General features: G+C 43.1%; 1 protein-coding gene and 1 long non-coding RNA gene across 4 annotated transcripts; one reads left to right on the forward strand and one right to left on the reverse strand.

The window, feature by feature from the left end:
• The first annotated feature begins 8,149 nt into the window (after window positions 1-8,149).
• On the forward strand, window positions 8,150-46,767 carry LOC124008805 (relaxin receptor 1-like). Its single transcript, XM_046320375.1, has 17 exons — window positions 8,150-8,485; window positions 9,769-9,840; window positions 10,147-10,252; window positions 17,608-17,679; window positions 36,407-36,478; window positions 40,296-40,367; window positions 41,044-41,115; window positions 41,220-41,294; window positions 42,094-42,165; window positions 43,092-43,163; window positions 43,291-43,362; window positions 43,633-43,704; window positions 43,790-43,861; window positions 44,490-44,719; window positions 44,895-45,305; window positions 45,504-45,716; window positions 45,823-46,767. Exons 2-17 carry the CDS (start codon window positions 9,807-9,809, stop codon window positions 46,017-46,019), a joined length of 1,914 nt encoding a protein of 637 aa, XP_046176331.1. The 5' UTR covers window positions 8,150-8,485; window positions 9,769-9,806; the 3' UTR covers window positions 46,020-46,767.
• Window positions 46,460-56,507, reverse strand: LOC124008816. 3 transcript variants are annotated; one of them, XR_006834171.1, is made up of 9 exons: window positions 56,290-56,507; window positions 53,854-54,022; window positions 53,539-53,625; window positions 52,533-52,742; window positions 51,932-52,029; window positions 51,339-51,560; window positions 49,737-49,955; window positions 49,299-49,484; window positions 46,460-48,996 (listed from the first exon to the last, which is right to left on the reverse strand). It is a non-coding gene; the product is annotated as an uncharacterized LOC124008816 (long non-coding RNA). The 3 variants fall into 3 exon arrangements; XR_006834172.1 differs by having other exon boundaries at window positions 51,915-52,029; XR_006834173.1 differs by lacking the exon at window positions 53,539-53,625.
• Window positions 56,508-72,089: the final 15,582 nt, after the last annotated feature.

Raw genomic sequence — 72,089 nt, forward strand, 5'->3', positions numbered from 1 at the left:
CCTCCGAGAGAGAGAAAGAAAGAGAGAATTAGAGAGAGCATATGTGGGGTGGCCAGTCCACTTCTGGCTGTGCCGGGTGGAGATTATAACAGAACGTGGCCAAGATGTTCAAATGTTCATAAATGACCAGCATGGTTGAATAATAGTAAGGCAGAACAGTCGAAACTGGAGCAGCAGCATGGCCAGGTGGACTGGGGACAGCAAGGAGTCATCATGTCAGGTAGTCCTGGGACATGGTCCTAGGGCCCAGGCCAGTTGAAACTGGAGCAGCAGCATGGCCAGGTGTACTGGGGACAGCAAGGAGTCATCATGTCAGGTAGTCCTGGGGCATGGTCCTATGGCTCAGGTCCTCCGAGAGAGAAAGAAAGAGAGAAGGAGAGAATTAGAGAACGCACACTTAGATTCACACAGGACACCGAATAGGACAGGAGAAGTACTGCAGATATAACAAACTGACCCTAGCCCCCCCGACACATAAACTACTGCAGCATAAATACTGGAGGCTGAGACAGGAGGGGTCAGGAGACACTGTGGCCCCATCCGAGGACACCCATTTTACATTTACATTACATTTAAGTCATTTAGCAGACGCTCTTATCCAGAGCGACTTACAAATTGGTGCATTCACCTTATGACATCCAGTGGGACAGTCACTTAACAATAGTGCATCTAAAACTTAGGGGGGGTGGGGTGAGAGGGATTACTTAACCTATCCTAGGTATTCCTTAAAGAGGTGGGGTTTCAGGTGTCTCCGGAAGGTGGTGATTGACTCCGCTGTCCTGGCGTCGTGAGGGAGTTTGTTCCACCATTGGGGGGCCAGGGCAGCGAACAGTTTTGACTGGGCTGAGCGGGAGCTGTACTTCCTCAGTGGTAGGGAGGCGAGCAGGCCAGAGGTGGATGAACACAGTGCCCTTGTTTGGGTGTAGGGCCTGATCAGAGCCTGGAGGTACTGAGGTGCCGTTCCCCTCACAGCTCCGTAGGCAAGCACCATGGTCTTGTAGCGGATGCGAGCTTCAACTGGAAGCCAGTGGAGAGAACGGAGGAGCGGGGTGACGTGAGAGAACTTGGGAAGGTTGAACACCAGACGGGCTGCGGCGTTCTGGATGAGTTGAAGGGGTTTAATGGCACAGGCAGGGAGCCCAGCCAACAGCGAGTTGCAGTAATCCAGACGGGAGATGACAAGTGCCTGGATTAGGACCTGCGCCGCTTCCTGTGTGAGGCAGGGTCGTACTCTGCGGATGTTGTAGAGCATGAACCTACAGGAACGGGCCACCGCCTTGATGTTAGTTGAGAACGACAGGGTGTTGTCCAGGATCACGCCAAGGTTCTTGGCGCTCTGGGAGGAGGACACAGTGGAGTTGTCAACCGTGATGGCGAGATCATGGAACGGGCAGTCCTTCCCGGGAGGAAGAGCAGCTCCGTCTTGCCGAGGTTCAGCTTGAGGTGGTGATCTGTCATCCACACTGATATGTCTGCCAGACATGCAGAGATGCGATTCGCCACCTGGTCATCAGAAGGGGGAAAGGAGAAGATTAATTGTGTGTCGTCTGCATAGCAATGATAAGAGAGACCATGTGAGGTTATGACAGAGCCAAGTGACTTGGTGTATAGCGAGAATAGGAGAGGGCCAAGAACAGAGCCCTGGGGGACACCAGTGGTGAGAGCGCGTGGTGAGGAGACAGATTCTCGCCACGCCACCTGGTAGGAGCGACCTGTCAGGTAGGACGCAATCCAAGCGTGGGCCGCGCCGGAGATGCCCAACTCGGAGAGGGTGGAGAGGAGGATCTGATGGTTCACAGTATCGAAGGCAGCCGATAGATCTAGAAGGATGAGAGCAGAGGAGAGAGAGTTAGCTTTAGCAGTGCGGAGCGCCTCCGTGATACAGAGGAGAGCAGTCTCAGTTGAATGACTAGTCTTGAAACCTGACTGATTTGGATCAAGAAGGTCATTCAGAGAGAGATAGCGGGAGAGCTGGCCAAGGACGGCACGTTCAAGAGTTTTGGAGAGAAAAGAAAGAAGGGATACTGGTCTGTAATTGTTGACATCGGAGGGATCGAGTGTAGGTTTTTCAGAAGGGGTGCAACTCTCGCTCTCTTGAAGACGGAAGGGACGTAGCCAACGGTCAGGGATGAGTTGATGAGCGAGGTGAGGTAAGGGAGAAGGTCTCCGGAAATGGTCTGGAGAAGAGAGGAGGGGATAGGGTCAAGCGGGCAGGTTGTTGGGCGGCCTGCCGTCACAAGACGCGAGATTTCATCTGGAGAGAGAGGGGAGAAAGAGGTCAGAGCATAGGGTAGGGCAGTGTGAGCAGAACCAGCGGTGTCGTTTGACTTAGCAAACGAGGATCGGATGTCGTCGACCTTCTTTTCAAAATGGTTGACGAAGTCATCTGCAGAGAGGGAGGAGGGGGGGGGCGGAGGATTCAGGAGGGAGGAGAAGGTGGCAAAGAGCTTCCTAGGGTTAGAGGCAGAAGCTTGGAATTTAGCGTGGTAGAAAGTGGCTTTAGCAGCAGAGACAGAGGAGGAAAATGTAGAGAGGAGGGAGTGAAAGGATGCCAGGTCCGCAGGGAGGCGGAGTTTTCCTCCATTTCCGCTCGGCTGCCCGGAGCCCTGTTCTGTGAGCTCGCAATGAGTCATCGAGCCACGGAGCGGGAGGGGGAGGACCGAGCCGGCCTGGAGGATAGGGGACATAGAGAGTCAAGGGATGCAGAGAGGGAGGAGAGGAGGGTTGAGGAGGCAGAATCAGGAGATAGGTGGGAGAAGGTTTGAGCGGAGGGAAGAGATGATAGGATGGAAGAGGAGAGAGTAGCGGGGGAGAGAGAGCGAAGGTTGGGACGGCGCGATACCATCCGAGTAGGGGCAGTGTGGGAGGTGTTGGATGAGAGCGAGAGGGAAAAGGATACAAGGCAGTGGTCGGAGACTTGGAGGGGAGTTGCAATGAGGTTAGTGGAAGAACAGCATCTAGTAAAGATGAGGTCGAGCGTATTGCCTGCCTTGTGAGTAGGGGGGAAGGTGAGAGGGTGAGGTCAAAAGAGGAGAGGAGTGGAAAGAAGGAGGCAGAGAGGAAAGAGTCAAAGGTAGACGTGGGGAGGTTAAAGTCGCCCAGAACTGTGAGAGGTGAGCCGTCCTCAGGAAAGGAGCTTATCAAGGCATCAAGCTCATTGATGAACTCTCCGAGGGAACCTGGAGGGCGATAAATGATAAGGATGTTAAGCTTGAAAGGGCTAGTAACTGTGACAGCATGGAATTCAAAGGAGGCGATAGACAGATGGGTAAGGGGAAAAGAGAGAATGACCACTTGGGAGAGATGAGGATCCCGGTGCCACCACCCCGCTGACCAGACGCTCTCGGGGTGTGCGAGAACACGTGGGCGGACGAAGAGAGAGCAGTAGGAGTAGCAGTGTTGTCTGTGGTGATCCATGTTTCCGTCAGGGCCAAGAAGTCGAGGGACTGGAGGGAGGCATGGGCTGAGATGAACTCTGCCTTGTTGACCGCAGATTGGCAGTTCCAGAGGCTACCGGAGACCTGGAACTCCACGTGGGTCGTGCGCGCTGGGACCACCAGAGTAGGGTGGCCGCGGCCACGCGGTGAGGAGCGTTTGTATGGTCTGTGCAGAGAGGAGAGAACAGGGATAAACCGACACATAGTTGACAGGCTACAGAAGAGGCTAGGCTAATGCAAAGGAGATTGGAATGACAAGTGGACTACACGTCTCGAATGTTCAGAAAGTTAAGCTACGTAGCAAGAATCTTATTGACTAAAATGATTAAAATGATACAGTACTGCTGAAGTAGGCCAGCTGGCAGTGGGTGCGTTGTTGACACTACACTAATCAAGTCGTTCCGTTGAGTGTAATAGTTTCTGCAGTGTTGCTATTCGGGGGCTAGCAGGCTAGCTAGCAGTGTTGTTTACGTTACGTTGCGTTAAAAGAACGACAATAGATGGCTAGCGAACCTAGAAAATCGCTCTAGACTACACAATTATCTTTGATACAAAGACGGCTATGTAGCTAGCTAAGTAGCTAGCTACGATCAAACAAATCAAACCGTTGTACTGTAATGAAAATGAAGTGAAAATGTGATACAACCTGTGAATGCGACCGGGTAGTTGAGTTCTATACAGAAGACGTTGGCTAGCGTTGGCTAGCTGTTGGCTAGCTAGCAGAGTCACCTACGTTAAGGACGACAAATAGCTGGCTAGCTAACCTCGGTAAATTAAGATAATCACTCTAAGACTACACACTCTAAACCTAAACAACACAATTATCTTGGATACGATGATACGATGATACGAAGACAGCAAAGACAGCTATGTAGCTAGCTAACACTAAACTAATCAAGTCGTTCAGTTGAGTGTAACAGTTTCTCCAGTGCAGCTAATCAGTGGACGTTAGCTAGCTGGCTAGTGAAGACTACGTTAGGACGGCGAAATACGATAATTACGCAATTATCTTTGATACAAAGACGGCTATGTAGCTAGCTGAGAAGAAATTGCTAAGATAAGATAAGACAAATCAAACCATTGTGATATAATGAAATATAATATAAATATAATATAATGAAAAAGTTATACTACCCGTTGGAGCGACGTGCAGATGCGACCACTCGCTCCAACCGGAACCGGACAGGGCCAAACAGGAAGGATATAACCCCACCCACTTTGCCAAAGCACAGCCCCCACACCACTAGAGGGATATCTTCAACCACCAACTTACCATCCTGAGACAAGGCTGAGTATAGCCCACAAAGATCTCCGCCACGGCACAACCCAAGGGGGGGGCGCCAACCCAGACAGGCTGACCACAACAGTGAATCAACCCACCCAGGTGACGCACACCCCCCCCAGGGACGGCATGAGAGAGCCCCAGCAAGCCAATGACCCAGCCCCCGTAACAGGGTTAGAGGCAGAGAATCCCATTGGAAAGAGGGGAACCGGCCAGGCAGAGACAGCAAGGGCGGTTCGTTGCTCCAGAGCCTTTCCGTTCACCTTCCCACTCCGGGGCCAGACTACACTCAATCATATGACCCACTGAAGAGATGAGTCTTCAGTAAAGACTTAAAGGTTGAGACCGAGTTTCCGTCTCTGACATGGGTAGGCAGACCGTTCCATAAAAATGGAGCTCTATAGGAGAAAGCTGTCATGTTTTGTCTTATATTGTCTTGTCATTATGCTTTCCCTTCTGTTCGTTTCCCCCTGCTGGTCTTATTAGGTTCGTTCCCTTTTTCTATCCCTCTCTCTCTCCCTCCCTCTCTCTCCTCTCTCTATCGTTCCGTTCCTGCTCCCAGCTGTTCCTCATTCTCCTACTCACTCATTTAGTCTTTCCACACCTGTTCCCTATCTTGTCCTCTGATTAGAGTCCCTATTTCTCCCCTTGTTTTCCGTTTCTGTCCTGTCGGATCCTTGTATATTGTTCGCCGTGCTGTGTCTTTGTCTCGCCCTGTCGTGTCTTGTTTCCCTCAGATGCTGCGTGTGAGCAGGTGTCTGAGTCTGCTACGGTCGGTGCCTTCCCGAGGCAACCTACAGTTTATGGTCGAGTCTCCAGTCTGTCCTCATCACTACGAGTGGAATTAGTTTTTTATGTTTACTTTTCTGCTCCGATTTGTCTAGGAGTATTGCCTATTTCCTTTACTGGAATAAAGACTCTGTTTTCGCCAAGTCGCTTTTGGGTCCTCATTCACCTGCATAACAAAAGCCCTGCCTCCAGCTGTTTGCTTAGAAATTCTAGGAACAATTAGGAGGCCTGCGTCTTGTGACCGTAGCGTACGTGTAGGTATGTACGGCAGGACCAAATCAGAGAGGTAGGTAGGAGCAAGCCCATGTAATGCTTTGTAGGTTAGCAGTAAAACCTTGAAATCAGCCCTTGCTTTGACAGGAAGCCAGTGTAGAGAGGCTAGCACTGGAGTAATATGATCAATTTTTTTGGTTCTAGTCAGGATTCTAGCAGCCGTATTTAGCACTAACTGAAGTTTATTTAGTGCTTTATCCGGGTAGCCGGAAAATAGAGCATTGCAGTAGTCTAACCTAGAAGTGACAAAAGCATGGATTCATTTTTCTGCATCATTTTTGGACAGAAAGTTTCTGATTTTTGCAATGTTACGTAGATGGAAAAAAGCTGTCCTCGAAATGGTCTTGATATGTTCTTCAAAAGAGAGATCGGGGTCCAGAGTAACGCCGAGGTCCTTCACAGTTTTATTTGAGATGACTGTACAACCATTAAGATTAATTGTCAGATTCAACAGAAGATCTCTTTGTTTCTTGGGACCTAGAACAAGCATCTCTGTTTTGTCCGAGTTTAATAGTAGAAAGTTTGCAGCCATCCACTTCCTTATGTCTGAAACACATGCTTCTAGTGAGGGCAATTTTGGGGCTTCACCATGTTTCATTGAAATGTACAGCTGTGTGTCATCCGCATAGCAGTGAAAGTTTACATTATGTTCTCGAATAACATCCCCAAGAGGTAAAATATATAGTGAAAACAATAGTGGTCCTAAAACAGAACCTTGAGGAACACCGAAATTTACAGTTGATTTGTCAGAGGACAAACCATTCACAGAGACAAACTGATATCTTTCCGACAGATAAGATCTAAACCAGGCCAGAACATGTCCGTGTAGACCAATTTGGGTTTCCAATCTCTCCAAAAGAATGTGGTGATCGATGGTATCAAAAGCAGCACTAAGGTCTAGGAGCACGAGGACAGATGCAGAGCCTCGGTCCGATGCCATTAAAATGTCATTTACCACCTTCACAAGTGCCGTCTCAGTGCTATGATGGGGTCTAAAACCAGACTGAAGCATTTCGTATACATTGTTTGTCTTCAGGAAAGCAGTGAGTTGCTGCGCAACAGCCTTCTCTAAAATTTTTGAGAGGAATGGAAGATTCGATATAGGCCGATAGTTTTTTATATTTTCTGGGTCAAGGTTTGGCTTTTTCAAGAGAGGCTTTATTACTGCCACTTTTAGTGAGTTTGGTACACATCCAGTGGATAGAGAGCCATTTATTATGTTCAACATAGGAGGGCCAAGCACAGGAAGCAACTCTTTCAGTAGTTTAGTTGGAATAGGGTCCAGTATGCAGCTTGAAGGTTTAGAGGCCATGATTATTTTCATGGGGAATGCTGCTTTTTAGTTAGGTTTGCCACAGTATCAAAAAGGAATTTCGGATTGTTCTTATTTTCCTCAATTAAGTTAGAAAAATAGGATGATCGAGCAGCAGTAAGGGCTCTTCGGTACTGCACGGTACCGTCCTTCCAAGCTAGTCGGAAGACTTCCAGTTTGGTGTGGCGCCATTTCCGTTCCAATTTTCTGGAAGCTTGCTTCAGAGCTCGGGTATTTTCTGTGTACCAGGGAGCTAGTTTCTTATGAGACATTTGTTTAGTTTTTAGGGGTGCAACTGCATCTAGGGTATTGCGCAAGGTTAAATTGAGATCCTCAGTTAGGTGGTTAACGGATTTTTGTCCTCTGGCGTCCTTGGGTAGGCAGAGGGAGTCTGGAAAGGCATCAAGGAATCTTTGTGTTGTCTGTGAATTTATAGCACAACTTTTGATGTTCCTTTTTTTTGATGATGTACCACTAATGGCTTCATTCCCTTGGGTAACTCAGTTCAAATGTACAAATACAAACCAATGAACTGTAAAGTGGACTTTAATCATGTCTTGTTTTTTAGATACAGATGAAATGTGGAAAAATATTGTGATAATTAAGAGAAAAAACGTCATCCAACCCCAGAGCTGTTCCACTGCCACCATGGGGAATGTGGGGGGAACACATGGGAACCTGCGTGACGTCTTGATGATGTGAGGTCACACGAGTGGTGGCAGATCAGTCAGAGTTCTAAGCACAGCTTCCATCAGTCATGTGACCTGACAGCATCACGAACTCAGACATCTTGGAAAGGAGGCAAAACTATCATCATAGAAGTCATGTATAATCTATTAATTCAAAGTCTTTAACATAGGACTGTGTATTTGTTATATTTCAAAAATCCTATTCATTTGTTTTTATTTAATCACTCTATTTAACCATAGGTACTCAGCTAATAAATACCTTGCATAATTTAGAATAAACCTATGGTCTCTACATGAAATATGACAGTGACAAATAAGTGCACTTAGCTGTACTTGTTTACCTCCAAGCAGGCCATTTACAAAGCCATTGTGCTCATACAATGTTTCAATGTATCATACATTTTACATTTCATATGTCTTCCTTTCTCTATTTTCTATTTGACCTCATTATCTTGTTTTTGATTACTTCTATCCATTGATACTAGAATTACGTATATGCTACTCGAAAAGGCGTTTAACGTATTTTTTGATTGAATCAGAGATGTTTTAGTGTCTCCTTTAGAATCCTCCACAGACAGCAGCCTCTACCCTGTCTGTCCACTGGGCCTGTTCCCCTGTGGAAACCTGTCTGTGTGCCTGCCCCAGCTTTACCACTGCAATGGGGTCCAGGACTGTACTAACGGAGCTGATGAGGAAAACTGCGGTGAGCCTTGAACAACAGCAGCTACAGGAGTGTAAACAGATGGTTATTGTGCAGTATGTTTTGTCACACCAGATAGGTGCAGTGAAATGTGTTGTTTTACAGGGTCAGCCATAATAGTACAGCGTACCTGGAGCAAATGAGGAAGTTCCTTGTTCAAGAGCACATCAACAAATGTCTCACCTTGTCGGCTCGGGTATTCGAACCAGCAACCTTAGTTACTGGCTCTAACCACTAGGGTACCTGCCTCCCTAGTTGAAGTGGGAGGGAGGGAGGGCAGGGGTGGTGGAAATAAGATAGCATTTAGAAGACAATTATTTCTGCTGCAATGCATCTGATAGTCATCAAGCATCTAGTCCAGGGGTATTCAACTCTTACACTATGAGGTCCAGAGCCTGCAGGTTTTCTGTTCTACCTGATAATTAATTGCACCCATCTGGTGTCCCAGGTCTAAATTAGTCCTTGATTAGAGGAGAACAATGAAAAAAGCAGGAGAACTGACTTCGAGGTCCAGAGTTGAGTTTGAGGGATCTAGTCACACCAAATATGAACAAACATATATGTAACTGACCAAATAAAGGAAACACTTAGGTAAATAAGGATCCAAAGTATATTGAAAGCAGGTGCTTCCACACAGGTGTGGCTCCTGAGTTAATTAAGTAATTAATTAATCAACAAAACACTCAATTATGGTATTTAGCATTTTATTAGGATCCCCAATTAGCTACTTCTAATGCAGCAGATACTCTTCTTGAGGTCCACATAAAACATGATATAATACATATCATTAATAGACAAGTACATGACAAGGTCAGAGCTACATAAATAAAAAATAAGAATACACGCTTTCATATATTTAGGACTTCATAATAATGTGATTCATAGACACTACTGAATGCAAGTGCAACACACAAAAACTCAAATGGAAACGCAATAACAAGGAGGTGTGTTGCAAATAGGCTGACACTTTTCACTATATTCTGCTGACATGAAAATAGCAATCTTGTTTCGCTAAATTCCCCTGACGTGAATAAAGCTACCTTGTTTCTATAGTTACCACCCATAATGGGTATCCTGGGGTAAAGTATAGACATTTTTCAATTTCTCGTGGAAGGCGCGCATTGAAGCTGTTCTGGCGGCTCATGGTGGCCCAACGTTACATGCTAGTGTTTCTTTTGGCAGTTACCTGTGTGTCTATAACTTCACACATTTAAGTTGCACACAAAAATACACACAGAATGTATGCACAAAAATAAAAACATTCACTACAATGTTTCCCTGTACAGTGGATAACAGCGGGTGGCCACATCTTTTTGATGCCTTTATGAAGAAAAATGTTGAAGATTCCAAGGAATGCAGTGAGTTGATGAGTAAAATTTTCTGATGCAAATGCAACTATTTACATAGCCGAACTAATATTGCACTGCTTTGAATTAATAATGCATTAACTAAACCTGAACTAAAGCAACTAATGTTTCAACCTATTTTAAATATGAAATCATGCTTTGAGGTCATCCATTCACATACTTCTGTTACTGTAAATAACATAAATCATTTAAGCAATTCTAAGAAACGTTTAGGAACTATATCAAACAGTAATTTCAGGAACTGGTATGTGATACAACTCCGTGTCTGTGCATGTCTTCTGTGCTTCTGTCCTACAGTACTGGACGTGTTCCCGGAGGTATGTTTCTGTGAGGGCAGGAGAATAAACTGTAACAAAAAGGGTCTACTCAGCATCCCAGCTGTGTCGTCCAATATAACAGCTCTGTGAGTATATTGGATTCCTGCCCTTGGGAAGTCTAACACTAGAGCACAGCGATTGGTATTGGGACAGCTATAGTTTATTATATACACATATACAGCATCAGTCAAAAGTTTGGACACACCTACTCATTCAAGGGTTTTTCTTTACTTTTACTGTTTTCTACATTGTAGAATAATCTAAATGTCAGGACAAAATGTGTACATCTATAGCTAGGTTTCCATCCAATTGGCAACAGAACATTCAAAAATCTGCATAAAGAAAATATGTGCATTTTCCCACCAGTGGTGTGATTCCACCAAACTGACTAAAAATCTGTTTGTAATGACATAGTGCACATAAAATGTACTTTTTCGCTTAAGTATTCATGTAACGAATAGTTCAATGTGTTTCCATCGCATTTTCAAATCTCCCAATAGTTCTGTCACAAAAGCTGTTGCGTTAAATAGTAAATGTGCCTAATCTGGTTTTGGCACGTGTGCTCTAACCAACAGCTCGCAGATACAGTGCGGGTAGACTGTGTGGGTAGGCTAGTCTACATGATGAGATTATAATGGATAAGAGTGAGAATGTTTTTATTTGTCAAAGGGTAGTCAACCATGGATCATCATGTCACCAGAATAAGACCGTCAATATTTATTGGAAAAGAGCACAAAGCTCATCACGTGCAATTTCACCACATTGTGAAGTTCAATCAATTACAGGCTAACAGTGCATTCGGAAAGTATTCAGACCCCTTGACTTTTTTCACATTTTGATACGTTATAGCCTAATTCTAAAATTGATTGATTCGTGTTTTTCCCCTGATCAATCTACACAATACCCCATAATGAAAAAGCAAAAACGGGATTTTAGAAATGTTTGCAAATGTATTGTAAATACAAAACTGAAATATGACATTTACATAATAAGTATGCACTCTTAACTCAGGACTATGTTGAAGCACCTTTGGCAGCGATTACAGCCTTGAGTCTTCTTAGGTATGACGCTACAAGCTTGGCACAACTGTATTTGGGGAGTTTAACCCATTAGTCTCTGGAGATCCTCTCAAGCTCTGTCAGGTTGGATGGGGAGTGTTTCTGCACAGCTATTTCTAGGTTTATCCAGAGATGTTAGATCGGGTTCAAGTCCAGTCTCTGGCGGGCCACACAAGGACATTCAGAGACTTGTCCCAAAGCCAGTCCTGCATTGTCTTGGCTGTGTGCTGTCGTGACGTTGGATTGATTAATGTGATGACTGCTGTTCATCGAATGATTAACTGTTTATAATTACGTGATTAAATGAATCAGGTAAATATTAACTCAGTAACCTGTGACATCGGAAAGTTTGGCTTTCTTGAGTTTCTATTTCCCAAATGAACTCTAAGAATATCAGAATATCAGTTTTACAACAGTCGCTTATTCATTAATTTCCTCTACAGTCTCATTCTGAACATCGCATAATCTGGGAATCTGCACAAACCCGAGTCCCACTAAATAAGTCAGTACCACACCAATTGAGTTGATTATTTATTTACCAACAAGTTAAAATGCTAATATAAGATACACATACACACAGTTTGGGCTATTGATTAGAATTTAGTACAATGAAACAGGTCCCTAGCGGGCCAACACAATATTACACGTTACACAAAATGGGGATTTCAAAACAGAAAGTGCACGAGAGAAAAGCACACTTGGGTACATTTGTAAACTATGCTTAGTTTAACCCTAACCTTGCCCCAAACTGCCGCTCTTATGGGTCAGAAGATAATGATGTAATTACATGTCGAAGGTCTCCGATGGGGTATCTCTTCATGGACCGAGTTCCGACTTCTCCTCTGATGACGACACTTCTGTTGTTACCGAGTGTAACTCTCTGATTGTCCACACGGTGTCAGAGCCTTTTCTCTTAGTGGTCTGTTTCCTCACTCTTGTTCCAAAAGAGGGGTCCTCTGAGGATGGCTAATATAGGTGGTTCCAGCGTGGGAATTAAAGCAGTGTAGACACATGATTCCTTGGAGATAATAACCGGGTGGTGCTGCTTGAATTCACCCTCTTAGACACAACTACTCATCCGTAGCATAGATTATTAAAAGGTTCCTTTGTCTTCTTCAACTTCGTGTTGCGTTTTGGGGTTGAAACTAATCGGACCTTGGTTGCAGCTCGTGGTCATAATGTTCATTCTTAACTCACATGTTTTATACCCTCGGGTCAGAAATGGGCGTTTCCACCTCGAGGGCAAGTTCTCTGGGCATAACTAGTTTCGAAGCAAAGTCTGGATTTTACTCAGATCCAATTTAGACAACTAACTTCACATTTCATCTTTACAAAAACATTCTCTTTGATCTGGACATTTTCTACACAATATACATCATGCAAACATCAGGTACATATTGTGAAAACTCTTCACGCTACAGTGTTTTCGTTATAACGTCATCATTTAACTTTTAATAACATAATGAAAACAACATTCGTTTTCATATTCCATCTATCGTCATTACTACCATTTTGTCTGGCAAAACATATTGTCCCAAAGTCTATGTATTGCATGTTACTGTTCTGAGGTAGGTTCTCCATAGGCCCATCATACATTTCATTCCTCCATAATGAGAAGACAAAGGGATTTAGTCTGCTGCTTTAAGATTTACAATGGGCAGGAGGTGTCATAAAACCCCCCACCTCCATACCTCTCGATCTCTCCCCCTCTGGCAAATGTGTGACAAATGTCTCTTGTAGGAGTGTGGTCCACGGTAACCTGACCCAAACTGGCCAGTCATGACAGTGCCTAGGGTCGTTGTCCTGTTGGAAGGTGAATCTTCGCCCCAGTCTGAGGTCCTGAATGCTCTGGAGCAGGTTTTCATCAAGGATCTCTGTACTTTTTTCCGTTGATCTTTCCCTCGACGCTGACTAAGTCTCCGTGTCCATGCCGCTGAAAAACATTCCCACAGCATGATGCTGCCACAACCATGCTTCACTGTAGGGATGGTGCCAGGTTTCCTCCGGACATGACGCTTAGCATTCCGGCCAAAGAGTTGAATCTTGGTTTGCCTTTCGGGCAAAAATCCAAGCGGGCTGTCATGTGCCTTTTACTGATGAGTGGCTTTAGCCTGGCCACTCTAACATAAAGGTCTGATTTGCGGAGTGCTGCAGAGATGGTTGTCCTTCTGGAAGGTTATCCCATCTCTACTGTACAGAGAAACTCTGGTGCTCTGTCAGAGTGACCATCTAATCAAATCAAATCCAATGTATTTATATAGCCCTTCGTACATCAGCTGATATCTCAAAGTGCTGTACAGAAACCCAGCCTAAAACCCCAAACAGCAAGCAATGCAGGTGTAGAAGCACGGTGGCTTGGAAAAACTCCCTAGAAAGGCCAAAACCTAGGAAGAAACCTAGAGAGGAACCAGGCTATGTGGGGTGGCCAGTCCTCTTCTGGCTGTGCCGGGTGGAGATTATAACAGAACATGGCCAAGATGTTCAAATGTTCATAAATGACCAGCATGGTCGAATAATAACAAGGCAGAATAGTTCAAACTGGAGCAGCAGCACAATCAGGTGGACCGGGGACAGCAAGGAATCATCATGTCAGGTAGTCCTGGGGCACGGTCCTAGGGCTCAGGTCCTCCGAGAGAGAGAAAGAAAGAGAGAATTAGAGAGAGCATATGTGGGGTGGCCCGTCCTCTTCTGGCTGTGCCGGGTGGAGATTATAACAGAACATGGCCAAGATGTTCAAATGTTCATAAATGACCAGCATGGTCGAATAATAGTAAGGCAGAAGAGTTGAAACTGGAGCAGCAGCATGGCCAGGTGGACTGGGGACAGCAAGGAGTAATCATGTCAGGTAGTCCTGGGGCATGGTCCTAGGGCTCAGGTCAGTTGAAACTGGAACTGGAGCAGCAGCATGGCCAGGTGGACTGGGGACAGCAAGGAGTCATCATGTCAGGTAGTCCTGGGGCATGGTCCTAGGGCTCAGGTCCTCCGAGAGAGAGAAAGAAAGAAGGAGAGAATTAGAGAATGCACACTTAGATTCACACAGGACACCGAATAGGACAGGAGAAGTACACCAGATATAACAAACTGACCCTGGCCCCCGACACAAACTACTGCAGCATAAATACTGGAGGCTGAGACAGGAGGGGTCAGGAGACACTGTGGCCCCATCCGAGGACACCCCCCGGACAGGGCCAAACAGGAAGGATATAACCCCACCCACTTTGCCAAAGCACAGCCCACACACCACTAGAGGGATATCTTCAACCACCAACTTACCATCCTGAGACAAGGCTGAGTATAGCCCACAAAGATCTCCGCCACGGCACAGCCCAAGTGGGGGGGGGGGGGGGGGGGCAACCAGACAGGATGACCACAACAGTGAATCAACCCACTCAGGTGACGCACCCCCTGCGGGGACGGCATGAGAGAGCCCCAGTAAGCCAGTGACTCAGCCCCTGTAATAGGGTTAGAGGCAGAGAATCCCAGTGGAAAGAGGGGAACCGGCCAGGCAGAGGCAGCAAGGGTGGTTCGTTGCTCCAGAGCCTTTCCGTTCACCTTCCCACTCCTGGTCCAGACTACACTCAATCATATGACCCACTGAAGAGATGAGTCTTCAGTAAAGACTTAAAGGTTGAGACCGAGTTTGCTTCTCTGACATGGGTAGGCAGACAGTTCCATAAAAATGGAGCTCTATAGGAGAAAGCCCTGCCTCCAGCTGTTTGCTTAGAAATTCTAGGGACAATTAGGAGGCCTGCGTCTTGTGACCGTAGCGTACGTGTAGGTATGTATGGCAGGACCAAATCAGAGAGATAGGTAGGAGCAAGCCCATGTAATGCTTTGTATGTTAGCAGTAAAACCTTAAAATCAGCCCTTGCTTTGACAGGAAGCCAGTGTAGAGAGGCTAGCCCTGGAGTAATATGATCAAATTTTTTGGTTCTAGTCAGGATTCTAGCAGCCGTATTTAGCACTAACTGAGTTTATTTGGTGCTTTATCCGGGTAGCCGGAAAGTAGAGCATTGCAGTAGTCTAACCTAGAAGTGACAAAAGCATGGATTAATTTTTCTGCATCATTTTTGGACAGAAAGTTTCTGATTTTTGCAATATTACATAGATGGAAAAAAGCTGTCCTCGAAATGGTCTTGATATGTTCTTAAAAGAGAGATCAGGGTCCAGAGTAACGCCGAGGTCCTTCACAGTTTTATTTGAGACGACCATAAGATTACATAATATTAGTACAACCATTAAGATTCATTGTCAGATTCAACAGAAGATCTCTTTGTTTCTTGGGACCTAGAACAAGCATCTCTGTTTTGTCCGAGTTTAATAGTAGAAAGTTTGCAGCCATCCACTTCCTTATGTCTGAAACACATGCTTCTAGCGAGGGCAATTTTGGGGCTTCACCATGTTTCATTGAAATGTACAGCTGTGTGTCATCCGCATTGCAGTGAAAGTTTACATTATGTTTTCGAATAACATCCCCAAGAGGTAAAATGTATAGTGAAAACAATAGTGGTCCTAAAATGGAACCTTGAGGAACACCGAAATTTACAGTTGATTTGTCAGAGGACAAACCATTCACAGAGACAAACTGATATCTTTCCGACAGATAAGATCTAAACCAGGCCAGAACATGTCCGTGTAGACCAATTTGGGTTTCCAATCTCTCCAAAAGAATGTGGTGATCGATGGTATCAAAAGCAGCACTAAGGTCTAGGAGCACGAGGACAGATGCAGAGCCTCGGTCCGATGCCATTAAAATGTCATTTACCACCTTCACAAGTGCTGTCTCAGTGCTATGATGGGGTCTAAAACCAGACTGAAGCATTGCGTATACATTGTTTGTCTTCAGGAAAGCAGTGAGTTGCTGCGCAACAGCCTTCTCTAAAAATTTTGAGAGGAATGGAAGATTCGATATAGGCCGATAGTTTTTTATATTTTCTGGGTCAAGGTTTGGCTTTTTCAAGAGAGGCTTTATTACTGCCACTTTTAGTGAGTTTGGTACACATCCAGTGGATAGAGAGCCATTTATTATGTTCAACATAGGAGGGCCAAGCACAGGAAGCAGCTCTTTCAGTAGTTTAGTTGGAATAGGGTCCAGTAGGCAGCTTGAAGGTTTAGAGGCCATGATTATTTTCATCATTGTGTCAAGAGATATAGTACTAAAACACTTGAGCGTCTCTCTTGATCCTAGGTCCTGGCAGAGTTGTGCAGACTCAGGACAACTGAGGTTTGGAGGAATACGCAGGTTTAAAGAGGAGTCCGTAATTTGCTTTCTAATAATCATAATCTTTTCCTCAAAGAAGTTCATGAATTTATCACTGCTAAAGTGAAAGTCATCCTCTCTTGGGGAATGCTGCTTTTTAGTTAGCTTTGCGACAGTATCAAAAAGGAATTTCGGATTGTTCTTATTTTCCTCAATTAAGTTAGAAAAATAGGATGATCGAGCAGCAGTAAGGGCTCTTCGGTACTGCACGGTACCGTCTTTCCAAGCTAGTCGGAAGACTTCCAGTTCGGTTTCTTGGTCACCTCCCTGACCAAGGCCCTTCTCCCCCGATTGCTCAGTTTGGCTGGGCGGCCAGCTCTTGAAAGAGTCTTGGTGGTTCCAAACTTCTTTCATTTAAGAATGATTGAGGCCACTGTGTTCTTGGTGACCATCAATGCTGCAGACATTTTTTGGTACACTTCCTCAGATCTGTGCTCTTGACACAATCCTGTCTCAGATCTCTGCAGACAATTCAGTCGAACCAATGGCCTGGTTTTTGCTCTGACATGCACTGTCAACTGTGGGACCTTACAGTATATAGACAGGTGTGTGCCTTTCCAAATCATGTCCAATCAATTGAATTTACCACAGGTAGACTCCAATCAAGTTCTAAAAACATCTCAAGGATGATCAATGGAAACAGGATACATCAGAGCTCAATTTCGAGTCTCATAGCAAAGGGTCTGAATACTTACATAAATAAGTTATTTCTGTTTTCTATTTGTAACATTTGCAAAAATGTCTAAAAAACGTTTTTGCTTTGTCATTATGGGGTATTGTGTGTAGATTGATGAGGATGTTTTATTTAATACATTTTAGAATAAGGCTGTAAAGTAACAAAATGTGGAAAAAGTCAAGGGGTCTGAATACTTTCCGAATGCACTATAACCAAATGACAACATGCAATATAGATTTTGATTGTATAGTTTGGGGTAGGCCTAATCTCCGAATGCTACTCAGAGCCAGATGCTAATGACAGGTTGTCCTATGCTGGAATCTTCCTGTTTCCATCACAGCTGTCATGATTCGTTTTTTTTAATATGGTATGACTTTACTCGCTTAAAAATTGTGGATGAAAACGTGGCTTATGCACAGTCAAACTAGCAGCTATCTTTACCTTCAGTGAGCTGAACAGCAACCAGATAACTGCTCTCCAACCAGACCAGTTCATCCGCTACAAACACCTTGAGAGACTGTAAGTATGAACCCCTCTTTTTGACCTTTCCTTCTTTCTCTGCACTTAACTCTAAATTGTAAATTGACAAGTATTTATTTATTTGTTAAGTTTGTGTTCAATCTGTTTAAAGGACCTGAATAGTCAAAACCATGTTTTTCTTCAAATTGGATGATATTTGGAAGAAACCAGATCAAAGTAAAGTAGGATGACCAAAGCACGAAAAATGACTGTTGCTTGTGCTTTAATAAAGTTTGGTTCATCAAAAACTTAAATTCAGGAAGCCAGATTATTGGGGATGTATGCAACATCACATTTAGCCATTCATTTTAATACACAAATGGTAACGCCTTCTTCTACATTTACATTTACATTTAAGTCATTTAGCAGACGCTCTTATCCAGAGCGACTTACAAATTGGTGCATTCACCTTATGACATCCAGTGGAACAGTCACTTTACAATAGTGCATCTAAATCTTAAAGGGGGGGTGAGAGGGATTACTTATCCTATCCTAGGTATTCCTTAAAGAGGTGGGGTTTCAGGTGTCTCCGGAAGGTGGTGATTGACTCCGCTGTCCTGGCGTCGTGAGGGAGTTCTCTTAAATAAGAACCGCCTTGTAATAATCATTGCAGAAGGCCTGTCTGCAGAGGGGCATGGTTAAAGGGGAATGGAAACACTCGGCTTTAGAACACCAGCTAACTGTAACTCTAAATCACCATTTTGGCATTGTTGCATCACCGGCAGGAAAGTTATGTAACTCCTGAATTTACTGAGTCCATGACCTATGCATGCATTAATAGTACATAACATCATTGACAGTTACCTTCAAGTCAAAAAGCTTGGCTGAGAGGCTAGCTAGTTATCATCAGAAGGGTTAGGCTTCAGGCTTAGTCAACATTACTTACCACAATCAACAGCCAGCAGGCTTAGCTACTATTTCTAAGAATCATGACATATCACAGAAACAGATAGCTAGATATTTTCATTAGGTATCTATCTATCTATCTAGCTAATCATTATAGCTACGGGGAACATATCTAGCTATCTAGCTAGCTGCATTTTACTGGTAAAATAGCAATCCTAATAGCAAAGTCAGATAAATAAAAGGAAATTTTTGCTGGAATCTATGGACTGATACAGTTAATGTTGTTGTCCTGATCTCAATGACAGAGCACTGTCAAAGTTGTAAGAAACCTGATGATCCGGTTGAGGTGTGAAAGCCTGATGATCCGGTTGAGGCGTGAATGGCTGATGATCCTGCTGAGACGTAGGAGTCTGACGAACCGGCTGAGGTGTGGGCGATGGACAAGCCGGCTTGGGGCGTAGAAGCCCAACAAACCGGCAGAGGCATGGGAGCCTGATGATCCGGTTGAGGCATGAAAGCCTGATGATCCGGTTGAGGCGTGAAAGCCTGATGATCCGGTTGAGGCGTGAAAGCCTGATGATCCGGTTGAGGTGTGAAAGCCTGATGATCCCGCTGAGACGTAGGAGTCTGACGAAACGGCTGAGGTGTGGGAGCCCGATGGTCCGCCGAAGTATGAGGTGGGGTGGGTGCCTGCCGAGCCCACGGGGGCAAGAAATACCTCAAGAGCCAGCTAGGGCATGGAAGCCCGACAAGCTAGCTGAGGCACCTCCGGTTCCATCGGCGATGACCCCCGGACCCGAAAAAACAAGCCTCCCTGATGCTTCCAATTTTGGTATCTGCATTTTGTAAGGAGCGTGACGCTGGAGACAGTAAACAGGTACAGGGAGAACATTTAATGAATAACGAACATAAAACAGGACAGGAACAGCGTCTGGACAGGGGACAAAGTAACAACATCAATGCAGACACAGGGAACAAACAGAGGAAACAGACAGATAAAGGGGAGGCAATTAATTAATGATAGATGAGGCACAGGTTCTCGTAACGAAGGGGACAGGTGTGCGTAATGATAGGCAGTCTGGTGCCGGCGTGAGCAGGCGTGACACATATCCAAACCAGAAGCTATGGATTACAGCCAACATCCACACTGAACTAACAGCTAGATCTGTTGCTTCCAAGGAGCAGGAACTCTAATCCGGACGCTTATAAGTAATCCCACTATGCCCTCTGACGAACCATCAAACAGGCAAAACGTCAATACAGGACTAAGATCGAAATCCTACTACACTGGCTCTGACCCTCATCAGATGCGTACCAGGACAGGTACTCAGATCATGCGCTAAGTGTCTTCACTGACCCAGTCTGCAATACCTACATGTTTCAAGCAAACCACTATAGTCCCTGTGCCTAAGAAAGCCAAGGTAACCTGTCTAAATGACTACCGCCCTGTAGCACTAACATCTGTAGCCATGAAATTCTCCGAAAGGCTGGTCATGGCTCACATCAACACTATCATACCAGAAACATTGGACCAACTCCAATTCACATATAGCCCGAACAGATCCACAGATGACGCAATTTCTATTGCACTCCACACTGCCCTTTCCCACCTGGTTAAAAGGAACACCTACAGTATGTGAGAATGCTGTTAACTGACTACAGCTCAGCTTTCAACACCATCTCCGGTCCAGTTCTACATTGGTTTTGAACCTATTTAACCGGTCAACAGTTTTTGGTCACCTTTTGAACTCCTGCATGGTTCAGTTTATATATGTTACCCCTTGGCAGTGTTATCAGAAAGCACAGCATTGATTTTCACTGCTACGCAGACGATACACAACTTTACATTTCAGTGTCTCCAAAGGAATTTAGCTCCACAGATAAATTATTAGACTGTATTAGTCATTTAAATACTTGGATGGCTCACAACTTCCTCCAGGTAAATCAAGACAAGACCACTGTACTTGGAGCCAAAGAACAGACAGAGTATCTATCCACACGTTTTAATTCATGGACAATAAAAATAACACACCAGGTAAAAAACCTTCGTTTTATTGTAGATTGTTAACTACATTTCAAATCACACATTAGGAATGTGACCAAGATAGTTTTTTACCACCTGAGGAACATTGCCATGGTGCAGTCATTTCTCTCTCAGGCTGATATAGAGAGACACGTCCATGCTTTCATTACAAGCAGGCTTGACTATTATAATGCTCTCCTGTCTGGTCTACCCAGGAAAACCATTTGTCAACTGCAAAACATACAGAGCACACATTACACCGGTTATAAGGTCTCTGCACTGGCTACCTGTGAGTTTTAGAATTCATTTTAAAATGATTCTATTGGTTTTTAAATCAATCCACGATTGTGCACCCCAATACGTGTCTGACATGCTTTTAAGTTGTGTATCCAGTAGGTCCCTCAGGTTCTCTGGCACTGGCCTTTAAATCATGCCAAAGCCTTGGACCAAGAGGCATGGATAGGCAGCCTTTCGTTATTATGCCTCCAGCCTGCCCGAGAACCTAAGGGGGGCCGAAACTGTGGACATAATCAAAAAATATTTTTAAACATATTTTTAGCTTTGCTTCTCCTTAGGGTGATTTTTAGTCATTCAGTTTGTCATTCTTTTGTTTTTTGTGTAAATATTTCAGCTTACATTGTTTTTTTTCTGTAAATACATTGCTTTGCATTCCATATCTAAAATGTGCTGTATAAATAAAGCTTGATTTGATTAGATTTAATTAGTGCCATCCAAGCTCATCACTAAGGTAAGGACCCTGGGGCTGAACACCTCCCTCTGCAACTGAATCCTGGACTTCATGACGGAACGCCTCCAGGTGATGAGGGTAGGCAACAACAGGGGTGCATGCTCAGTCCCCTACTGTATTCCCTGTTCATCCACGACTGCTTGGCCTCGCACGACTCCAACACCATCATTAAGTTTGAAGAAGACACAATGGTGGTAGGCCGGATCACCGACGACAATGAGACAGCCTATAGAGTGAAGGTCAGAGCCCTGGCAGTGTATCTCTGCAGAAGTCAGAGCATTCATACTTCTGGCGCTTCGTGAAGCAGAGCTGTTGTGAAGGAAGTTGTCAAGGAAGTGAGTTTGTGTTTATACAGGACCACCTGCCTTTACATACCGTCAACCAATCATGTCAATGCGGAGTTACACAGAGCTATACGGAGCCCTCTAGAATTGTTACAAAATGTGGGAGGTGTACAGCGATGCGGTACTGAGCTCGATTTGGCATTCTCAAGCCTTCGGAAGGTTCAGAATTTGCCACTGAAAGGATCTGCATGAAATTTATACTGAAATGATCTGCATGGTCAATCTGTTGTCTCCAGCGGCCATACAGCATTTACTGTGATGCAGCCTCTGCAAAAGTCAGAGCATTCAACCTTCTTGCACTTCGTGGAGCAGAGCAGAGCTGTTGTGAAGGAAGTTGTCAAGGAAGTGAGTTTGTGTTTATACAGGACCCCCCCTCCCCTCCCTCCTCCACCTACCGTCAATCAATTATGTCAATGCGGAGGGCTCCATATAGCTCTGTATAGTTACACAATTTGGGACATGCACAGCAATGCGGTATGTAGCTCGATTTGGCCTTCGCAAGACTCCAGAGGCACCGCAATTGCATCAAACACTCCATAAGGAGCTTCCGAATCACATTTGCAAAGCAAGCATAAATTGGCTTTTAGCCGGACCACATTTCCAGATCAAGCATGAATTGGCTTTTAGGTTGCATTGCCACCAGTGTGAGTGTGCTCTGCGTTGTTTGAAAATTCAGAGTGTTGTTGGATTGTCTGTTCGCCGGCTGTTGCATGTGTGTGCACCACAGGAGGTTGGTGCCACCTTCATTGGGGATGACGGGCTCGCGGTAATTGCTGGAGCAGAATCATTGGAATGGTATCAAATGCACCAAACACATGATTTCCATGTTCTTGATGCCATTCCATTTGTTCGGTTCCAGCCATTATTATGATCCGTCCTCCCCTCAGCAGCCTCCACTGGTGGGCACCAATGATTTGTATACGGTATACATAATTTGTGTGCACCTATCACTTGTGCCCCCCATAACGTAACAAAATGTAGATGAAAGGGTCTGAATACTTTCCAAATGCACTGTATCTCTCTGTCCTCAGTTTTATTGCTAGGGACTGGAACTTCATAATGTCCTCCCACAAAGGTACTTGCCCTATCCAGAGTAGCCTACTCTCTCTGACAGCTGGAACATCTAGCTAATCTTTTCACCTTCTTACATGGCTGTTAGCTAGCTAGCTCCTTAGCTACAAATGCATTTAGAGTTAGAACAATAAATACATCAACATAGGTAGCTAACTAGCTAATATGAAGTTAACTAGATGGTGATATTTAATTCCCTTGGCTAGCTATACAGTATGTAAAGTTTGCTAGCTTCTCCCACTATCTCTGTTTTCTGGGTCCTTAGAAAAACGAAATATGGGCAATTGTCCCGAAGTTTCCAGTGATAGCCAAACGCAGCCAGCCATGTGGACGATTGGAGGACTGACTGATATTCTAACATGGTGTCTGATGCGGTTGTTAGGTGATGCAACTGCAAGCCCTCTACAGAATCACAATACATATCGTATTGGCACCTAAGTATCGTGATAATATCGTATTGTGAGGTCCCTGGCAATTCCCAGCCCTAGTAGGCAAGGTTAAGTAACCTTATTTAGTCCTACCTGCTATGGTGAGTTTTAAGTGTATTTTCTGTTTTTGAGATATAATTACTGTCATGTTATTGATGCCAAATTACAAACCTTATTTGCGCCTTCTCTTTTCCAGAACCCATGGGTCTGCCTGAACCTTTCAACTCGGTAAGCTGTTTCAACCTGGAACAGTATTCTCCTTCTTTGATTTATTTCAGTCATTGCAGGAAGTCCTGAAGAGCAAGAGTGTGTAGGGTTTTGTCTCAGCCGAGCTTTAACACTTGATCAACGTAATCTATTGACCATGATCAACATAACGAATCACGGCGATAGGCTATGATTTGTAGGCTGGAACAAAAGCTTATACACACTCCTGTCATTGAGATCTGAAGCTATCCATTCTTTGAAGATATAATTCTTTACTATGGGTACAATTGTGGGAGGTATTCATTTAGATGATATTTATATATAAAGCATGCTTCACTCTGAAGACATTCGAAAAGCAGTACTGGTTGATGTGCAGGCCCAATTAACCACACATCAGGGGTGTAAAAGTACTTAAGTAAAAAATACTTTAAAGTACTACTTAAGTAATTTTTGTTTACTGTACTTTACTTTACATATTTTTGACAACTTTTCCTTCACTACATTCCTAAAAGCAATAAGGTACTTTTTACTCCATACATTTTTCCTGACACCCAAAAGTACTCATTAAATTTGGAATTCTTAGGACAGGAAAATGGTCCAATTCATGCACTTATCAAGAGAACATCATCACTGGTCATCCCTATTGCCTCTGATCTGGCAGCCTCACTAAACACACATACTTTGTTTGTCAATTATTTCTGAGTGTTAGAGTGTGTCCCTGGCTATCAGTAAATAAATACAAAACAAACAAGAAAATGGTGCCGTTTAGTTTTCTTAATTTAATGAATTGGAAATTGTTACTTTTGATACTTAAATATATTTGAGCAATTAAATGTACTTTTGATACTTTCGTATATTTAAAACCAAATACTTTTAGACTTTCATTCAAGCAGCATTTTACTGCCTGACTTTCACTTTCACTTGAGTCATTTTCTGTCAAGGTATCTGTACTTTTACTCAAGTATAACGATTGGGTACTTTTTCCACCACTGCCACACACACTCAAATGGACCTACAGCCGGGGTAATATTCTTCCATCATTCACACACAGTAGAGAGTGTAAACCAACATGCTGTCAACAAAATGCTGTCCTCAATGCTGAAGTTGTATTGTATATAGCTCTGTGGAAATGCTGTGATCACTCATCGTCTTTAATGTTGTGATTCACAGACACACGGTGACCACGATTCGAATGCTGCAACTGAGGCAGAATGACGTTGAGGGACACACACTGAGACACTGAGTAGGACTGGACATGGGCTGGATATTTGTGACAACGAACTAAAAGGGGTGCAGAAGCACACCAGCACCCCATTTTAGGTTTATTCAATGGCTAACCATCTGAGTACCTACCCCTAATTCCACACTATGCCTTCTTTGCCCCATGGTCCCATATGGAAAAGTTATATGTGTTACATATATATGTATATGACTTATGTGTTTTATGTGTATGGCATAAAGGCATAAACAGTGCATTTGGAAAGTATTTAGACCCCTTCCCTTTTTCCACATTTTGTTACGTTACAGCCTTATTCTAAAATTGCTTACATTTTTTTTAAACTATAAAAAATCATCAATCATGTGCAGCGGCTGCTCAAGACTTCAGCTAATTTAATCTTTTGGCGCCACTCACAGGAGCGAGCACCACCTTGCAGAACTGTCCTGCCGCCCTACTCCCATTGAAGTCTATGAGACCTCCGCCGCTTACCATGGCCTGTCTGTAAGCACCTTAAAAGTGTTGTGGTGTACTGTTCTTGCAACCTTTTTTTGTCGTCCTCCTGCTTAAAGGCGTCATCAATACCCCATAATTTTTTATCGTTTTTTATAAATTTTTGCAAATGTATTAAAAATAGGAAACAGAAATACCTTATTTACATAAGTATTCAGACCCTTTGCTATGATACTCGAAATTGAGCTCAGGTGCATCCTGTTTCCATTGACCATCCTTGAGATGTTTCTACAACTTGATTTGAGTCAACCTGTTGTAAATTCAATTGATTGGACATGATTTGGAAAGGCACAAACCTGTCTATATAAGGTCCCACAGTTGACAGTGCAAGCCATGAGGTCTAAGGAATTGTCCGTAGAGCCCCGAAACAGAATTGTGTCGAGGCACAGATCTGAGGAAGGGTACCAAAAAATGTCTGCAGCATTAAAGGTCACCAAGAATACAGTAGCCTCCATCATTCTTAAATGCAAGTTTGGAACCACCAAGACTCTTCCTAGAGCTGGCCACCCAGCCAAACTGAGCAATCGGGGGAGAAGGGCCTTGGTCAGGGAGGTGAAAATGAACCAACCATATACAGTCATTTATTAGAACAATATCTAAACCACAAATACAATGTGATTCCATAACCTTTTGGGCAGCCACAACTATAGTGTACGATCCTTGCGACATGGAGCTGTGCATTATCATGCTGAAACATGCTGAAGCAATTGCGTTCATTGTCCGAAGCTTATTGCTGCACATACCATAACTCCACCGCCACCATGGGGCATTCTGTTCACCACATTAACATCAGCAAACCGCTCGCCCACACAACGCCATGAAACCCAGATTCATCCGTGGGATGAGCACACTTCTCCAGCTTCCCAGTGGCCATCAAAGGTGAACATTTGCCCACTGAAGTCGGTTACAATGTCGAACTGCAGTCAGCTCAAGACCCTGGTGAGAACGACGAGGATGGAGATGATCTTCCCTGAGACGGTTTCTGACAGTTTGTGCAGACATCTTTCGGTTGTGCTGCCACAGTTTCAACACCTGCCCGGGTGGCTGGTCTCAGCCAATCTCGCAGGTGAAGAAGCCGGATGTGAATGTCCTGGGCTGGCGTGGTTACACGTGGTCTGCGGTAGTGAGGCCGGTTGGACGTACTGCCAAATTCTGTAAAACAACATTTTGGTAAAGAAATTAACATTACATTCTCTGTCAACAGCTCTGGTGGACATTCCTGCAGTCAGAATGCCAATTGCACGGTCCCTCAACTTTGGACACTTTGGAACTCGGTCCCTCAACTTCGGACACTTTGGAACTCTGCATCTCTGCATAAACCCACCCTACCTTCAACCATTTTCTCTATGCTGCATCCTCCACTTGTTCTTCTCCTGATTTGATCATATCTAGACTCAGTAACACATTTAAAGTCGCTTACAAATGGGCCATGCACCAACGACAAATGCACCATGAGACCAGCGGTCCCTGGTTGTTGACAGCTTGAATGTTGTCATTAAAACATTGTTTTATTGGTTAACAAGATTAACTTTGCTCATTAGTCCATCATGCGCTGCAGCCGCTCAAGACTTCAGGTAATTTCATCTTTTGGAACCAGTCACAGAAGCGAGCACCACCTTGCAGAACTGCCCTGCCGCCCTATTGAAGTTTTTTTGTTTTTTTTCTCCATTAATTCCAAGATGGCGTAGCAGTCAGACGTCTTTGTCTTTTGTCCTGTCCCTTGTATATATCTTTCTACATATTTTTCTTCGCATATCTTTTAAAAATATCTAGCTAAACCTCAACTTCTAAATACTCTCCTGCAACCCGCCTCACCCAATGTGGCGTGGGTCTGCTTTTTTCTAAAGTATTTCTATTTACTTCGGATCTGGAATCCCTCAACTGAAATGAGCCAGCTACAGTAACTACCTACCAGCTATCAGTTAGCAAACCATTGCTAGCGGTCATCAGCTAACCTCGGAAAGATCTCGCCAGTTCGAACAACGAGACTCAAACCAGAGCATAACGGACCTATTTCTCTCCATATCACCGGATTCCTCCCGCAAACTCTGAACATTTTCATCTGGATCTTCGCAACCAGCTAACCGCAATCCCGGGTGACTACTCCTGGCTAGCATTTCCATCCCAGAGCAAGCACCAATTAGCCTGAAGCTAGCCCAGCATGGGCTCCTGTGCTACCACCGAAGCCCACTCCCCGGCTACAATATCCGGACCCCTTCTCCTGCCGGTACGGTGCATGGAACCCCGCCGATCCTCTACGACTGGAATACCGAGATAACCTGCCCGAGGATTCCAACAGGCCCCTCAGGCGCGAAGTCCGCTGAAGGCCCATTCTGCTAACCTGCTAGGCCTGCTAGCTACCTAGAGCTTCTTGGAACCCTACTATCTCATTACATTTTACATTTAAGTCATTTAGCAGACGCTCTTATCCAGAGCCTTATGACATCCAGTGGAACAGCCACTTTACAATAGTGCATCTAAACCTTTTAAGGGGGGGGTGAGAAGGATTACTTTATCCTATCCTAGGTATTCCTTAAAGAGGTGGGGTTTCAGGTGTCTCCGGAAGGTGGTGATTGACTCCGCTGTCATGGCGTCGTGAGGGAGTTTGTTCCACCATTGGGGGGCCAGAGCAGCGAACAGTTTTGACTGGGCTGAGCGGGAACTGTACTTCCTCAGTGGTAGGGAGGCGAGCAGGCCAGAGGTGGATGAACGCAGTGCCCTTGTTTGGGTGTAGGGCCTGATCAGAGCCTGGAGGTACTGAGGTGCCGTTCCCCTCACAGCTCCGTGGGCAAGCACCATGGTCTTGTAGCGGATGCGAGCTTCAACTGGAAGCCAGTGGAGAGAGCGGAGGAGCGGGGTGACGTGAGAGAACTTGGGAAGGTTGAACACCAGACGGGCTGCGGCGTTCTGGATGAGTTGTAGGGGTTTAATGGCACAGGCAGGGAGCCCAGCCAACAGCGAGTTGCAGTAATCCAGACGGGAGATGACAAGTGCCTGGATTAGGACCTGCGCCGCTTCCTGTGTGAGGCAGGGTCGTACTCTGCGGATGTTGTAGAGCATGAACCTACAGGAACGGGCCACCGCCTTGATGTTAGTTGAGAACGATAGGGTGTTGTCCAGGATCACGCCAAGGTTCTTAGCACTCTGGGAGGAGGACACAATGGAGTTGTCAACCGTGATGGCGAGATCATGGAACGGGCAGTCCTTCCCGGGAGGAAGAGCAGCTCCGTCTTGCCGAGGTTCAGCTTGAGGTGGTGATCCGTCATCCACACTGATATGTCTGCCAGACATGCAGAGATGCGATTCGCCACCTGGTCATCAGAAGGGGGAAAGGAGAAGATTAATTGTGTGTCGTCTGCATAGCAATGATAGGAGAGACCATGTGAGGTTATGACAGAGCCAAGTGACTTGGTGTATAGCGAGAATAGGAGAGGGCCTAGAACAGAGCCCTGGGGGACACCAGTGGTGAGAGCGTGTGGTGAGAAGACAGATTCTCGCCACGCCACCTGGTAGGAGCGACCTGTCAGTTAGGACGCAATCCAAGCGTGGGCCGCGCCGGAGATGCCCAACTCGGAGAGGGTGGAGAGGAGGATCTGATGGTTCACAGTATCGAAGGCAGCCGATAGGTCTAGAAGGATGAGAGCAGAGGAGAGAGAGTTAGCTTTAGCAGTGCGGAGCGCCTCCGTGATACAGAGAAGAGCAGTCTCAGTTGAATGACTAGTCTTGAAACCTGACTGATTTGGATCAAGAAGGTCATTCTGAGAGAGATAGCGGGAGAGCTGGCCAAGGACGGCACGTTCAAGAGTTTTGGAGAGAAAAGAAAGAAGGGATACTGGTCTGTAGTTGTTGACATCGGAGGGATCGAGTGTAGGTTTTTTCAGAAGGGGTGCAACTCTCGCTCTCTTGAAGACGGAAGGGACGTAGCCAGTGGTCAGGGATGAGTTGATGAGCGAGGTGAGGTAAGGGAGAAGGTCTCCGGAAATGGTCTGGAGAAGAGAGGAGGGGATAGGGTCAAGCGGGCAGGTTGTTGGGCGGCCGGCCGTCACAAGAGCGAGATGTCATCTGGAGAGAGAGGGGAGAAAGAGGTCAGAGCACAGGGTAGGGTCGTGTGAGCAGAACCAGCGGTGTCGTTTGACGTAGCAAACGAGGATCGGATGTCGTCGACCTTCTTTTCAAAATGGTTGACGAAGTCATCTGCAGAGAGGGAGGAGGGGGGAAGAGATGATAGGATGGAAGAGGAGAGAGTAGCGGGGGAGAGAGAGCGAAGGTTGGGACGGCGCGATACCATCCGAGTAGGGGCAGTGTGGGAAGTGTTGGATGAGAGCGAGAGGGAAAAGGATACAAGGTAGTGGTCGGAGACTTGGAGGGGAGTTGCAATGAGGTTAGTGGAAGAACAGCATCTAGTAAAAATGAGGTCGAGCGTATTGCCTGCCTTGTGAGTAGGGGGGGAAGATGAGAGGGTGAGGTCAAAAGAGGAGAGGAGTGGAAAGAAGGAGGCAGAGAGGAATGAGTCAAAGGTAGACGTGGGGAGGTTAAAGTCGCCCAGAACTGTGAGAGGTGAGCCGTCCTCAGGAAAGGAGCTTATCAAGGCATCAAGCTCATTGATGAACTCTCCGAGGGAACCTGGAGGGCGATAAATGATAAGGATGTTAAGCTTGAAAGGGCTGGTAACTGTGACAGCATGGAATTCAAAGGAGGCGATAGACAGATGGGTAAGGGGAGAAAGAGAGAATGACTACTTGGGAGAGATGAGGATCCCGGTGCCACCACCCCGCTGACCAGAAGCTCTCGGGGTGTGCGAGAACACGTGGGCGGGCGAAGAGAGAGCAGTAGGAGTAGCAGTGTTGTCTGTGGTGATCCATGTTTCCGTCAGTGCCAAGAAGTCGAGGGACTGGAGGGAGGCATAGGCTGAGATGAACTCTGCCTTGTTGGCCGCAGATCGGCAGTTCCAGAGGCTACCGGAGACCTGGAACTCCACGTGGGTCGTGTGCGCTGGGACCACCAGATTAGGGTGGCCGCGGCCACGCGGTGTGGAGCGTTTGTATGGTCTGTGCAGAGAGGAGAGAACAGAGATAGACAGACACATAGTTGACAGGCTACAGAAGAGGCTACGCTAATGCAAAGGAGATTGGAATGACAAGTGGACTACACGTCTCGAATGTTCAGAAAGTTAAGCTTACGTAGCAAGAATCTTATTGACTAAAATGATTAAAATGATACAGTACTGCTGAAGTAGGCTAGCTGGCAGTGGCTGCGTTGTTGACACTACACTAATCAAGTTGTTCCGTTGAGTGTAATAGTTTCTACAGCGCTGCTATTCGGGGGCTAGCTAGCTAGCTAGCAGTGTTGATTACGTTACGTTGCGTTAAAAGAACGACTGGTCTATCGACGTCACCGCACGAAGAGGCAAAAACAGACTTATCCCCATTGTGCGGTACCCTATAGGCTAACTTGCTAAGCCAGGTCTGCTAACTGCTAACTTGCCTGCCCGTTCTGCTAACTGCTAGCTTGCCTGCCCCGGTCGGCAAACTGCTAGCCCCTGCTAACTGCTTGCTTGTTAACCCGTTCTAGTAACTGCTAGCTCGTTTAGCCCCGGCCTACTAACCGTTAGCTTGTTAGCATCGGCCTGCTAACTGTCTGAATCGCCGTGTTCCTGGTCAGCCCAACCACTCACTAGACCCATATGCTCACTTGGCTACGCATACCTCTCTCTAATATCAATATGTCTTGTCCATTACTGTCCTGGTTAGTGACTACTGTCTTATTTCACTGTAGAGCCTCTAGCCCTGCTCAATATGCCTTAACCAACCATGTTGTTCTACCTCCTACATATGCGATGACATCACCTGGTTTAAACGTCTCTAGAGACTATATCTCTCTCATCATTACTCAATGCCTAGGTTTACCTCCAATGTACCCACATCCTATCTTGCCTTTGTCTGTACACTATGCCTTGAATCTACGCTATCGTGCCCAGAAACCTGCTCCTTTTACTCTCTGTTCCGAACGTGCTAGACGGCCAGTTTGTATAGCCTTTAGCCGTACCCTTATTCTACTTCTCCTCTGTTCCTCTGGTGATGTGGAAGTTAATCCAGGTCCTGCAGTGCCTAGCTCCACTCCCACCCCCCAGGTGCTCTTATTTGTTGACTTCTGTAAACGTAAAAACCTTGGTTTCATGCATGTTAACATTAGAAGCCTACTCCCTAAGTTTGTTTTACTCGCTGCTTTAGCACACTCTGCAAACCCGGATGTCTTAGCCTTGTCTGAATCCTGGCTTAGGAAAACCACCAAAAACCCTGAAATCTCCATTGCTAACTATAACATTTTCCGCCAAGATAGAACTGTCAAAGGGGGCGGTGTTGCAATCTACTGCAAAGATAGCCTGCAGAGTTCTGTATTACAATCCAAGTCTGTACCCAAACAATTTGAACTTCTACTTCTAAAAATGTACCTTTCCAGAAACAAATCTCTCACTGTTGCCGCTTGCTATAGAATTCCCTCTGACCCCAGCTGTGCCCTCGATACCATATGTGAATTGATTGCCCCCCATCTATCTTCTGAGCTTGTGCTACTAGGTGACCTAAACTGGGACATGCTTAACACCCCGGCCATCCTACAATCCAAGCTTGATGCCCTCAATCTCACACAAATTATCAATGAACCTACCAGGTACAACCCTAAATCCGTAGACACGGGCACCCTCATAGATGTCATCCTAACTAACTCGCCCTCCCAGCTGCCCATTGCTCTGAGGCTAGGAAACACTGTCACCACCGATAAATCCACTATAATTGAGAATATCAATTAGCATTTCTCTACGGCTGGCCATGCTTTACACCTGGTTCCCCCCACCTGCCCGGCACCCTCTACAGCAACCCGCCAAAGCCCCCACCATTTCTTCTTTACCCAAATCAAGATAGCTGATGTTCTGAAAGAGCTGCAAAATCTGGACTCATACAAATCAGCCGTGCTAGACAATCTGGACCCTCTCTTTCTAAAATTATCTGCCGAAATTGTTGCAACCCTTATTACTAGCCTGTTCAACCTCTCTTTCGTATTGTCTGAGATTCCCAAAGATTGGAAAGCTGCCACGGTCATCCCCCTCTTCAAAGGGGGTGACACTCTAGACCCAAACTGCTACAGACCTATATCTATCCTACCCTGTCTTTCTAAGGTCTTCAAAAGCCAAGTTAACAAACAGATTACCGACCATTTCGAATCCCACCATACCTTCTCCACTATGCAATCTGGTTTCAGAGCTGGTCATGGGTGCACCTCAGCCACGCTCAAGGTCCTAAACGACATCATAACTGCCATCGATAAGAGACATTACTGTGCAGCCGTATTCATCGATCTGGCCAAGGCTTTCGACTTTGTCATTCACCACATTCTTATTAGCAGACTCGACAGCCTTGGTTTCTCAAATGATTGCCTCGCCTTGTTGACCAACTACTTTTCTGATAGAGTTCAGTGTGTCAAATCGGAGGGCCTGTTGTCCGGACCTCTGGCAGTCTCTATGGGGGTGCCACAGGGTTTCAATCCTTGGGCCGACTATCTTCTCTGTATACATCAATGATGTTGCTCTTGCTGCTGGTGATTCTCTGGGACCGCTCTGACTTAGAATACATGGACAACTACAAATACCTAGGTGTCTGATTAGACTATAAACTCTCCTTCCAGACTCACATTAAGCATCTCCAATCAAAAATTAAATCTAGAATTGGCTTCCTATATCGCAACAAAGCCTCCTTCTCTCATGCTGCCAAACATACCCTCGTAAAACTGACCATCCTACCGATCCTCGACTTCAGTGATGTCATCTATAAAATAGCCTCCAACACTCTACTCAACAAACTGGATGCAGTCTATCACAATGCCATCCATTTTGTCACCAAAGCCCCATACACTACCCACCATTGCAACCTGTACGCTCTCAATGGTTGACACTCGCTTCATACTCGTCGCCAAACCCACTGGCTACAGGTTATCTACAAGTCTCTGCTAAGTAAAGCCCTGCCTTATCTCAGCTCACTGGTCACCATAGCAGCACAAGGGTGCGTTCTGAGCCCTCTCCTGTACTCCCTGTTCACCCACGACTGCGTGGCCACGCACGCCTCCAACTCAATCATCAAGTTTGCGGACGACACAACAGCGGTAGGCTTGATTACCAACAACGACGAGACGGCCTACAGGGAGGAGGTGAGGGCCCTCGGAGTGTGGTGTCAGGAAAATAACCTCACACTCAACGTCAACAAAACTAAGGAGATGATTGTGTACTTCAGGAAACAGCAGAGGGAACACCCCCCTATCCACATCGATGGAACAGTAGTGGAGAGGGTAGCAAGTTTTAAGTTCCTCGGCATACACATCACAGACAAACTGAATTGGTCCACTCACACTGACAGCGTCGTGAAGAAGGCGCAGCAGCGCCTCTTCAACCTCAGGAGGCTGAAGAAATTTGGCTTGTCACCAAAAGCACTCACAAACTTCTACAAATGCACAATCGAGAGCATCCTGGCGGGCTGTATCACCACCTGGTACGGCAACTGCTCCGCCCTCAACCGTAAGGCTCTCCAGAGGGTAGTGAGGTCTGCACAACGCATCACCGGGGGCAAACTACCTGCCCTCCAGGACACCTACACCACCCGATGTTACAGGAAGGCCATAAAGATCATCAAGGACATCAACCACCCGAGCCACTGCCTGTTCACCCCGCTATCATCCAGAAGGCGAGGTCAGTACAGGTGCATCAAAGCTGGGACCGAGAGACTGAAAAACAGCTTCTATCTCAAGGCCATCAGACTGTTAAACAGCCACCACTAACATTGAGTGGCTGCTGCCAACACACTGTCATTGACACTGACCCAACTCCAGCCACTTTAATAATGGGAATTGATGGGAAATGATGTAAATATATCACTAGCCACTTTAAACAATGCTACCTTATATAATGTTACTTACCCTACATTATTCATCTCTTATGCATACGTATATACTGTACTCTATATCATCGACTGCATCCTTATGTTATACATGTATCACTAGCCACTTTAACTATGCCATTTTGTTTACTTTGTCTACATACTCATCTCATATGTATATACTGTACTCGATACCATCTACTGTATGCTGCCCTGTACCATCACTCATTCATATATCCTTATGTACATATTCTTTATCCCCTTACACAGTGTATAAGACAGTAGTTTTGGAATTGTTAGTTAGATTACTTGTTGGTTATCACTGCATTGTCGGAACTAGAAGCAAAAGCATTTCGCTACACTCGCATTAACATCTGCTAACCACCATGTGTATGTGACAAATAAAATTAGATTTGATTTGATTTAGTACGCGCTCCAGCAGATATATCTCACTGGTCACCCGCCAATTCCTCCTTTGGTCGTCTTTCCTTCCAGTTCTCTGCTGCCAATGACTGGAACGAACTGCACAAATCTCTGAAGCTGGAGACTTATATCTCCCTCACTAGCTTTAAGCACCAGCTGTCAGAGCAGCTCACAGATCACTGCACCTGTACATAGCCCATCTGTAAACAGCCCATCTATCTACATACCTCATCCCTATACAGTATTTATTTATTTATTTATTTATTTATTTATTTATCTTGCTCCTTTGCACCCCAGTATCTCTACTTGCACATTAATCTTCTGCACATCTACCATTCTAAATGGCATATATTATTATTATTATATTATTCCAGTGTTTAACTGCTATATTGTGATTACTTCGCCACCATGGCCTATTTATTGTCTTAACTCCCTTATCTTACCTCGTTTGCACTCACTGTATATAGACTTTTTGTTTTCTTTTGTTCTACTGTATTATCGACTGTTTTGTTTATTCCATGTGTAACTTTGTGTTGTTGTATGTGTCGAATTGCTATGCTTTATCTTGGCCAGGTCGCAGTTGCAAATGAGAACTTGTTCTCAACTAGCCTACCTGGTTAAATAAAGGTGAAATAAAATAAATATATAGATATTTTGGAACCACTCAAAGGAGCGAGCACAACCTTGCAGAACTGCCCTGCCGCCCTATTGAAGTCTATGAGACCTCCGCCCTTACCGTGGCCTGTCTGTAAGCACCTTAAAAGTGTTGTCGTGTACTGTTTTTGCTACCTTTTTAGTGTTGTCCTCCTGCTTAAAGGCGCTACATGGTCATTCCGCAGTCTGCATTGGCCGTGCAGCATTTAGTGTGATACGGCCTCTACAGAAGTCAGGGCATTCATACTTCTTGGGCTTCTCCGAGCAGCGCAGAGCTGTTGTGAAGGAAGTTGTCAAGGAAGTGAGTTTAAGTTTATGCAGGACCTCACGTCCAACCCTACCATCAACCAATCATGTCAATGCAGAACTATACGGAGCCCTCCGCATTGTTACAACATTTGAGAGGCGCACAACGATGCAATACAGAGCTCAATTTGGCCTCTGTGAGCTCAATTCGGAGGCTTCGCAATTGCGTCACACCATCCATACGGGCACCTCTGACCACATTCTTGGATCAAGCATAAATGGGCTCTTATTCTGGGGTTCCAACTGAATGCAGTGGTAAATGTTCTCCTCGCAATTTACCTATTAAATTGACAAGAAGGGTGTTGATATAGCTGTGTTTAGGCATGGCTTCCTTGTTTTGAGTATGTTGTGTTTCCATTCTACTGGAGTTGACCTAGTATTTTACATTTAACTTATCTTATGCATCCAGGTGTTTCTCCATTTTTAACTCACCCACCAAAAATCAAAATATGCTGTTTTACAATTTGTGGTATTTGAACTGGTCTATTTCTTAAACGGGAACAAATATTATGGGTGAGGTTTAGATAACTCAGATGCTATTTTTCGTGAGGAAAAAGATGACTGTTCAGGACCTTTAAATGGATGCAATTCAAGTTGTATGTCTAATGTGAATGCAGACAAATGAAAATCGTGTGAAGCGTCCAGGTCTAGTAAGACATAAATCAGATTAAAAATCAGCAATAAAATGACACAAAATAATCATAGTTTGAAATAACGTATTCATTCAGTACATTTGTCTATTCATCCATACTTATGAAAAGGCAGGATGCAGCCATACTTTTAAATTTAAGTTGTTCATTAAAAAAGTTGTGTTAATCTTATACTAACATAATGATAATCCTCAATATATTTATCCTCACTCTGACAATCGTCATGTAGTTGTCTCATAGACTACAAATCAAATTAAATTATTTGTCACATTTGTCGAATAAAACTGGTGTAAGATTATTGATGAAATCTTATTTTCCTTCTCATTAAACCAGGCCTTTGTCATTTAAACCTTTAACAATATATTTATATTCCACAGACACCTGGAAGACAACATGATCAAAAGCATCTCCAAGCAGGCATTCTCAGGACTCTACTCACTAAGAAGACTGTATGTCCTAATTCATTATCGGCCACCACTGTCTGACCTGTGGTACCATGTGTATATCCCTACATCACCACAAATTGTTGTCCTGGATACATCATACTTCATGCAATTTTTTTATTGAACATTATGTAGAATGTAGTACTGTAGTATGGTGTTTAGCTCCTTGAAATCAAAGAAAACCAGTCATTGAATACACTGACCCTTTTACTGGCGCTTCCTTGAGAAGTGTTTATACATACAGATTCAGATACTGTAGTCGTCCTCCGATATACAAACCTGATACGTGTGAAGTGCCCAGGTCTGGTAGACATAAATCCGTCTGGTCTGTAATTAAGGGAACACATGAAACCCCTTCATCCACCTCCTTCAGGATTCACACAGAGGACAGTCATTATGAATCAAGGCATCCTGGAGAGTATACACTGAGTGTACAACACATTAGGAAAACCGTCCTAATATTGAGTTGCACCCCCTATTGCCCTCAGAACAGCCTCAATTAGTCGGGGCATGGCTACGAGGTGTTGAAAGCGTTCCACAGGGATACTGGCCCATGTTGACTACAATACTTCCCACAGTTGTGTCGAGTTGGCTGGATTCCTTTGGGTGGTGCATCATTGTTGATACACACGGGAAACTGTTGAGTGTGAAAAACCCAGCAGCGGGCCTCCTGAGTGGTCCAGCGGTCTGAGGCACTAGTCCCATAGGACGGCGAACAATTTGCCCAGCATCGTCCCATTTAGGGGAGGGTTTGGCCAGAGGGGCATTACTTGGCTCATCGTGCTCTAGCGACTCCTTATGGTCGGCAGGCCATGCAGGCTGACTCCGGTTGCCAGTTGAATGGTGTTTCCTTTGATGCGGCTGGATTCCTGGTTAAACTGGCGGGTATTAAAGGAGCGTGTTAGGGGGTGATAAGAGAATTATGTTCTCCAGGTACATCACCCAATTTAATTATTTTACTCTCAGTCTGCAAACCAGAATTTGTAAGATCCTGGCCGAATGAAAACCGACAGAGGCCCGGTCTACCACAGTGAAATGTTTATTCACGGGAACGTTCTGAAGTCAAGAATACAAATCAATTCATTTTATACTGACTTCTCACGCCCACACATACACACAAACATATGCACACACATAAACAGACACACAAACAGAAGCACATACACACATACCCACACACACATGCACGCAAACAGACGCACACACATGTCCTGCTATGCACACACTGTCTGTCTCACTACCCAGCCGACAGAGATAGTGACCTTGTCCTTGTCCCAAATCTCTAGTCAGGTCGGCACCAAGCTCAGACAGTCTGTGTTTAAAATACTATAAAGATATATTGTTTTACCCTAATTCTGACTAGGACTACACATTTATTGATTATGATTTTATACATTATAATCAATTCCATACAATTATATGTTTCAGGGTGGAATATTCGAATCATTCAATAAACAGACAATTCTCACCTATCGGGGTCATTTCACCTCTCGCGAGCCCATTGGAGGATTGTAGCGATGAGACAAGATCGAAATTGGGGAGAAAAGGGGAGGTAAAAATAAAATAAAACCATCATAGAATATCTATATACAGTGGGGCAAAAAAGTATTTAGTCAGCCACCAATTGTGCAAGTTCTCCCACTTAAAAAGATGAGAGAGGCCTGTAATTTTCATCATAGGTACACTTCAACTATGACAGAAAAGAAAATGGAAAAAAATCCAGAAAATCACATTGTAGGATTTTTAATGAATTTATTTGCAAATTATAGTGGAAAATAGGTGTTTGGTCAATAATAAAAGTGTATCTCAATACTTTGTTATATACCCTTTGTTAGCAATGACAAACATTTTCTGTAAGTCTTCACAATGTTTTCACACACTGTTGCTGGTATTTTGGCCCATGCAGATCTCCTCTAGAGCAGTGATGTTTTGGCGCTGTTGCTGGGCAACACAGACTTTCAACTCCCTCCAAAGATTTTCTATGAGGTTGAGATCTGGAGATTGGCTAGGCCACTCCAGGACCTTGAAATGCTTCTTACGAAGCCACTCCTCCGTTGCCAGGGCGGTGTGTTTGGGATCATTGTCATGCTGAAAGACCCAGCCATGTTTCATCTTCAATGCCCCACTCAAAATCTCACGATACATGGCCCCATTCATTCTTTCCTTTACACGGATCAGTCATCCTGGTCCCTTTGCAGAAAAACAGCCCCAATGCATGATGTTTCCACCCCCATGCTTCACAGTAGGTATGGTGTTCTTTGGATGCAACTCAGCATTCTTTGTCCTCCAAACACGACGAGTTGAGTTTTTACCAAAAAGTTCTATTTTGGTTTCATCTGACCATATGACATTCTCCCAATCTTCCAAATGCTCTCTAGCAAACTTCAGACGGGCCTGGACATGTACTGGCTTAAGCAGGGGGACACGCCTAGCACTGCAGGATTTGAGTCCCTGGCGGCATAGTGTGTTACTGATGGTAGGCTTTGTTACTTTGGTCCCAGCTCTCTGCAGGTCATTCACTAGGTCCCCCCGTGTGGTTCCGGGATTTTTGCTCACCGTTCTTGTGAACATTTTGAACCCACGGGGTGAGATCTTGCGTGGAGCCCCAGATCGAGGGAGATTATCAGTGGTCTTGTATGTCTTCCATTTCCTAATAGTTGCTCCCACAGTTGATTTCTTCAAACCACGCTGCTTACCTATTGCAGATTCAGTCTTCCGAGCCTGGTGCAGGTCTACAATTTTGTTTCTGGTGTCCTTTGACAGCTCTTTGGTCTTGGCCATAGTGGAGTTTGGAGTGTGACTGTTTGAGCTTGTGGACAGGTGTCTTTATACTGATAACAAGTTCAAACAGGTGCCATTAATACAGGTAATGAGTGGAGGACAGAGGAGCCTCTTAAAGAAGTTGTTACAGGTCTGTAGGAGCCAGAAATCTTACTTGTTTGTAGGTGACCAAATACTTATTTTCCACAATAATTTGCAAATAAATTAATAAAAAATCCTACAATGTGATTTTCTGGATTTTTTTTCCTCATTTTGTCTGTCATAGTTGAAGTGTACCTATTTTAAGTGGGAGAACTTGCACAATTGGTGGCTAACAAAATACTTTTTTGACCCACTGTATTTTGTTTTTATCCAGTCGGATATATTTTATCCAGTCGGATAAACACTCCAAACAGCCTACCTAACTGCTCAGAGGTGTCCGCATGGTCCTAAAGCACACCGAATCTTAGTTTGTATCACATTCCAATTATAAAACTAGGGGGGACAAAAAGGCAATTTCAGAATGTGCGGGGTCACTACCATACCCCGTTCGAAGGCACTTAAATATTTAGTCTTGCCCTTTCACCCTCAGAATGGCACACATACACATTCTATGTCTCATCATAGCTCATAGCTTCCACCTGGATTCACCAGTCTATGTCATGGAAAGAGCAGGTGTTCCTAATGTTTGTACACTCAGTTTCTTCTATTTTCTCTGACAGCTAGCTTTGGATAGTTGACAGGAAATCAACTCCTACTTTTCACATCCAGCTTGATGTTAGTGTATCTCCTCTGCATTCCTGATTATTGGTGTAGGTTGTAGGGCTGGGGAAAACAAACAACGACATGGAAAATTTGCTCTGTCCCTATACACTCAGATAGAATAAACAGGTGGATGTTACCCTACCTTACCCTACCTTACCTCATGCAAGCAGTTGAATATCTGCACTTTGACAATATTGTTTTATTTACACTATGTTGTCCCATATCAAAAATTAATATATGGCTTTTTATCTTTGCATTTACCTCCTTATCTCTTTTAAAACTGGCCTGGTGTGATAAGATTTCTCAGTCAGAATCGGATTACGTTGTTGAAGGCTGGCATTTTTGAAGACCTTTGGAACCTGGAGTGGCTGTAAGTCAACTGGGGGGAGGATGTTTTCAGTGACCTTAAGATACCTTCATTAGGAAATCCTTCAGTGTAGACAGTATTTATTTAATTGATACAAAAACACCTGTATATCTTGTTGGAAACTGTGCTACACTGGGCAGTTGTTTTCAGTGACCTTAAAGGGATAGTTCGAGGGATTGTTATTTTTTCTACTTATCCAGAATCAGGAAACTGATGGATACCATTTTTATGTCTCTGTGTGTAGTTTGAAGGAAGTTGGAGGTAGTTTCTGATGTGATTGCTAACGAGGAATAGCATAATGACTGGAAGTCTATGGGATCAGATTAATTGCTAAAATCTTGAACTATCCCTTTAAAGCCACCTTCGTTATGAAATGCCTCAGAGAATGCCTCAGAATCTTGTTTGTGCTGCTCTATTTTCCCAAGAAAGCAATGAGCATAAAGTATGATACAGTGTGACATTTATGGTGTAGCTAACAATCCTCAGGTATGATACATGATGGTATGATATCATGGCCCATGTACTAATGCTCATTAACGTTGTTCTCTTTGACAACAGTAATTACAACAGTATAGCTGCAGAAGCTTTCTATAGATTTTTTTCAAAAGTAATATGACAATTATAGGGTTTAGTGTGACAAATAAATTGATCTATTGTCCTCTGGTCTGTATGGGTGTAGGATTCTTGATGAAAATAGAATAGCATCTCTGAGACAGAAATCGTTTGAGGGGCTGAAATCGTTATTTTTCCTGTAAGTATCATGCCACTGTGCTTATTACTTTAATTAAGATCTCATAAGATACACGTCATCATTTAACCAACACGCTCTTTAAATGTAATTTAATTTGGCTGCAGGTCTTTGCTGAACAATTCCCTAGAATCCATCCCCAAGAAATCTGTCTGCCAGGAAATGCCTAGATTAAACTGGTTGTAAGTAACAACAGAATAATACCTAACGCATTATGATGGATAATATATTTGATTGTATTTGACAACTCTAAATCATGTTTTCTCATAATCAGGTGTATTATTTATGACTCTGTTTGCCATAATCACTCTGCAACAGTATCTTTTTTCACAAAACTCATTATTACCCATATGGAAAAACCACATGACTTCTCAATGAAAATCTCGATTTCACATGTGAAATCATGTGAAACCATGTGGTTTTGGAACACTTCACATGATGATATTTTACATATGGATTTTCATCTGAAAAACTTTCTGTTTTCACATGTGCAGAAATGTGCACATGTGATAACAAAAGACAAATGAGGTCAGTTCTACACATCTGAAAGCATATGTTAACACCATCCTTTCACATGTGAGGAGAATAACATGCATTCACCTCAAATGTGAACTGCAGGTGAAAAACATATGAACATAATATTTTTCACATGAAAATCTCTCACGTGAAAATTTAATTTTCACTTTCACATGTAAAAAACGTTCTAATATTGTCACATGTAGTTTCATGGTGTCACATTTGGAAATTTTGCATCATTTATTTCACCAGATCATGTTTTCACGTGCTTAAATGTTTTCACATGTAGTTTCATGTTGTCACGTGTTGCTTTTACTTGTGACCACACTTTATTACATTATCTTATCACATGAGAACAGAAGTGAAATTCATGTAGTTTTTCATGTAGTTCATGTACCAACTACCAGATACCGATGCAGATATCATTCATTAATGCCAGAATGATCTGACACATCTTTTTCACAGAGAACTGGAGGGGAACAAGATATCATCTTTGTGGGTTTCCAGCTTTCAAAACTGCACCACTCTGACAGTATTGTGAGTTTTGTTGAATTTAGACTATATAGTTTCCTCAATTTCTTTACAATATTTGTTCATCTTTGTACCAAATCCAATTGGATAGAATGCCTTACTGTCAATAATTGCATTTGAAACAATTCCATCTGCACTAGAGAGAGAGAGATGAACGCAATGAAAGAAGACACATGCTCGGTTTTCATAGGATTTATATTTCAAATTAAATTCTGCCATACTCTAAGGAGACCTTTTCTGGTGTAAAACCAATACTGGTAAATGATGCTTATGTTAAAGCTATATACTTCAGTCTGGAGCATCTGCGCTACTGCAGCTGGTAATGAAATTCAGTCTGAGGGAGAGAAACCATTGGAGCCTACACAAATTAAGTTGGCTGTTTCTATCACTGGCGATTGCTTCTAAGGCCATGTGTGATGGTGAGAATAATGAGGAGTCAGGAAAGCAAAATTCCAATCTGATATACATGGGGTGCATTAGCTCTCTCAATTGAAGGGGATAGGGGAGGCCATGGGTGGTTGAGAGCCTGGAAATACTCTGTCTCTTTGACTCATCCCAACCCTGAGTGCTAAATATGTATCCTGTGATGTCAGCTCAAGTGTATTGAATTATTGAGGCAGGGCTGGACTTCATCTGATGAGGAATGAGTCAAATTAATAAATCAAATTTGAACAGACAGGTAACACAAACTGAGTTTGATAGGTATTAGTGGGAGTAGAGAATTTGTTTTGCTTTCACACTGTATAAATAGTACACCATTCCTCTAAGAAATACTTACAGTAACGTTACTATCAAATTATAATTCTAAATCAAATCTAACAAGCAGTGTATCCAAATGGCTGTGGGCCTACTACTATTCAAGTAATGTCATCGGTCTTATAGAGACTGTTCTTGAATAATAATGATCTCTTATAGAAACATTTATTTTGCAGGGCTCTTCGAAAAAACAGAATACAAACTATTGAAGAGGGAATATTTTCTGGCATGCCAAACCTGATAGACTTGTGAGTTAACTCTACTTCACACAACATTACATGGGTCAAAAAACGTTGTAATATGTCCAAATACAGTAATGTATTTCATTGTTGAAAATATTTTTTGTCAATGGATTCATTTAAACTGTCATTCCAGGGACGTATCTTTAAACAAAATTGAGGAGTTCTCACCAACTATATTTACAAATCTTCAAAACCTAAAACAGTTGTAAGTATATCCAATGACTACTTGCATCCTAGCCCTGATATATTTATTGTTTTGAAAGATGTTCTCGTTATGGATTTACTGAAAGCGTTTGATACGCTTTATACGATCAAGTAGGTCACAAGTATAACTTCATATTGTTGAGTTTCAGTTTATTAACTTTACTTTTCATCGATCTGTAATTGAGGCCATGTTGACCACAGAGTGGAGGGGCAGTAAATCAAAGTGATATAACCTGCCCTGTATTGATGCCCCCCCCTCCTCCTCTCTCAGGAACATCTCAAATAACCCTCTGACTCATATCTATGATCATCAGTTTGACATGTTTGTCAATTTGCAATCTCTGTAAGTAACGTATTTCATACTTATGTAACATGGTTTACTAGTTTTAGTGAATTTGAGAAATGTTGACTTTTCTGTTTCCCCTCAGGAGTATAGAGGAGGTCGATATACCAAACATCAGTATTCAGATGTTTCGCTCTCTTCGGAACTTGGCCCATATGTGAGTACCGGTATATCTTATGTCTTCATTTATTATTGTTATGTCATCGACATTTAATTTCATGTGTCCATACTGTATAAACAGCAAGGCACTAAGCCTGTAGAAGCTGCTAATTGGAATTTCATATTTTTTAAGTAGCTTACTGTAGGCCTAAAAACAGGCTAAATGTAGTATGAGTAAATGTCTAAACATTTGTTGCCAATTATCCGCCAACAACTAATGAACTCATGGCTTCGTATGCATGCATAATACAGGACTTATTAAGTGTCTGGTAAGCTACTTACTTATTAGCAGCTTATACAAGCTTAATTAGGTCACTATACAGCAAATTGACGCCTAAAATGAACAGCTATCTTTCTTGGTGTGTAGTGAGGTCTTGTTACTGCAAATAATGTTTAATCAACAATAATGTTTAATCAGCACAGGTCAGGTCCACACTGCATGTAAAGTACCAAAGCCAGAGGCCAATTCTGCACTGTATTTAATTACATCCATTTGTCAGCTAATTATTCTCTGACAAAGCATACTGTATACCCTAAACAAACCTGTCAACTGTCAACCATATCAATATAAAAGTGAAACTGTGAACATGATCAATGATATTGTCATTTTTTTCTTATTGACCCAGTTATTTTAAGAAATTTGAATACTGTGGCTACTCTCCTAATGTGCGAAGTTGCAAGCCAAACACTGACGGGATTTCAACATTTGAGAATCTTCTTGCGAACATCATCCTTCGCGTTTTTGTGTGGGTGGTGGCCTTCATCATCTGCTTTGGCAACGTTTTTGTGATATGCCTGAGGTCTTGCATTGCATCCGAAAATCAGCACCACACCATGGCCATCATATCACTGTGCTGTGAGTAGACTGCCTCAACACAATGAGGGCAGCAATCACTTGTGCACAGCAACTTGTACTTAGCTAACTAATTATTTTTTTAGATACATTGAGCACCACACAGTGCATAAACAACTAATCTGATGAAAATCTATGCATATGAACTAAGTGCCCTGAAATCCATCACATCTGTTAGGTGCTGACTGCTTGATGGGAGTATACCTGTTCTTCATTGGTGCATTCGACATCAAATACTGTGGAGAGTACAACAGACACGCCCAGCTGTGGATGGAGAGCATGCAGTGCCAGTTGATTGGCTCTCTGGCCATGCTGTCCACTGAGGTGTCAGTCATGCTTCTGACCTACATGACTATGGAGAAGTACCTGTGCATTGTGTTCCCCTTCCACAACTACAGAGCCGGACGGAAACAGACACTCTGCTACCTCATCTTCATCTGGGTCCTGGGTTTCATAATCGCCGTCATTCCCCTCTGGGACAAGCAGACGTTTGGGAATTACTACGGCAGGAATGGAGTGTGTTTTCCACTTCACTCAGACGAGATGGAGAAACCAGGTGCCCGATGCTACTCCACTGGAATATTTCTGGGTAAGAGGAACATAGAATCCCCATCATCAGGGCTGATTCCTGCAAGATAATGAGGATGCAATTCCACAGGCCTTGGATTTTGCAATAGCTTTACGCTGATTATGGTTTTGCTGACATAATTCTGTTTTATTCAATGCTTATATCAGGATGGTATATTGTAGTGTAATGAAAGCATGTATTACACATTTTGTCTTTCAGGATTGAATCTCTTTGCATTCGTCATGATCGTCTTCTCCTACACCAGCATGTTTTACTCTGTACAGAAAACTGCTAAGACAGCAAGACAGTCCGTCTACAACAAGGAGGTCTCTATAGCCAAGAGGTTTTTCTTCATTGTTTTCACAGATGCCATGTGTTGGACACCTATATTCCTCCTAAAGATCCTCTCTCTTTTACAAGTGAAAATAGCAGGTAAACCAGATACATGTGGTTGTATGATTACTACTATTAAATGGCTATAATTTTGTTTAATCTTTGTGGCCTCATCCCCTTCTTCCTCATCCTCCCTTTCCTCCAGGAACAATCGTTTTATGGGTGGTGATCTTCATCCTGCCCATCAATAGTGCCCTAAACCCCATCCTGTACACCATCACCACCAGCTCCTTCCAGGAGAGACTGAAACTCTGCCTGAAGGCCAAGTGCAAACAGACTGGGCTCAGGGAAACTTCCCAGAAAGTATCTGAAGTCTACCAGAACCCCAGCCCTCCTCCTTAACAAAAAGGACCCTCTCAGTCAGGGAGCTCGCCGACCCTCCTGGGTGTGCAGGCTTTTATTCCAGTCCTTCTGGAACACACCTGATTCAGATCATCAAGATCTTGCAGATCATCTGATTAATAGGATCAGTGTGTTTGAGCAGGGCTTGAGCAAAGCCTGCATACCGAGTAGCTCTCCAGGAGGTTTGGCTATCCATGCCCTTATGTCATTTGATATGGAGAGTGATGTATTCATGTAATCAATCTTTACCAGCAAGAGAACAAATTCTCTGGGAACCAATTTATTGCCAAATGTTTTGTGAATACATAATGTACAGTTACAGTAAACACAGATGTGCAGAATCAACGTATTTTCCTGACCCAAATTACAGTATACCAAACATTAGGAACACCTTCCTAATATTTAGTTTCACACCCTCCCCCTCCCCTTTTGCCCTCAGAACAGGTCTCTGAAAGGCATCTACTACTATACCCCAATCAAAGGCGCTTTAATCTTTATTTGTCTTGCACATTCACCCTCTGAATGGCACAAATACACATTCCTCATCTCAATTGTCTCAAGGCTTAAAAATCCTTCTTTAACCGGTCTCCTCCCCTTCATCTACACTGATTGAAGTGGATTTAACAAGTGACATCAATAAGGGATCATAGCTTCCACCTAGATTCACCTGGTCAGTCTGTCATGGAAAGAGCCTCTGTTCTTAAAGATTTGTACACTCATTGCACATGAATTGTAGAAATGTATAATTAAAAAAATCCACAAATATGGAATTGAAACGGTGTAAATTAGTGATATGTTTCAGGTTTTAATGTGTGACATTTGGTAAATTTCACATTCTGATGCAGTGATACGGCTTGCTTCAAGCTCAACTGTGACAAGAATACAAATTATGGTGGTGAAAAAGGGGCTGGGGAATTTAGGGAGAGAATACACATTTCAACAAATCTATTGCTTTTGTAATTTGTTTACAGTCAGAGCCGTATAATACAAATAGGTAGTAAATGGAGAATAAAGAGTAATAGATGAGACAAATTAGATAAAGACGTTGTGGGCTAAAATGTTAAATTATTTACTACTGCTTCAATGATAAGTACAACAGCCTGTTATGTGTTACAAAAAATAATTAAGTTAGAAATACACTGTAGTTCACAGAACTGTGTTTATGGTTACTTACATACTGGTAGTCACAGTCATACGACTCAAATAAGGACTCAATCATACAGACATAAATAAAACACTGATTACTGAGACACAATAGATAGGGAAGATACCGAGTCAGTTGTACAACTGAATGCCTTCCACATTTAACCCAAGCCTTCTGAATCAGAGCGGTGCAGGGAGCTGCCTTAGTCACCATCCACGGCACCCAGGGAACAGTGGGTTAACTGCCTTGCTCAGGGGCAGAACAACAGATTTTAACCTTGTCAGCTCGGGGATTCGATCCAGAAACCTTCCAGTTACTGGCCCAACGCTCTAACCACTAGGCTACCTGCCACACTTATGTTTCCTAAAGCTCGGGCTGTCTGTCCACTGTGGAGCATGCTACAATCCGTTCCCCTCCTCATTGTGATAGTTAAATATTTATTCATGGATAATTTGCTGACATCAAAGTTTGATTTATTCTATCGTTTGAGTTCCGCGCTTATATCTTATAGTTTGGGCCTTGGTGAACAGATATTTGCCCATTTAAAACATGTCTCTGTTCCTATTTTTAAACTTCTGAAGATCTGGGGAAGAAGACTGATCCCTAGAGCTCAGCAGCTAAATTAAAGCGAGAGGAGGTTAACCAGTTAGACTTATAAAGATAGGAGTAAAAGGAAGAGACATAACATGAAGTCCAGAGTAGAGCCCCCTCTTGAGACATACAGTGTGTGATGATAAACACTTGAGTAATGCAAGCAGTTGATGAGAATGTATAGCCAAAGCAAGGCCTGGGAGGGGGGGGTCTACTAAGCTAACATATGGAATTGTTTTAAGATGGTAATACCATGGATCATTTAGCTATTTGATTTTGAATTTTAGGACCCCTGTCAGTATAAAAATATATATATTGATAAAATATTGAATTTGGCCTTTACTACTATAGCCCATAGAAATACATTGAGTAACACACAAATACATGGCAAAACAGAGAGTCCAAAAAAATATATCATAAGGAATATGTTTTTGAAGTGTCTGTTCGATATCTAGGAGATATAAGAAAGCTCACTACCACCCACTAAGGTGTCTCAGTAAGCAACCCTTTTCTCTCTTACATCTAAGTATCATCAATACTGGGGTTTAGCTATTCAAGTAGCAAGGTATGGTGCCATTCTTATGTTTGAGATGCAGCGAATCACAGTAGTAAAATATATTAGCTCTGTGAATTTATCATGAAGAAATTGCATAGTATACAGAACAAACAGGAATGGTTGCTAAAGAGCTCTCCTGAATTATTCCATGGCATTTTAGCATCCTCGCCTTTAGTCTTGCTCCTTTCACAGCAGCATTAAAATGGGAACTGATATGTAAGTATCATAAGTAAAGCTATCAACACAATTGTCCTAATCTAACCTAGTCTTTCAAAAAAATGGATTTTGTATATATAAACTATTTAATTGACTTCAGAGTATTTTTGAATATGTTATCGTGAGTTAATGCATAGACTTGTTTAGAATATTGCTACCAATTCCACAGTCGTTCCTAATGGGACATCAGTACAATATGAGAGTCCACATCCTGACAGTCCTATGTTGATGACACTGTAGAGAGTTTGTCAGGTAGATGTAGCATAATGCTACAGATTGGCACTCTAAATTTTAGTAATTGTGAGCCGTAGGCTGCACGTGTCTGAGGTGGGCTGTCTGGCCATCTCAGAGCTCAAATCTTTGTCTCTGTTCCTCTTGCTGTGAGCACAGGGAAGGAGCCCCGTATCCTAGAAACTTCCACTGCACAGAGATGGCCTAACACTTTGCAGTACCACTCAGGTGATCGTCCCCTGAAACATGACAACACAAGGGCAAATAAGACATTATGATCCAATTACATACTTCAATAACAGCGGAGGTTCACCCACTCAGAAAGATATATCAATAGCATTCACATTTAGATTATCTTTCACACAACAAATCTACATTGCATAATTATTTTCATGGTAATTATGACTGTTTAATTGGCAAGGTGCAAATTAATTGCATGAACTCGAGGTCAACATGTTGTGCGTAGGCATCAATTAGCCATTTAAATCATCACAAAAAAACATGGTGTCCAATAGAAATGAATGCATAGCTGGTTTCCTACCAGAGGTCTGCTCTGCAGTAGTGCATCAGCCTGGACCGGCTCATCCCAGAGGGCTCAATCAGGAACTGTGAGGTTAGCAGCACTGCCTGTTGCCCCGCTTCCAGGTGAACGTTGTCATGGTCCACAGAGGAGGACACTAGCAGACATAGGCCCCGAGGAAGGTCTCCACCGCCTAATCACCACCGCCTAATCAGGAGAAAAATACAGCAAGGGTCATTGCTGTCATCTTTGATTTCAATCAAGAGCCTGAAGATTTAACAATTCACCTTACTGAATCAACCACATACTGAATCAACAACATGTTTGACTAACCCTGAGAAAAGGGCAGTCATAAGAATGATTGGTCTCTGGCCACTGCCCTTCAGTCCATGTCTCCCAATGAGGCGTTGGATAGAGCACCTGGCAAGACAGACAGCTATTCTCATCCGCCATGCGTACCTCAGCACTACGAAGTCCTTGCGGGGATGAGGTGCCATGCTGTCTGTCACAAAGTGATTACACCTCTGTGTTGTCCTCTAGAGCCTCGATTACACGGCTGTGTAGTAGGTCATCATCCCACAGGTGGCGCTCACGCAGAACTCTGTGCAACACTGTCTGGGGCGGGTCCTCGATCTCTGTGGTCACTTTCCAAAGACGGATGGGATGGCCATCCCCTACCTGAAGAGAACAAATGGATTGTGATTTTATGGTTTAGGACTGGACCGTATACTGTAGCTTTAACAAGCTAGCTAACGTGCCTTCACTCTTCAAAGTGGACAGGATTCACTTCATTCCAACAGCAAAAGAAGCTATGCCAAATGGTAAATCCATTTTCCAGTCATACAAAGATTGAAGGCCATACTGTCGTGACAATGCAGGGCAAAATTCAAACTCAATTTGGCAAACATGCTCCAGTGATTGAATGACCGTTAGGGGGGCCCCAATCCAAAACATATAGAAATAAAATATTTAGTGACATTGAAAAATTGTCATACGTAAATATATATATATATATATAAAATAGTAATCTATTTATAATGATAATTATTATTATGGAAAGAGGGATACCTAGTCAGTTGTACAACTGAATGCCTTCAAATGACATGTGTCTTCTGCAATTAACCCAATCTATAATAAATAATATAATATATGCCATTTAGCAGACGCTTTTATCCAAAGCGACTTACAGTCATGTGTGCATACATTCTACGTATGGGTGGTCCCCGGGATTGAACCCACTACCTGGCATTACAAGCGCCATGCTCTACCAACTGAGCTACAGGACCTCTACCAACTGAGCTACAGCCCCCTGAATCAGAGAGCTGCAGGGGCTGATTATTATTATGTAGTTATTTTTTAATGGAACTCAGTCAGGGTCTCAACTTACTGTTAAGAGTTAGAAAAGAAGAATACAAGGTGCAATTTTTGAAATGTGGTAGTGAATTAGCAGTTTTCCACTGAGTCACTGACAGTCACTCAGATAGCCTATGTCAACTACATTTTTATTTATTGCTAATGTAGTCTTGTCAGTTATCTAAACCTTGTAATAAACATCACCAAATTACCGGGCACGCAGGGCATGTGCCCAAGAGCCCTGACCTCCAGGGGGCCCCCATTGATTTTGTTAGTCACTCTCACTTCGGATATCTTATGAAAAAATGTGTAGGATTGCAGGAAATTAGCGTAAAAACTGCAAATATTTCTCACTACCCAATGGCAGAATGTGTAGATTTGCAGGACATTACCTTTGAAACTGCAACATTTTCTCTCCCCCCATGGAAAAATGTGGAAAATTGCATGAAATTCGTTTTTAAACTGCAAAATGTTCTTTACACCCCATGGAAAAATGAGTAGAATTGCAGAAAATTAACTTTAACACTGAAATGTTTTGCCTGTGAGGTGGAGCCCCCCCCCCCAAATCTCGCTTAGGACCCTCAAAAGTCTAGAGGCGCTTCTGCCTGCAGGAAAAACTAATATTAGTATGATTGAGCAGTAAATTCTGCTCTTGTATGAGAACAGACAGCATTAGTATCAGCATGCAGCAGAGTCACTGAGCCATACCTTCTTGTAGGTCAGCTCTGTGTTCTCTGGACTTGGGGCACTGTGCCATCCTTTGCTCTTTGCTATGGCCTCCCCTCGGTACAACTTGGAAGTTATCCTCCAGGTAGGCTCTGTAATCCACAGGATTGCCCTTCAGGTTCAGGCCCAGGCTGTAGAGAGGGAGTGGCTGGGCGTCTGCTGCAACGTAGGAGTTCCGCGACTGCAACATCATCCATGAGGGAACTGGCACACCAAATAAGAGGGCAATTGGGTTGTTTTTTAAATGAATTAGAGATGTATATAGCGGTTTTCATGAATGTATAGTGTAGCCTACTGAATTCCTCTGAAAGTACATCAAGTTCATATCCAATATCACATTTATCCCATTTATGTACACTGTGAAAACATGATTATTTCAGTCATTCTAAAACAAATCTTTCTTAAAAATAAACCCGTCTTTAAATGGGTCATGTTTTTAACAATAGTCAATGCAGCTGGATGGTGTTTTGTTGGAGACTGATTGTCCTGAAGGATCATGCTATTCAGAATAGAGACAATTTACTTCAAGGACTGTAGATTCACTGTTCTGTATAATACCTGGAATAATTTCTTACATTCCACAATCATGTGGCTGAGCCCTTGACTGGCAGCCATGTTCTCACTCAGGTCCTTGTGGTCTGGTTTTCCACCTGCCCCCTTTTGGTGGATTAATCTGGCAGAAAGATGGAACACTGTCAACACACATCACAATCATCCTCTAAGCTTTGAGTTCAATCACAGTACAATGTTGTCAATATGCAGCATTGTGATGAGGAAATAGTCAAGAGGAAAAGGAATGGTCCAACACTGTCTGGCCTCTGTAGTTTTGTTTGGGCTCCATTTTGACATGACACATCCATGAGGATGATAATAAGCAGAATGTTGGGGCATTTATTTAACCCAGATGAAAACAACTGCTCGAACACTGTCAGTCCAAGGTAGTTTTGTTTGTACAAAATGTTGACTTGACTCATCAATCAGAATGGGTACAGTGGAGCCACTAAAGCACTCATGTTCCCTAATGGTGATGGATGTAGGAGTGCAAGAGAATACACCAGAGGGAGCTCTGGGCGTCATTTAAAAACAATGATCCAGCTGCAAAGGCATTAAGTGCAATGCAGCACACGCCAAAACAAATTAATACATGCCATGATACACACGCATGCCAGTACATACCTAGGGGAGGTGCCCTCCTTCTTGGAGACGTTGAGGTGCAGGATGGAGTGGGCCAGGCACACGGCCAGGTCCCAGCTGTCTTCTGGTTCTCCTCAGCAGAAGCGATGTCACTGAGGAAGTAGAGCATGGTCTGCAGGACCTCCCGGTTCTCGTCAGGCAGCAGGATGACTGCAGCCTGGGCTGCCTGAAGACGCATGTCCTTCAGGACACCTGGAAAATACACATGACAGATATCATCACCATCTTTGGAATCTCTGATGTTCTGATGTGTAAAATGGTAATTTGACCGAGAACACAAACCAAAGCTGGTGTCTGAACGTCAATTGTTATGTTCATTTTATGATGCTATTTTAATATATGAGCATTAACCAATGATTCAGGCCACACCCGGTCATGATTACAGACACCTGTGTGTGTCTTGACACTATATAAATGAGTCACCCCGCAGTGTTTGTCATTATACCCTGATGAAGACAGCTTGTCTGTCAAAACATTGGACATTACATTTTTGCATCTGAGATCCTAAAGTGTGCAGCTCTCCTTTATTTTTTAAAAAGTTTTAAGATCTTAGCATGATAATGAAGAAACTGATGACATCTGAATGAACCTGGTAATTATAGCAGTAGACATTCTATATAGATTACAACCAGACATCAAATCTAGACGATTTAATACCATGTTTGTAAAACCTCTATAAATCCTAACTGCCGCTGTAACATTATAGCTGGGGGACATCAGAGTGCTGTATCATTATTATGCCTCTCAATAAGCTGATTGACTTCTCAGAGGAGACTATCTAGTCAATGATTTAAATCTGAGAATTATGTGCTGAGGGGTAATCTGAAGTAGACACAGGAGTTCAGTGCTTTCCAGTGTGGGTGGGGAGCACTTAGAGCAAGGATGGGCAACTTTGGGGCTACAAAAAATTTGAACTCCACATGAGGGGCCCCCCCAGTGACTTTCAATGACTGACATAACAAGAGAAAAACTACTGATGCACAACTACCTTTCAAAATTGCACTATTCTAACTCTCAACAGGTCTCTGAAGTACTGTTTCAGCAGGTCAGCCACAGACTTACGGAAAATGTCAACCTTGACAGGAAAAGTAGAGAAACGTATTAATTCCACTGGTGTATTAGCATAATTCATAAACTTCAATGCATTATCATATATAATGTATCACCAAGTACATGAAATCTCACTACAATGGAAATAACATAATATATCTAGAGTGGAACAAATACTAAAGTTATAAGGTTATACACACAATGTAGCATGAGGGAACATATGATCACTTTGAAGGGATGAGAGTGACTGTACCTTTTCCAGGCATTGGCTACGGAGGTAGCGCATGGCCTGCTGGATGCCCTGGGGTAGGAGTTGCCCAGTCCTTTGGACATTGATGATTAGCGGGACACCAAAAACCTGCTTGTCCCTGTAGTCAGGGACCTTAGTTCTCTTCATAAACTTAGAAATTGACCTGCCAAAACTGAGGAAAAGGGGGACTAGATTCAATCTTTTCATGTAGATATTAGCAGATAGGTTGTTAGATGAAATACATGTAATAATTCATATCTGGAAATTCATAGCATACTAACAGCCTCTGTGTGATGTAATTTTTTTGTGCATATTCCTATTTATTTCCGCAACAACACACTCACTCATCACAAATTGTAATCAAGCTAGTTGCCTCCTAAAGACATGAATGACATTGGGCAAAAAGGGTAGGCTATCGCTGATCATAAATGTTGATGATTGATGTACATCTGCTAGTTAACTAGCTCAATAACGTTTTTATTGATTGTGATTCATCTTCAGTGCTCCTAAATAATAACTTAATAATATAATATTCATAATATTTCAACTCATGATATATGGCTGGCTGGCTAGTAGCCTGTGTGGATATTTTAGTATATGGTGGTTAACTAAAGTCGACTACCTCTGTGGCTGCTGCTGACACACATGTGCAACTCCCAACTGATGAAAGGAGGGAGTTGGGTCATAGGTGCAGCTCCTCTTTATGTCTTTCTGCCTCTCTCTGCTGCACACATCAGCCAACCAGAACGAATATTGATGATGATGTAAATCAAGTGTTATCAAGTGTTAATCAAATGTTCTGCTGCAGCCACGGCAGTACTGTTGATATTTAAAATAGCGAACTTGATGACGACTTGTGGGCAGTGGGATCAGAACAACATCGACAAAAACTGATCACAAAAAAACTATATCCCCTCCCAAAACTGCACTTGGCGAGTGGGAGGGCAAGGGGCAGGTGCTCAAGCACATGTAGACTCTCTGAGCACGTGCCTGACCACAGGTAACATTAGATATTTTCCCTGGACATCTGATGTCTTTTTTAAAAATAAACTGTTTGGTCTAACGGTTTCCATTTTGTCTGATGAATATTCACATAATGCTTTTTGGGCTGAGGGATGAAGCTTAATTGGGTGACAGTACAAGAGGGGAGATAAATTAAAGTTGGAACTTTTTTTATTTATTTTTATTTCACCTTTATTTAACCAGGTAGGTTAGTTGAGAACAAGTTCTCATTTGCAACTGCGACCTGGCCAAGATAAAGCAGGTAGAGATATTGGTGTGCAAAAGAGCAGAAAAGTAAATAAATAAAAACAGTATGGGGATGAGGTAGGTGAAAATGGGTGGGCTATTTACCAATAGATTATGTACAGCTGCAGCGATCGGTTAGCTGCTCAGATAGCAGATGTTTGAAGTTAGTGAGGGAGATAAAGGGTCCAACTTCAGCGATTTTTGCAATTCGTTCCAGTCACAGGCAGCAGAGTACTGGAACGAAAGGCGGCCAAATGAGGTGTTGGCTTTAGGGATGATCAGTGAGATACACCTGCTGGAGCGCGTGCTGCGGATGGGTGTTTCCATCGTGACCAGTGAACTGAGATAAGGCGGAGCTTTACCTAGCATGGACTTGTAGATGACCTGGAGCCAGTGGGTCTGGCGACGAATATGTAGCGAGGGCCAGCTGACTAGAGCATACAAGTCGCAGTGGTGGGTGGTATAAGGTGCTTTAGTGACAAACCTTTTAGTATGGAGAATAAAACCTGCTAATTCACTGCTGACAACTGAGCTTGTCCTAAAATGGCCATTGCAAAGAAAATGGGGATACCTAGTTAGTAGTTCAACTGAATGCATTCAACTTAAATGTGTCTTCCACATTTGAAACAGAGAGGTGCGGGTGGCTGCCTTAATCGACATCCACATCATCTGCGCCCCTGGGGAACAGTGGGTTAAGTGCCTTGTTCAGGGGCAGAATGACAGATTTTTACCTTGTAAGATTTTTACTTTTTGGTTACTGGCCCAACACTCCTACCCGCCAGGCGACCTAGTTTCTTTATGTAGGAAAATGTGATTTATTTTGGAGAAGCATGAGTCATCCGAATAGAAAATACGAGCCTGAATGAGAGACGATTGTGAAGTTGTTCAAATCAAACTTTTTAACAGCCATCTTTGTGAAAAGCAGATTTAACTGTTATAATACTTTACATTAGCTGCAGACATGTAGATCAAAGGCCTTGCCATATGGAACAATGAATACAATTAATTTTAAAAAGCAACATCCTGACCACAAACAAAGCAATACTTGCTTCTGAGTAATTGGAAACATGAATCTCTTGAAATGAACCTTTCATTCCCTGGTTACATGCATATCAAAGGTCAGTATAATAGAGTGCATAGAGTGCACTTCCCTACGTATTGGCCTTTATCTCAATTTAAGTCTCCACTCACCAGTTCCCAAGGGCCCTCCACTCTCCAGTTCCCAAGGGCCCTCCACTCACCAGCTCCAGCCATGTTGGTCGGGTTCGCAGTACTTCTCCATGATAGCAGTGAGCCGGAGCAGAGAGAACTTCTGCAGCAGGTTGAGCTGAGGGGCTGACTGGCAGTTCATCTCCTGGGAGGCTGAAGTCAGGCTTGGCCTGTGAGAGTTCTGGAAACTAAACCACCGTAGCTTCCTAGAGAGAGGGGAAATGTAATGGGAACCAAGGTGATTGTTGAGCCAAGCATCAATCATCACGTCAGCAGAACAAGACCCTAGATATTTATTGGAAAGTGGCATCAAGCCTCATCATCATGCACTTTCACCACCCTGTGAAGCTCATTATAACTTGTTTCATCTGTAGCCTATTAAACTGTATGCTTTCCCAAGTCGTAGTGGGAGGACCACACAGCATATCATCGTGTGACTCCAAAAACACTTCAATTTTATTTTATTGATTTAATTTCACCAGTTAGGCTAGTTGAGAACAAGTTCTCATTTGCAACTGCGCCCTGGCCAAGATAAAGCGTAGCAATTCGACTCATACAACAACACAGAGTTACATATGGAATAAACAAAACATACAGTCAATAATACAGTAGAACAAAAGAAAACAAAAAGTCTATATACAGTGAGTGCAAATGAGGTAAGATAAAGGAGTTAAGGAAATCAATAGGCCATGGTTGTGAAGTAATTACAATATAGTATTTAAACACTGGAATGGTAGATCGGCAGAAGATGAATGTGCAAGTAGAGATACTGGGGTGCAAAGGAGCAAAATAAATAAATACCCGTATGGGGGTGGGGTAGGTAGATAGCCTATCTGTAAACAGCCCATCTAAGTACACGTGCAGTGATCTGTAAACTGCTCTGACAGCTGGTGCTTAAAGCTAGTGAGGGAGATGTGAGTCTCCAACTTCAGAGATTTTTGAAATTCGTTCCAGTCATGGGCAGCAGAGAACTGGAAGGAAAGACGACCAAAGGAGGAATTGGCTTCGGGGGTGACCAGTGAGATATACCTGCAGGAGCGCGTGCTACGAGTGGGTGCTGCTATGGTGACCAGTGAGCTGAGATAAGGCGGAGCTTTAGCTAGCAGAGACTTGTAGATAACCTGTAGCCAGTGGGTTTGGCGACGAGTATGAAGCGAGTGCCAACCAACGAGAGTGTACAGGTCGCAATGGTGGGTGGTGTATGGGGCTTTGGTGACAAAACGGATGGCACTGTGATAGACTGCATCCAGTTTGTTGAGTCTATTTTATAGATGACATCACCGAAGTCGAGGATCGGTAGGATGGTCAGTTTTACGAGGGTATGTTTGGCAGCATGAGTGAAGGATGCTTTGTTGCGATATAGGAAGCCAATTCTAGATTTAATTTTTGATTGGAGATGCTTAATGTGAGTCTGGAAGGAGAGTTTACAGTCTAACCAGGTATTTGTAGTTGTCCACATATTCTAAGTCAGAGCCGTCCAGAGTAGTGATGCTGGACGGGCGAGCAGGTGCGGGCTGCGATCGATTGAAAAGCATGCATTTAGTTTTACTTGCGTTTAAGAGCAGTTGGAGGCCACGGAAGGAGAGTTGTATGGCATTGAAGCTCTTCTGGAGGTTAGTTAACACAGTGTCCAAGAAGGGGCCAGAAGTATACAGAATGGTATCGTCTGCGTAGAGGTAGATCAGAGAATCACCAGCAGCAAATAGCAACATCATTGATGTATACAGAAAAGAGAGTCGGCCCGATAATTGAACCATGTGGCACACCCATAGAGACTGTCAGACAACAGGCCCTCTGATTTGACACACTGAACTCTATCAGAAAAGTAGTTGGTAAACCAGGCGAGGCAATCATTTGAGGAAACCAAGGCTGTCAAGTCTGCCAATAAAAAATGTTGTGATTGACAGAGTCGAAAGCCTTGGCCAGGTCGATGAATACAGCTGCACAGTAATGTCTCTTATCGATGGCGGTTATGATGTCGTTTAGAACCTTGAGCGTGGCTGAGGTGCACCCATGACCAGCTCTGAAACCAGATTGCATAGCGGAGAAGGTACGGTGGGATTCGAAATGGTCAGTAATCTGTTTGTTAACTTGGCTTTCAAAGACCATAGTTTGGGTCTAGAGTGTCACCCCCTTTGAAGAGGGGGATGACCGCGGCAGCATTCCAATCTTTGGGAATCTCAGACGATACGAAAGAGAGGTTGAACAGGCTAGTAATAAGGGTTGCAACAATTTTGGCAGATAATTTTAGAAAGAGAGGGTCCAGATTGTCTAGCCCGGCTGATTTGTAGGCGTCCAGATTTTGCAGCTCTTTCAGAAGATCGGCTATCTGGATTTGGGTAAAGGAGAAATGGTGGGGGCTTTGGCGGGCTGCTGTGGAGGGTGCCGGGCAGTTGACCGGGGTAGGGGTAGCCATGTGGAAAGCATGGCCAGCCGTAGAGAAATGCTTATTGAAATTCTCAATTATAGTGGATTTAATCGGTGGTGACATTGTTTCCTAGCCTCAGAGCAGTGGGCAGCTGGGAGGAGGCAATCTTATTCTCCATGAACTTTACAGTGTCCCAGAACCTTTTTGAGTTCGTACTACAGGATGCAAATTTCTGTTTGAAAAAGCTTGCCTTAGCTTTTCTAACTGCCTGTATATATTTGTTCCTAACTTCCCTGAAAAGTTGCCTATCACAGGGCCTATTCGATGCTAATGCAGAACGCCACAGGATGTTTTTGTCCTAGTCAAGGGCAGACAGGTCTGGCGTGAACCAAGGACTATATCTAGTCCTAGTTCTAAATTTTTTGAGAGGGGCATGCTTATTTAAGATGGTGAGGAAGGCACTTTTAAAGAATAGCCAGGCATCATCTACTGACGGGATGAGGTCAATGTCATTCCAGGATACCCCGGCCAGGTCGATTAGACAGGCCTGCTCGCAGAAGTGTTTCAGGGAGCGTTTGACAGTGATGATGGGTGGTCATTTGGTTGCAGACCCATTACAGATGCAGGCAATGAGGCAGGGATCTCTGAGATCTTGATTGAAAACAGCAGAGGTATATTTTGCTAAATGACTTAAATGTAAATGTAAATGTATTTGGAGGCTGAATTAGTTAGGATGACATCTATGAGGGTGCCCGTGTCTACTGATTTGGGGGTGTACCTGGTAGGTTCATTGATCATTTATGTGAGATTGAGGGCATCAAGCTTAGATTGTAGGATGGTCGGGGTGTTAAGCATGTCCCAGTTTAGGTCACCTAGTAGCACGAGCTCAGAAGATAGATGGGGGGCAATCAGTTCACATATAGTATCGAGGGCACAGCTGGGGGCAGAGGGAGGTCTATAGCAAGCGGCAACAGTGAGGGACTTGTTTCTGGAAAGGTGAATTTTTAGAAGTAGAAGCTCAAGTTGTTTGGGTACAGACTTAGCCTGCAGAGTTCTGTATTACTTTCTATCTTTGCAGTAGATTGCAACACCGCTCCCTTTGGCAGTTCTATCTTGGCGGGAAACGTTTTAGTTAGCAATGGAGATTTCAGGGTTTTTTGTGGTTTTCCTAAGCCAGGATTCAGACACGGCTAAGACATCTGGGTTGGCAGAGTGTACTAAAGCAGTGAGTAAAACAAACTTAGAGAGTAGGCTTCTAATGTTAACATGCATGAAACCAAGGCTTTTACGTTTACAGAAGTCAACAAATGAGAGCACCTGGGGGGTGATGTCATCGCATATCTAGGAGGTGGAACAACATGGTTGGTTAAGGCATATTGAGCAGGGCTAGAGGCTCTGCAGTGAAATAAGACAGTAATCACTAACAATGACAGTAATGGACAAGACATATTGATGTTAGAGAGAGACATGCGTAGCCAAGTGAGCATATGGATCCAGTGAGTGGTTGGGCTGGCTGGAGACACTGCGATTCAGACAGTTAGCAGGCTAACAAGCTAACAGTTAGTAGGCCGGAGCTAAACAAGCTAGCAGCTAGTAGACCAGGGCAAGCTAGCAGTTAGCAGGCCGGGTTAGCAAGCAAGCAGTTAGCATGGGCTAGCAGTTACGAGACCAGTGTAAGCTAGCAGTTAGCAGACTGGGTTAGCAAGCAAGCAGTTAGCAAGGGCTAGCAGTTAGCAGACCAGGCAGGCAAGCTAGCAGTTAGCAGACCAGGGCCCGGCAGTTTAGCAGTTAGCAGACCGGGTTAGCAAGCAAGCAGATAGCAGGGGCTAGAAAGTTAGCCTTGAGGGGGCGTTGCGATGGGGGTAAGTCTGTTTTTAACTCTTCATGCGGTGACGTCGATAGACCAGACATGGAATTAGTAGGGTTCCAAGTAGCTCTAGGTAGCTAGCAGGCCGATATTGTAGCCCTGGAGTATGCTTCGGTGGTAGCACAGGAGCCCTGGCCGAGCTAGCTTCAAGCTAAATTGGTGCTTGCTCTGGGATGGAAACACTAGCCAGGAGTAGTCATCAGGGATTGCAGTTAGCTAGTTGTGAAGATCCAGATGAAAATGTTCAGTTTGCGGTAGGAATCCAGGGATAAAAATAACAGGTCCGTTAAACTCTGGTTAGAGTCACGTTGTTCGAACTGGCAAGAGCTTTCCGAGCTGAAGGTTAGCTGATGACCGCTGGCAATGGTTTGCTGACTGATATCTGGTAGTGAGCTGGCTAGCTTCAGTTGAGGCATTCCAGATCCGAAGTAAATATAAATACTTTAGGGGGAAAAAAAGCAGATCCACGCCACAGTGGGTGAGGTGGGTAGCAGGAGAGTATTTAGATGAGGTTTAGCTAAATATTTTAAAGGATATGCAACGAAAAATATGTAAAACGATATATACAAGGGACACAACATGACAAAGACGTCTGACTGCTACACCATCTTGGATTTTTATGTGAGGGTTATTCTATCAATATTTGCGCATTAAAGCATTTCAACCGCCAAATCTCACATAATGTGTAATATTTCCAGTATTTTCTTAAGGACCACATACATACCTGGCTTCCCTTAGTAATTGTGTTCCAGATCAGTTTGCATCTCATGCATATATTTATATTTTTAAGGGGTTATTTTAGGTCCCATACAATGGGACTTGACAGTGAATGAAAACACATATGCAAATCCCCCACCCCCCAAAATTGGAATTCAAGGGGGCTCAAACATCTTTGATGTATCAAAATGTATGACTTATCTTTGGAACAGAACATAATTCAGTGCAAGACTATGCAGACATGAAGGCCTTGTAGCCAGGCTGTTCCATTTTTACATCACTTCACCCAGTGTGAATTTCACACCATGTAAATTGCTGCACTACAGATTTAAATGAGTCTGTGTGAGGCATTTCACAAAGAGGTTTATTTAGAAAACGATGATATGTCAAATGATGTCAAAAATGTAACGAGTCAGAAAGTCTACCATAACTTAATTTTGCTTGATTCATGACTTTGCTGAAGACCGACAACAGTTAAACTGTTCTTGTACAGCTCAAAGTTGCAATAGTTGAAAATTGAAAACAGTAAAAAAGTTTCTTATTTTTTCATTGTTATTGTATCGTATCATATCGAAGGGCCCCTCTTCACCTTCATTATTTATGCTGGTGTCGAAGACAAGCTATGACATTCACTATATTTTTCCAATAATTATCTTAAACTTGTCACTGCTTAATGGTAATCAATGTAACAACTATTTTATTTTCATAAGAAATGTGCTATCATGAGAATGATTTTATTAGTCATACATGCCATGTTCTCAATTCAATATTTTTTAGAATGCCCATTTTTTAAAAGTATATTTGTATTCTGGGAACACAGTCATAGCTACTCCTCTGAGGAGAACCTGATAGCATGTAGTGACTCTCAGAGCTTAAGCGATTGTGGGATTCAATTGGAAATTCAGTCATGTATTTCTACTGCTCTTACACACACACACACACACACACACACACACACACACACACACACACACACACACACACACACACACACACACACACACACACACACACACACACACACACACACACACACACACACACACACACACACACACACACACACACACACACACACACAGAGAGAAAGAGAGAGAGAAAAATCATATCAACTCAAATTGTAGTTTGCCCACACACCAGAATGCTGTTCAACAGAGTTAATGTATTCATAGATTTGTGCAACTGATGATCGAGTTAATGACTGGTCTAAGATAAACATTAAATTGTTTTAAGCTGGTCATACCAAGGTGTAACGAATCTCTTCGTCGTCTGAGGAGGGGTAGGAAGGATCGGACCAATATACAGCGTGGTAAGTGTCCATATTACTTTATTAGACTGAACACAAGAAACAAAACAACAAAGTGAAAGGAAGAAACGAAACAGTTCTGTCAGGTGAATATACAAAACAGAAAACAACTACCCACAAATCCTAGTGGGAACACAGGCTACCTAAGTATGGTTCTCAGAGACAACGATTGACAGCTGCCTCTGATTGGGAACCATACCAGGCCAAAACCAGAAATACAAAACAGCGAATGCCCACCCCAACTCCCGCCCTGACCAAACTAAAACAGAGACATAAAAAAGTAATGAAGGTCAGGATGTGACACAAGGATTTTTTTTTAGCAATTTGATTTAGACTTTTGAGACCCATATAAAAAATATATATTTTAAAAATGTGGGTTTTATTTATTTATTTGGCATTACTGCTATTAGCCATTATAAATGCATTGAATAACAAATTCACGACATGGAACATCAGATAGTCCCCCCAAAAATATCAAAACAAAGTTTGTTCTGAAGTGTCTGTCCTATATCTGAGAGATGCAAGATACAAGAATACTGTACTGTAGTCCTAGAGTGCTTGTGAGAGTATCATCTTTAAATATTGGTCATAATATTTTGTAGGCCAAACCGTTCGGACTCTACAGATGTTTTCGTGAGAAGACCGATTTTTGGGATGTCTCATGGTCTGACAAACACCGCTCTAGCTCTGCCACCTTCCACCGCAGATGCAGAAGGGCGACATCATCGGATATGGAAATTTGAGACGCAGCTCATGCAACAAAAAAATATCTGATTTTGATTGGGATCTTTGTATTATGCAAATTAGATTTCAGAGGGAGCAGAAATTGTACGGAAAGGGTAATTTAAAGAAATGCAAAATCATTACCAGCAATGCATACTCTGAAAAAAAAATTGTTAAGGCAAACTTTGCTGCAAACTAAATAGTGTGCCACAAAATGTTGCAAGAAGTTTGCCACTAGTGGTGAATCTGCGGAAAACCTTTGGCCACAATAATATGCATTGCCACTAGTAACTAGTTCGGCAGAGTTTTTTTTTCTCTACATTCTATTTGAATCTGGGGCAAACCTGTGGCAAACAGGACACATGAGCAGTAACCATTGACAAGCAGTCTGGGGGAAAATATAAATCTGTTGGAAAATGGAAACCAAGCTATCTAGCTAGCTACCTTCCAGAGTTGTCCGGTGAGTGTCTAACTTGTTCAACTTCTTAATAAACTTTGAAATTGTGTTAGCTAATAGTAGTTAGCAATGTCATGTTTTATGGCATAGAGTGACACACATTTTATTGATAACTTTACCATTTTAAATCTGTCAACCACTGACTGACATGTGCTTAGCTAACTAGCTAGTGATTAGCTAGCTACCAAACATTAGCTATCAGATTTTACACAAGCTTACTAATGATTTGCCTAGACACTTGTATTTTTAGGTATATACAGTGGGGCAAAAAAGTATTTAGTCAGCCCCCAATTGTGCAAGTTCTCCCACTTAAAAAGATGAGAGAGGCCTGTATTTTTCATCATAGGTACACTTCAACTATGACAGACAAAATGAGAGAAGAAAAATCCAGAAAATCATATTGTAGGATTTTTAATTAATTTATTTGCAAATTATGGTGGAAAATAAGTATTTGGTCAATAACAAAAGTTTATCTCAATACATTTTCTGTAAGTCTTCACAATGTTTTCACACACTGTTACTGGTATTTTGGCCCATTCTGGCCCAGATCTGCATGGAGGAATGGGCCAAAATACAGCAACAGTGTCAAGACTTACAGAAATTTTTTTTTTGAAAATAAACATTCTTATACGTTTCTGTGTATTCTCAAAGTGTGTACATCACATTTTAGCCACTTAGCAGAAACTCTGACAAGTGATTTAAAGGAGCAATTAGGGTTAAGTGCCTTGCTCAAGCATAAATTGACAAATGTTTCACCTTATTGGCTCAGGGATTCAGAACACACAACCTTTTGGTTACTGACCGAAGGCTCTAAACCGCTAGACTACCTGCCATCACAAATGATAAACCTACACTACTCTATGTCATCTCAATCTAGTCTCAAAATGAGATTGCAAGTACCATCTACAGTATATACAAGAAACAACTAAGTAGTCCTAAGGTTGCCTAACACAAAATGTATCTAGAATATAATTCATCCATACGTGTGAGATTTACGCATTGATTTTAAGTATATACACTACCGGTCAAAAGTTTGGTGTCACTTAGAAACGTCCTTGTTTTTGAAAGAAAAGCACATTTTTGGTCCATTAAAATAACATGAAATTGATCAGAAATACGGTGCAGACATTGATAATGTTCTTAATGACCTTGTAGCTGGAAACAGCATATTTCTTTATTGATCATCTACAGTACATAGGTGTACAGAGGCCCATTATCAGCAACCATCACTCCTGTGTTCCAATGGCACGTTGTGTTAGTTAATCAAAGTTTATCATTTTAAAAGGCTAATTGATCATTAGAAAACCCTTTTGCAATTATGTTAGCACAGCTGAAAACTGTTGCCCTGTTTAAAGAAGCAATACAACTGGCCTTCCTTAGACTAGTTGAGTATCTGGAGCATCAGCAATTGTGAGTTCGATTACAGGCTCAAAATGGCTAGAAACAAAGAACTTCTTGTGAAACTTGTTGGTCTATTCTTGTTCTGAGAAGTGAAGGCTATTCCATGCGAGAAATTGCCAAGAAACGGAAGAGCTGGTACAACGCTGTGTACTACTCCCTTCACAGAACAGAGCACAATGTCTCTAACCAGAATAGAAAGGAGTGGGAGATTCCGGTGCAAAACAAAACTGAGCAAGAGGACAAGTACATTAGTGTCTAGTTTGAGAAACAGATGCCTCACAAGTCCTCAACTGGCTCAGCTTCATTAAATAGTACGTGCAAAACACCAGTCTCAACGTCAACAGTGAAGAGGCGACTCCAGGATGATGGCCTTCTAGGCAGAGTTTCTCTGTCCAATGTCTGTGTTCTTTTGCCCATCTTAATCTTTTATTTTTATTGGCCAGTCTGAGATATGACTTTTTCTTTGCAACAAAACATTTTCTGGAATGCATTTCAACGCAATAAATGCATAGAACAAAAAAATTATGTTTTCAGTTCATTTTGCATGATGAAATACTTACCCTTATCAGAGTCGTGTGTATAGGTAGCAGGGAAGTCAGGCACAGGAGAATCAAACTTAGTAGAATGGAGTTGTTTAATGACATTAAACAAAACATAACTCCAAAACTAATGAATAATATAAAACAAAGTGGGTACGAGGACCCGTCGCGCACCAATACAAACAACACAAAATCTAAACAACAAACAATCTCTGACAAAGACATGAGGGGAAACAGAGAGTTAAATACATAACAGGTAATGAGTGGGATTGGAACCAGGTGTGTAGGAAAACAAGATACTGGAAAATGAAAAATGGATCAATGATGGCTAGAAGACCGGTGACGTCGACCGCCGAGCACCGCCCGAAAAAGGAGAGGCATCGACTTCGGTAGAAGTCGTGACAACCCTTTTAATCTTTTTTTGTATGGGGTTGTGAGTTTTATATAGATTATTGAAATATATGATAATGTATTTTAAAATCTAAGTCACATTCTTTTATAAATAAGGCCAAATATGGCCATATATTACTTTTCCGTATGGGTAACCAGTGAGCCTTTCACACAAAGACCTCTAGCATCAGTTTACTATACTATAGTCTACAGTAAGTTGTCTAAATTGGCCCTCTCTTTTCCTCTTGGAGGGACTCCACCACTTTGCGACATTCCTTAATCCCTTACTCCCCAAGATCAGACGGAATATCATAACTAGAGGCCTGTGTTCCCAAGCACCATTACTGTTTCACTGTGCTCTCCACCAGGGAAAGCCTGAAACTCCAGCAGTAACAGGAGAATTGTGAAATATGTCTTCACAAAATCAACTTTCAGAAGGAATAGAGCTGTATCTGAACAAATGCCAAATTACCAGTCTACTCAGTTATTCAGGACATCAACATTTATATCAAGGGAGAAATGAACTAAATCTGTGTGGCCCATATCATCATTGAGATGATTAGAGTAGTTGTAAGGAACCTGCAGTCAATTAATGAGTTTCAAGCTGAAAGCCCTGTAGAGTGAGCTGTGTGGGTCCCCGGGAAGCCATGCTTCCTTCTCATGCAGATCTCCTTTCCCTTACTGCCATATAGCAAACTGGCTCCAGGAAAAGGTCTGGGGTACTGTAAATGCAGACTCATTGGGATCACTCATTGGAAACAGATTAAACCAGTACAAACCCCCCACTGAAACTAAAATAGCTACATGACATACACTTCCACCATTGAGACTTGGTTAGCCTCATGTCCTCATAATGGATTCATGGGTTTCTATCACATATTTAAGCCAAACTAGCAGAATCGTCTCTGCTGTGGAATCATGATTCATTTCCAAAGGGAAGGTCAAAACCTAAGACACCCAAAAACAAAACAATTACTACAGTGACTGAATTAACTGCACCTGTTTGAACTCGTTACCTGTATAAAAGACACCTGTCCACACACTCAATCAAACAGACTCCAACCTCTCCACAAGACCAGTTCGAGAAGCAGCTGGAAGGATGTTGAAACTTCAAACAGATTTGCCTTGAGGCAAGTGCAGCATCCTGACCAGAGCTACTATCTGTTTTTCCTGCCCTACGATGTTAAATTGAGCCGCCTGCCAATTGGAGTCTAGTCCTTCCCTCATGCTGAGTCTTAAAGCCGCCCTCTGATCCTTGACACCATCAGACACCAGAACAGCTGAGACTTGGGGAGTGTTAAAACATCTTCATTCAGAGCTCCTTACAAGGGAACACTAATCACGTTCTTCTCTGACGTCTACTTCACTGCCGCTATCTACAGTGCACAAGCTTTAGAGCCATACAATGATTAAGTATATAATATGGATGCCATATTGTAATTCTGTAAGTGATGATTGAAGTAATTCAATTGGCAGCAGATCTTTACAAAGAAATACTGGTCGCTGCATTCGTATAAATCATATTACAGTATGAGACACTTCAACCACAGTCTTTTCGTTCATCAGCAAATTTACGTCAATCATGGCGCTACTGGCTCAAATTCTTTTAGTTGCCAGCATATGGAGCTTTCGCTTATGTTAGCCTAACTGTGTTTCATAATCAAAGTAATCTAAAAATACCCAATATATCATGTCATTGAGCCTTGTTATGAGACTTGTTGCTATGCTTGATTAGATTTTATCACTGTCTGAATGTAAATGTGGCTGTCTCTTCAGGGGTCCAAAGGGAACAGAAGGGAGGACTGTCATTCTGGACGTGAGAGTTGAGCAGGAGGCCTGCCTGTCTTTCAAAAGTTGACTGGAAGGTTAGACAGGGGAGATGTGGGTCTCTATGAGAGAGCAGAGTGTGGTCTTATTTTTTCTAGAGTGAAGTGAAAGTTAACCACGGAGCAAGATGCTGTTTCCCCATCTGGGTGTGAGGTGAGAAAATGGTCAGAACGGTCGGTGGCCATTCTGCTTTGGGTTGTGGAAGAGAGTACTGATCAGGAAATGTGTCTGTCTCTGGTAGTGGAGGTGTTGTTTCTATGTTTGACACTACGGAGAAACAGAGCCATGGTGGAACGGGGTGGGGTAGGATGGATGGGAGGCTAATGGCCTACAGGAAATCCCCAGCACTGGGATGGAGTGTTAACACAAAGGGAGATGTTTAAACCACAGTGTCCTGATAGGATCTACATATTTTCTGATAGTGTGTTCTCTGTGCTGCTGAGAGCATCAATTACTATATAACCCATCATTTATGTGCTATCTTATGATCATGTTCTTCTCTGACTGTTGTACTTCTCAGGGAATTTCTGAGGACCATGAAACCAGAATATAAAATAGACAACATTGTGTATGGCCCAGGGGCACACCTTTGGTTTTAGAAGTGTGGGGGGCCTCCCATTTTGGGGGGCATCTAAAGCTCATTTTCTGCATTTCAACACAATCTAATATAGCCCATGGCCCTTCTAGTGGTATCTATTTAGAGCAACAAAAAATAAGCAATAAGAGATCAGTATTAAAAAATGTAAGCGATTGATAAGACTGAACTAGATCTAGGATAATTCAATTATCAATATTGTGTTGCACATTTAACCAATAGCCTAACAAATTGACAACTCTTACAAGTAAAGTACAAAGACAACTTTTGATCAACTATAAGACCCACCACCCGCCAACCCCTCTTTTACGCTACTGCTACTCTCTGTTCATCATATATGCATAGACACTTTAGCCATATCTACATGTACAGTGGGGAGAACAAGTATTTGATACACTGCTGATTTTGCAGGTTTTCCTACTTACAAGGCATGTAGAGGTCTGTCATTTTTTATCATAGGTACACTTCAACTGTGAGAGACGGAATCTAAAACAAAAATCCAGAAAATCACATTGTATGATTTTTAAGTAATTGATTTGCAATTAATTGCATGACATAACATCATAAAAGCAGAACTTAATATTTGGCACAGAAACCTTTGTTTTCAATTACAGAGATCATATGTTTCCTGTAGTTCTTGACCAGGTTTGCACACACTGCAGCAGGGATTTTGGCCCACTCCCACATACAAACCTTCTCCAGATCCTTCAGATTTCTGGGCTGTCGCTGGGCAATACGGAATTTCAGCTCCCTCCAAAGATTTTCTATTGGGTTCAGGTCTGGAGACTGGCTAGGCCACTCCGGGACCTTGAGATGCTTCTTACGGAGCCACTCTTTAGTTGCCCTGGCTGTGTCTTTCGGGTCGTTGTCATGCTGGAAGACCCAGCCACGACCCATCTTCAATGCTCTTCCTGAGGGAAGGAGGTTGTTGGCCAAGATCTCACGATACATGGCCCCATCCATCCTCCCCTCAATACGGTGCAGTCGTCCTGTCCCCTTTGCCTGAAAAGCATCCCCAAAGAATGATGTTTCCACCTCCATGCTTCACGGTTGGGATGGTGTTCTTGGGGTTGTACTCATCCTTCTTCCTCCAAACACGGAGAGTGGAGTTTAGACCAAAAAGCTCAATTTTTGTCTCATCAGACCACATGACGTTCTCTCCCATTCCTCCTCTGGATCATCCAGATGGTCATTGGCAAACTTCAGATGGGCCTGGACATGCGCTGGATTGAGCAGGGGGACCTTGCGTGCGCTGCCGGATTTTAATCCATGACAGCGTAGTGTGTTACTAATGCTTTTCTTTGAGACTGTGGTCCCAGCTCTCTTCAGGTCATTGACCAGGTCCTGCCGTGTAGTTCTGGGCTGATCCCTCACATTCCTCATGATCATTGATGCCCCATGAGGTGAGATCTTGCCTGGAGGGTGACCAAAGGTGATTGACCGTCATCTTGAACTTCTTCCATTTTCTAATAATTGCACCAACAGTTGTTGCCTTCTCACCAAGCTGCTTGCCTATTGTCCTGTTGCCCATCCCAGCCTTGTGCAATTCTACCATTTTATCCCTGATGTCCTTACACAGCTCTCTGGTCTTGGCCATTGTGGAGAGGTTGGAGTCTGTTTGATTGAGTGTGTGGACAGGTGTCTTTTATACAGGTAACGAGTTCAAACAGGTGCAGTTAATACAGGTAATGAGTGGAGAACAGGAGGGCTTCTTAAAGAAAAACTAACAGGTCTGTGAGAGCAGGTGATCAAATACATATGTCATGCAATAAAATGCAAATCAATTACTTAAAAATCATACAATGTGATTTTCTGGATTTTTGTTTTAGATTCTGTCTCTCACAGTTGAAATGTACCTATGATTTAAAAAAAATTACAGACCTCTACATGCATTGTGAGTAGGAAAACCTGCAAAATCGTCAGTGTATCAAATACTTGTTCTCTTGTTGTATTCCGCGCACGTGACAAATAAACTTTGATTTGATTTGATTTTGACATCCTCTTGTCAAATTTCATCCAGACCACCCAGCCAGGCCCGAGCCACTTGCACGCCCACCAGTGTATCCAATAACTCAGCTCTCTCCCCAACTTCCTTCCCATCTGTTTTTCTATGTCTAAAGGAAGCGTTTTGGAAAACAAAAGTTTAATAAAAACACACATACACCTCCACATTAGCACACAGAAACAGTACATCCTCCATATCGTTCCTATCACAGGCCTATTAGTCCTGTAGAGCTCTTTTTACTTGCACACAGTATATCTGGGTCACCCCGTCCTGCCCCTAGGGGTCCACGGCCCTGCAGCACCCCAACACAACACACCACACACAGATAGGGGATCATTATTGGTTTCAAGTGTGTTAGGCCAAGGTCAGAGTGACAACCAAAACAACGGCAGACCCCCAGGGCCAGGTCTTTGCAGCCCAGCAGCTAAGGATTTCCTAAATAAATCCCCTGATGTGGGCATGTTTTCAAGACTCCTTTTGCTGAACAGTATTCCACATAAGGCATCCAGACCATGTGAAAGTTGCACAGTATACCCTTAATCTTGTAATAAATCAAATCTAGTGATAGATCACTTGACATTTCTTCCATCCATTGTGGGAGGATAACCTACCTTCCAATTAAAGGCAATGCATTTCTTAGCTGCTGCAAATGCTAGGTTACACAGTTTCTTCTGATAACAGTCTCCAGTATTAACATTTCCAAGCAAACAAAAACAGGGAGAGGGGAGAATAGGACATGTAACACACTCTTTGCCATAATTCAGCCAGCCTTCACAAGACCATAACATATGCAAATTTGTCCCCCTTTGTGTTTTCAGCAGAATAAGACCATTTTTGAGTGCATGATATTCAGTTTCACTTAAACTGCAGTAATTTATGTCTGAGATTAAATGCACATGACTGAGCATTCTAATTTACATTATCTTTATCCGTTCATCATCATCATCATCACCTATAGCATCTCCCAGGTCTTCCTCACATTTTTGTTTGACATGTTTTGTATCATTGAAGCCTCTATCAACTCTTGATACAGTTTGAAAATCAACTTTAGAGGTTTGTCAGACTGCCTTAAAATATTTTCTATCTTTGAAGCTTCTTGCTTGTCCAGTGTTTGCTGCACAGAGAGAATTAAGTGTTGTATCTGGAAAAGTTCACCTCTGCGCCGTCACAGACTGGCTTCCCTGGCTACCTGACCTTGATGAGACCCCTGTCACCACCTGATCCTACTTAGATGATGTATGACAAAGAATTCCCTTGGTGTACATTTATGCAGTATATTATCCAAGAATAGAAATGATTCAATAATTAAAATGACCATTATTCCCCGATCCCAGACTATACCCATCAACTCAAGATGGAACTTTGTATCCATTCACTGATTGTTATAATATAATTTTAAAAATCACCTGAGCTCCATAGACTGGTCTTCCCTGGCTGTCTGATCCTACAACTGTCACCATCTGATCCTGCTAAGACATGATCAGCATAGTGTTGTGTACTTACTGTGCACCATGACAGTGAAGCCTATCGAGCTGTTTATACTGTGTCGGTGTGAAAAGTAAGGAATTAGCTAAGGAAACTGAGAGC

This window comes from Oncorhynchus gorbuscha, linkage group LG02 (assembly GCF_021184085.1).
Source record: "Oncorhynchus gorbuscha isolate QuinsamMale2020 ecotype Even-year linkage group LG02, OgorEven_v1.0, whole genome shotgun sequence".
Taxonomy (NCBI): domain Eukaryota; kingdom Metazoa; phylum Chordata; class Actinopteri; order Salmoniformes; family Salmonidae; genus Oncorhynchus; species Oncorhynchus gorbuscha.

What these genes read in the sequence shown, in the direction of transcription:
- LOC124008805 (XM_046320375.1), top strand. Translation starts at nt 9,807, where the DNA reads ATGAAGAAAAATGTTGAAGATTCCAAGGAATGCA. An exon ending in ATGCCAAACCTGATAGACTT is followed by an intron (nt 43,164 to 43,290) that starts GTGAGTTAACTC and finishes CTGTCATTCCAG; the next exon opens with GGACGTATCTTTAAACAAAA. An exon ending in CTTCGGAACTTGGCCCATAT is followed by an intron (nt 43,862 to 44,489) that starts GTGAGTACCGGT and finishes TTATTGACCCAG; the next exon opens with TTATTTTAAGAAATTTGAAT.